This window comes from Trachypithecus francoisi, unplaced genomic scaffold (assembly GCF_009764315.1).
Source record: "Trachypithecus francoisi isolate TF-2019V2 unplaced genomic scaffold, Tfra_2.0 Lachesis_group3, whole genome shotgun sequence".
Lineage (NCBI taxonomy): Eukaryota > Metazoa > Chordata > Mammalia > Primates > Cercopithecidae > Trachypithecus > Trachypithecus francoisi.
Window position 1 is genome coordinate 148,125,559 of NW_022681468.1, and position 54,465 is coordinate 148,180,023.

Below are 54,465 nucleotides of genomic sequence, written 5' to 3' on the forward strand. Positions count from 1 at the left end.
ACCAGCCTGGGCAACATGGTGAAACCCCATCTCCACTAAATTTTTAAAAATTAGCTGGGTGTGGTAGCGTGAGCCTATAGTCTCTGCTACTCGAGGGGCTGATAGGGGATGATCGCTTGAGTCCAGGAGTTCAAGGCTGCAGTGAGCTATGATTGGACTGTGGCACTTCAGCCTGGGCAACAGAGCTGGAGAATAGGCAAATAAATGATAACAAGAATATCAAAAGAATTATTTTTAAAATCTGCAAATCTAAATTAAATTCATCATTGTCAGATTGTCCTTAGAAGATAAATTCTGGGCCGGGCGCGGTGGCTCAAGCCTGTAATCCCAGTACTTTGGGAGGCCGAGACGGGCGGATCACGAGGTCAGGAGATCGAGACCATCCTGGCTAACACAGTGAAACCCCGTCTCTACTAAAAAATACAAAAACTAGCCGGGCGAGGTGTCGGGCGCCTGTAGTCCCAGCTACTCGGGAGGCTGAGGCAGGAGAATGGCGTGAACCCGGGAGGCAGAGCTTGCAGTGAGCTGAGATCCGGCCACTGCACTCCAGCCCGGGCGACAGAGCGAGACTCCATCTCAAAAAAAAAAAAAAAAAAAAAGATAAATTCTAAGGAAAAAAAACATAAAGTATCAATGAGTTGGTGTCCTCCCATCCCACTCCTCCCACCCTCCCCCCACAAAAAAGAAAGAAAGGTTTGGTTTTGCTTTGAAATTAAATCAGACCTTCAAGTGAAGTTTTCAGTAAATCACAAATAATTTATTGCAATTTCCACATATAAAGAATCAAGTAGAACTTTCAAACTTTTTTTTGAAACTGTTAGAACATGAAAACCCAAACCTGACAAAGGTACCTGACAAAGGTAGCGTTAAAACACACTCTCATTCATGACTCGTGATGCAGATGCAGCCCAGTGGAAACATTATACCGCACAACCACATGAACCTTATTCTTTGGAATCACTATTAGAAGATCTAGTACGATTCCTGGTTGCAAGACGTTAAGGAGAAAATACACGGTTCCCTCCATATATGTTGTCCGGAGCCATGAGGCCCGGAATTAGCCGACCTCTGTTGCTTGATCTCCGCAAAGCGGAGACAAGATGGCACATTTCCGGGTTCTTCATTACAAACCTTTCCCGCGCGCGCGCGCTAGCTTTTCCCGCGCTCGCCTAAACTGTTCGCGCGCGCGCAAGCCTTTCCCGCGCCGCGCGCAAACTTTTTCCCGCCCAGGAAGATATGCAGCCTAGGGCGCAGGCGCGATCCCGCGCCCGGGAAAATTACGAACCCACGGCGCATGCGCAATTGTAATTTGAGTAAACCCAGCCTCCTGTCACCACCCTGGCCCAACCTCTTCCTCTGCCAGCCTATATAACGCATTGCACGGCCACCATTAAACGAGACCTGATCAGGCTATTTGTCTTGTCTCCATTTCTCGTGTTTTCTTGTTTCCTCCATTCCCACTCCCCCTTCCAGGGCCCGTTCGACTGTCCTGCGGGTCAGGACAATATGTTAGAAAGACATTTGATAAAATTCAATATTTATTTCTATTTTTTTTTTTTTACTCCTAATGGATTATAAATACATCTAGCCGGCCGGGCGCGGTGGCTCAAGCCTGTAATCCCAGCACTTTGGGAGGCCGAGACGGGCGGATCACGAGGTCAGGAGATCGAGACCATCCTGGCTAACACAGTGAAACCCCGTCTCTACTAAAAAAATAGAAAAAAAAACTAGCCGGGCGAGGTGGCGGGCGCCTGTAGTCCCAGCTACTCTGGAGGCTGAGGCAGGAGAATGGCGTGAACCCACGAGGCGGAGCTTGCAGTGAGCTGAGATTGTGCCACTGCACTCCAGCCTGGGCGACAGAGCGAGACTCCGTCTCAAAAAAAAAAAACAAAACAAAACAAAACAAAAAAATACATCTAGCCAAAAGCTGCCATCATGCATGATGGGTGAAATTCTACAAACATCCCTTTAAGATCTGGAATAAGATAAAAGGTCCAGTGTTACAGTTACCCCTGTTAATTAACACTAACAGTTATTAATCACATAAGCCAGTGAAACTACAAAAGATAAGAGATTAGGAAAACTACCAGGAGCCGTGGTTCACACCTGTAATCCCAGCACTTTGGGAGTTCAGGAGCTCCCAGCACTTGAGCTCAGGAGTTTGAGACCAGCCTGGGCAACGTGGTGAGACCTCATCTCTGCAAAAAAATACAAAATGAGCTGGGCATGTTATATGCACCTGTGGTCCCAGCTACTTGGGAGTCTGAGGTGAGAGGACTGCTTGAGCCTGGGAGGCCGAGGCTGCAATGAGCTGAGATGGTGCAGCTGTCCTCCAGCCTGGGCAACAGAGCGAGACTCTGTTTCAAAAAAAAAAAAAAAATGATTAGGGATACTAAAATGAAAACATTAGTGTTTGGAGAGAAAACCGAATGGATAAACTGATTCTATATTGGGAAAATAAGAGAATTCTCTAAGGTAGCTGAAAAAGCTGGCATTTTATACACTGAAGTCATAATTGTTGTCTTTTAGAAGTTACAGATAATAAGAATTTGAGTTTAGAGTCAAAAGGTTCAGCTTCCATCAAATACTAATATTCTAATCAAATAATTACTCGGCCCAGCGTGGTGGCTCATGCCTGTAACCCCAGCACTTTGGGAGGCCGAGGTGGGCAGATCACGAGGTCAGGAGATCAAGATCATCCTGGCTAACACGCTGAAACACCATCTCTACTGAAAACACAAAAAATTAGCTGAGGGTGGTGGCGGGCACCTGTGGTCCCAGCTACTCAGGAGGCTGAGGCAGGAGAATGGTGTGAACCCGGGAGGTGGAGCTTGCCATGAGCCTAGATCATACCACTGCATACCACTGCACTCCAGCCTGGGTGACAGAGTGAGAGACTCCATCTCAAAAAAATATATATATATATAACTTAACTTTAGGATGCTCTAATAATCAAAATTGATAGTGGCTTGTGAACAGACAGATCACTTGAGTAGAATAGAGCCCAGAAATAAACCCAAATGCTTCTGAGGGAGGTTAGTATATTATAAACATGACATTTTAAATCAATGAGGAGAAGAAATTATTTGCAGCTCACCCCACCGTAGGCAGCAGGAATAGGAAGTCACTGGCAGAATAAAAAGATGGTAAGAACAGAGCAGAATTGTAGAACAGTACATTTCTTGCTTCCCCACTTTTCGAAGTATTTTTCGCTTTTACACAAGTATAAATGTACTTTTGTTTTCTAAGTGTATACTAATTCTTTTGTCTCTTTCTTAGATGAATGAAAAAATTATATCTTTAGAAAAAGAGTTGTTAGAAAAAAGCCTCGGCAGCGTCAGGGGGCAGTGGCGGTATAGAAGAGACCAGAGAATAGCCTCCTGGAGGAGACCCTGCGCTGTGACCATGCTGTCCGGATGGGTGCGGGGCCCTCTTCTGCAAAGTGTTCACTTCTGTGCTTTTTCTATGGTTCCATTTCATAGAAAGATTTGGGGTGATGTTTCTTTTCCCTCAACTTTTTAGTTTAAAAACTTGCAAACACAGAAATGTTGATAAAATAATACAGTGAACGTCTGTATGCTATTCAACTGGATTCACTAGTTAACGTTTTGTCGTATTTGTTTTCTCTCTTCCGCTTATGAAAGATTGTATATGTGCCCTTTTAACCCCTGAATCGTTTCAAAGTAAATTGCCAGTATCAGAGCATTTCACTCTTAGGCGCTTTTGCAGCTATCTTCTAAGAACCAGGATATTCTCCTATATAATCACAATACCATTGATCTACCCAAAAAATTTAACATCAATACACTAATGATACCTAACATATAGATTATAATCAGCTTTCTTGCCATAATCTGTTTAGAAGACTTGCATCCTGTCACTGTCCACTGATTAAATTTTGAACTCTAACTTGGAACCCTGATCGTCTCACTGCCTTCTTTCTTATGCCCATTAAGTCAAAAGGAGCTCTTATTTTATTTCAATGGAAAAGAGAACGGAAAAGAGGGGAAGAGTCCCTAGGTACCTGGGAGAAAGTGTGAGCACTTACTACCACACATGTTCTAGTTCTGCAGTTTTCAAACTCCAGGGAGCATCTCAAGGCTTATGAAAGCACAGATAGCTGTCCCTCTTCCCCACTTTCTGATTCAGGAGGTGCGGGGCTGGCCCAGAAATCTGCGTGTCTAACAAGTTCCGACGTGTTGCTGATGCTGAGGGTCTAAGGACTACAATGCGAGAATCAGTGGTTTAGTGGATATCTACCTAATGAATAGATATTGTATTTCCTTTAGCACCTGTGATTACAGAGGAAACACCTTTCAACTGGAAGATATCATTAAACAGAGGATAAGAGATCAGGTCAGTAAGAATTGAATTTAACTTAATTGAAATGTCACTGAAATTTTTAGAAATCATATGACAGGCCCGGCACAGTGGCTCATGTCTGTAATCCCAGCACTTTGGGAGGCCAAGGCAGACATATCCCTTGAGGTGAGGAGTTTGAGACCAGCCTGTCCAACATGGTAAAACTCTCTCTCTACTAAAAACACAAAAATTAGCTGGGCATGGTGGTACATGCCTGTAGTCCCCGCTACTCGGGAGGCTGAGCCAGGGGAATCTCTTGAACTCGGGAGATTGAGGTTGCAGTGAGCTGAGATGCGCGACTGCCCTCCAGCCTGGGCAACAGAGTAAGACTCCATCTCAAAATTAATTAATTAATTAATTAATTAAAAAAATAAAAGGGAGGATGGGGCAGCTTTGCGTACTGCAAGCCCTGAAAATGGGCTGATTTCCCTCGAGAGGCAGGGATTTAAGCTCTCTAGCCTACATGGGATACATACAGGAGAAAAAAGAAGAAAAAGAAAAGAAATGTAAATATAATCTCCCTGATTATAAAGGAAATCACATTCTTTTTGTAATAATTTGGATGACAAAATATAAAGAATAATCTTCAATTTTGCCACTCAAAACATTCTGGTTTGTTGCTTTTTTTTTTTTTTTTTTTTTTTAAGATGGAGTCTCGCTCTGTCGCCCAGGCTGGAGTGCAGTGGCCGGATCTCAGCTCACTGCAAGCTCCGCCTTCCGGGTTTACGCCATTCTCCTGCCTCAGCCTCCCGAGTAGCTGTGACTACAGGCGCCTGACACCACGCCCGGCTAGTTTTTGTATTTTTTAGTAGAGACGGGGTTTCACTGTGTTAGCCAGGATGGTCTCGATCTCCTGACCTCGTGATCCGCCCGTCTCGGCCTCCCAAAGTGCTGGGATTACAGGCTTGAGCCACCGCGCCCGGCCTGGTTTGTTGCTTTTTACACTTTTTACACCTAGAAGCATTTTAAAAAGGAGAATTGTAATATATGGTCTTTTGTCACTGACTATATTTTAAGCATGTTTCTATGGGAGAAATACATTGTGGCGTCATCATTTTTTTTTTTTTTTTTTTTGAGGTAGAGTCTCGCTCTGTCGCCCGGGCTGGAGTGCAGTGGCCGGATCTCAGCTCACTGCAAGCTCCGTCTCCCGGATTTACGCCAATCTCCTGCCTCAGCCTCCGCAGTAGCTGGGACTACAGGCGCCCGCCACCTCGCCTGGCTAGTTTTTGTATTTTTAGTAGAGACGGGGTTTCACCGTGTTAGCCAGGATGGTCTCGATCTCCTGACCTCGTGATCCGCCCGTCTCGGCCTCCCAAAGGCATCATTATTTTTAATCGCTGCATGTAAAGTGAATCGTTGCCACCCCAGACCTGAATTTCCCTCTATATACATTTTAATGGACTCTAGTAAGGATTTTTACACCAAATTCATAGAAGTAGAATTTCTAGAGGAAAATAATATAAAACAGTTTTAGGAATTTTAAAAGAAATCTTCAAACGATCCTGTAGGATTATTGGTTCAGTTTATACTCCCACCAACAGGGACAGAGCTCCAGGTTCCCCCTTCCATTTGTCATCTTTGCTGGTCTTTAAGCAGAACATCTCATTGTTTTCATTACATTTCTTTGATTTCTAGTGCTTTTGAATCTTTTTCATATGCTCATTGGCCATTTTTATTCCTGTGGGAAGGGCCAGTTTCTCCATTGCCCATTTTCTGCTGGAAATCATTCACTTTTTTTTCTGAGTAATTTTAAAGATTTCTTTATAGGCTAAGGATACAAGCCTTTTATCTGTCATTGAGGTTACCAAGACTTTCTCCAAATAAGTAATTTGTCATTTCACTTTATTTTTTAATTTTTGCTAGCAAAGCACCAAAGTCAAATTTCACTTTTTATCCTGCTGAGTGAAAACATTTTAACTTAGTGATTTTAGTGGAAACAGGAGCAGGACAGAATGTAATATCTAGATCTCACTCTGTCACCCCGACTGGAGCGCAGTGGCATGATCATAGCTACTGCAGCCTCAAACTCCTGGGCTCAAGCGATTTTCCCACCTCAGCCTCCCAAGTAGCTCTAGGACTGCAGGTGTGTGCCGCCATGCCCAGCTAATTTTTAAATTCTTTGTACAGATGTGAACTCGCTATGCTGCGCAGGCTGGTCTTGAACTCCTGACTTACCCCACCTTGGCTTGCCAATATGCTGGGAGCATAGGCGTGAACTACTGCTCCCGGCCAAGAGCTTATGTTGTTTGCTAGAGATGTTCTTGGTATTGTTTTGTATTTGAGGCTTTCATGCTAGTGCTGAAGTGTTACACTCACCATCTGAGGTTTACAGGACTTTTGTTTTCATGTCAAACAGAGGGAACTGTTTAGTTTTGCATCTTTGCAGGTATACAAAATGTGCCTACCAGGACTCTGCTTTGTATCCATTGGAAAGCAAGAAATAATACATTAAAACTTTGTCTGGCTAGAGGCTTTGGAAGAATGGAGAGTTCTGGTTGAATTCTATTAACTTGGAAGGATGAAGGTGAAAACAATTCAAAACTGTAATTTCCTGTTGAATGCAATGTGAAAATATAGCCAGTGATTCCACTTTTCTTCTCTAGTAAGTTTGGACATTCAGATCTACTTGGTCTTTTATCCTAGAACTCCTAGTGTGCCTGAGTCTTACATTGTAAAGATCCTTTTCTAAAACTTTAGATGTAAGAGGATATAAATGATATTGGATGAGATCAGGCTGCATGAGAACTGATACCTGTAAATATACTTTGTAGACTAAATCTCTGATTGCCACCTGCTTTCTTATTAACTCATAAAAATAAAACACATTGGCCGGGCGCGGTGGCTCAAGCCTGTAATCCCAGCACTTTGGGAGGCCGAGACGGGCGGATCACGAGGTCAGGAGATCGAGACCATCCTGGCTAATACGGTGAAACCCCGTCTCTACTAAAAAAATACAAAAAAAAAAAAAACTAGCCGGGCGACAAGGCGGGCGCCTGTAGTCCCAGCTACTCGGGAGGCTGAGACAGGAGAATGGCGTGAACCCGGGAGGCAGAGCTTGCAGTGAGCTGAGAGCCGGCCACTGCACTCCAGCCTGGGCGGCAGAGCAAGACTCCGTCTCAAAAAAAAAAAAAATAAAACACATTGGATGGAGGGTGAAAGTAGGAACGAGATTTATGTCTTTTAATTGCATGTCATTGTTTCATATCGAGACAGAACATATGGTGTCCCTGGCTTTGGACCTACAGAAGGAAACACATTTTTCTACCTGCTGTATGCCAGAGGTTCCTGAACACCTGGAGGACTTATTGCAGCACAGATTGCTGGGCCCTACTCCAGAGTTTCTGATTCATCAGGTCTAGGGTGGGCCTGAGAATTTACATCTATAAGACATTCCCAGGTGCTCCTGGTCCAGAGACTATATTTTTGAGAACCACTCTTATATACTAACTATAAATTGTAGAACTCTAGAAAAAAAGCTTAGTTTGGTCTGGGATAAGTAGCACACAGGTAGTGGAGCAAATCATGAAAAAGTCAACCCTTGATCCCAGGTAGCAAGCACGACACGGTGACAGAACACAACTCTTGTTTTTAATGATTGCAAGTCATAGCCAAGTATCAAGTGAGAAATGCAGTTTCATTGGCAGGGCTTAGAGAGGCCAGGTGATTCTAGAAAAATAGGATTTAGTGATTAATCTCATGAGAGTAGGATTTATGTCCTTTTTCTCTCTCCCATCACTTAGCATTTAGCCTTATTTTAGAACAATCCTGTATTTGTTTTAAACTTGTAAAGAACGTTGAGTGCTTATTAAATGGAAAGCTTTCCGTGTGTGTGTGTGTGTGTGTGTATGTGTGTATGTAGGTATGTATTTAGAGACAGAGTCTTGTTCTGTAGCCCAGGCTGAAGTGCAGTGGCATGATTTTGGCTCACTGCATGCAACCTCCGCCTCCCAGGTTCAAGGGATTCTCCTGTCTCAACCTCCCAAGTAGCTGGGACTATAGGCACCTGCCACCGTGCCCAGCTAGTTTTATATTTTTAATAGAGACAGGGTTTCATCATGTTGGCCAAGCTGATCTTGAACTCCTGAACTTAGGTTATCCACGCACCCTAGCCTCCCACAGTGCTGGGATAACAGGTGTGAGCCACCATGCTTGGCTCAAAAGCTTTGTGTTTTTAAGGATGTTAGACAGGTTTGTTTTTTTTAAAAACAAAAAAAGCCTTAACAATAATGTAGGAGAATAAGAGAAAGTTTTTCCAAAAAAGAGAAATGATTGTGATTATTTTATCTCATTGGATTGTTGGATAATATAGTCTGCTTTATCAATCATCAAGCACATTATAAAATTTCCATTTTAATAGGATTTGTACCTCAATTGATGTAATACAATTTTTAATTAATTAATTTATTTTTTTTTTTATTTTTTTTTTGAGGCGGAGTCTCGCTCTGTCGCCCGGACTGGAGTGCAGTGGCCAGATCTCAGCTCACTGCAAGCTCCGCCTCCCGGGTTTACGCCATTCTCCTGCCTCAGCCTCCCGAGTAGCTGGGACTACAGGCGCCCGCCACCTTGCCCGGCTAGTTTTTGTATTTTTAGTAGAGACGGGGTTTCACCATGTTATCCAGGATGGTCTCGATCTCCTGACCTCGTGATCCGCCCGTCTCGGCCTCCCAAAGTGCTGGGATTACAGGCTTGAGCCACCGCGCCCGGCCGTTTTGAAGCTTTTTATTGAACACATGCACACATACCTTGATAACGGGCTACTTCCCCATTATTCTCACAGTAGCCTTCTGATTTTCACTCCATCTTCATTCTTAGGGAGTCTGGATTTTTCTTTTATGGCAAGTTCAAGTATATCTTGGCAAGGACTATCCAGCATGTCTATTTTATGAGACAGGGTTTGCACAGTACCTACTCAGCCATATTATCAGAAACAGAAACATTTTCCAGATTCTGTTCCTGTCCTGTTTTAGATTTTTTAAGTTCCAAGAACTGTCACCTTCTACCAGACACTGATGTTGGAAGACAAAGCATATTTTGTAAGTGGCATGATTTCTGGGCTCAAATTTAGAACAGAGCCACAGCTTTCAACAACCCCAAAATAACTTATTGTGACTCACGAATTTAGAAAGATGGAGATTTAAAAAAGAAAACCTTAATTTACTATGTGACCTCTAAGTGTCTCGGCTGAAAATTGTAAAGATAGAGGCGGGGCACGGTGGCTCAAGCCTGTAATCCCAGCACTTTGGGAGGCCGAGACGGGCGGATCACGAGGTCAGGAGATCGAGACCATCCTGGCTAACATGGTGAAACCCCGTCTCTACTAAAAAATACAAAAAACTAGCTGGGCGAGGTGGCGGGCGCCTGTAGTCCCAGCTACTCGGGAGGCTGAGGCAGGAGAATGGCTCAAAACCCGGGAGGTGGAGCTTGCAGTGAGCTGAGATCCGGCCACTGCACTCCAGCCCGGGCGACAGAGCGAGACTCCGTCTCAAAAAAAAAAAAAAAAAAAGAAAATTGTAAAGATAGAAAGGTAAATCAAAAGATATAGAGACTGTAATCATGCACTTAATGAAGCGCTAAGTCAAAATATTTTTGGCATATGTTAAAGTTTAATTTTATCACTTTTTTTAACAGGAACTATAGCTATTTGCAAGTACATATAAAACTACAATGTTACATATAAACGACCAATTAAGAACTTTTTAAGAAATGAGACTAATCTAGCAACTTTATTTAAATGTTTAACTTAAGGGAATAATTAAGGATGTCCATACAAAAGGATTTAGCCGTGACATGAGAATGTTCACCCTGGCAAATCAATGGAAATTGTTAAACGTGCAAAAGGGAACTGTTGGAATAAATTGCAATACCTTCATATGATCGTATATCATAACCTTTTAAAATGGTATTAAAGAGTTGCATAAATTGACTTAAACACATATTCGTAACACATCACTGAATAGGAGAAATGCAGGCCAGCAAAGAACATAGAGTTGGTCCACTTTCTACAAAACAAAGACTAATAGCACGACAGCAGGGAAGGGGGAACGTGTCAACGTATACTTGTGTATATGTCTATATATGCATAGCAAGTAGGAACTTGAAAGGATATATATCAAATTGTTTACACAGATTACCTCAGGCCACTGTCCTCTTCTGTGAGATTTAAAAAGCTCCCCCAAAACGTTATTACTCCCATCACCAGTACACAGAAAACGGGGGAAAGGCTGTTTCCAGTTCTCAGCCTTTAAACAACTCTAAATATCAGTACTCACAGTGGCATATTGCAAAGGAATCAACAGTGCACACTTAGGGGCAAACCACATATTGAGCTAATGAAGAGCTCACGGTGATTAAGACTGGATCAAATAATAGTAAAACATAAGCAAATTTTATCTGAATTCTGTCATGAATATGCATGCTGTGATAACATTAAAAAAGCATGGCAGCCTATTCCAAACGGTAAGAACAGTTTTGTGCAAACAGTGGGTCTTTGGGTGTTTGAACTCCCACCACGTAAGGGCAAACTCGATATACATGCTAATGGCCTACAATTATGAAACTAAAAAAGAAAAATGCTAAAGGATGCCAGAGTGAACCTCAGTGAAGGCCACAGAGACCCACTCTCTTTTACATTTTTACAAATAAACTTAAACTATAAATTAGAAGTACAAATAATCATGAGTGGCTCTAACATTCAAATGAAGTAAATGGATTGTGTAGGAGATTAACCCCGTAACTTTGTTTCTTTTTCAAACATTTCTTGACGAGCTCGTTGATGATGGTGATGTTTATCTCCTTCTTCTCCGCAGCCAAGCCCAGCCAAAGAATGGCACAGAGCGGTTGCTGCCCAAGCCTGGGTGCTCCTGGTGGTCCTGCACGATGGGCTGTGCAGTAGGGTCGTCGTTGGGAGAACCCTCCTTGGACTCTCCTTGCGCAGGCTCGGCGCTGTCGGTGAGGCTCACCTCACAAAGATCTTTGGAGAGAGGGAGGCGGGGATCTGAGCACAGTGGGAGCGCCCCCTGCTCCTGCCTGCCCGCCTGCATGAGGGCTCTACTCACCACCATGCTGGTCAGCAGCCCCAAGCTCCTGGCGGGGTGGGGCTCCTGGACTGGGCTCATGAGCAGGGTTCTGGGCAGCGGCCAGGAATTTGCTGTGCTTGTTGTTGCGGTCAGCACAAGCCACAGCCGCATCTCCTGCAGCGCCAGCAGCTTCACCTGGAGGGAGGGGTGCTCAGGTGTCACCCTGCTGCTGGCGCCCACCCTCACGCCCACCCCCACCCCCACAGAGATGTTGCACACCCTACCTTATCTCCTCCCTGTGCCGGACCAGCCTGATGATGTCCTCCTCCCACTGCTGCATCTTCGGCACTGCCCCCTGCCTCTGTTATGAGGTGACGAACATTCCTGCGGGAGGACAGGGCTCAGACGCTGGGGCCCCTCCGAAGGCCCTGCAGCTCCCCCCGCCGTGTCCTGGCCTCCCACTCACTGATGGCATCTCTCCCTCCGGTAATGGATGAATCGAATTTCCTGTTTCTTCACCAGCTCACTCAGGACTGCCGTCTTCTCCCGGTGGTCCATAATGCCACTCTGGAGCCAAAATAATGGGGTCACATCTCGGCAGCAACCTGCCCTCAGGTAGCATTTTCAAGTCATGGCGAAGCTGGAGGTGAGTCCTGGCATGGGCCAGCTTCCCTATGACTTCCTCAGGGCCCGGTGGGTCTCCCCACTCACAGACTCGCCCCCAGTCCCTGGGGCTGGGATCGCTGCCTCTGGCTCCTTCTGGGCCGAGGCCACCCAGTGAGCCAGGCGCTGGCAGCACACCCTCTGCTCTTTCACCCGCTCTCATAACCGTGCCTGCTCCTGCTGGGCACTGGCTCCAGTGGAGCTGAAAAATGCCACCTGAGGGCAAGACGTGCGCATTCGTATAGGGGCATACACAGAACAAATGGGGCAGAGAGGTGGAGCGCAGCCCCTTCCCTTGGGGCCTCAGAGAGTGCACCTGTTGCTCACAGGGGAAATGGTGTCTGACCACTGGCTCTCGGAAGGGGTGAGGGTGCAGAGAAATCAGAAGGCAGGGAAAGTAAGAGCATAAAGGGGTTTTCGAGGGACCAGAGAGGAAGGTGGCAAAATAGGTGCAGGGGGAGTCAGGCTCACCATGGCCTCCCAGCTCTCCAGGTCCTCCTCCTCACTGTCCAGATGTCCTCCTCCATCTCCTGTGGGGGGTGGCCAGAGGGCTCCTCAGACAACCCAACAAGGCAGGTACTGTGGGCCCAACTCTGCCCCCACCCTCACTATGTAACCCTGAGCCAGCCCTTCCCAGAGAGGAATGAGCTGCTGTTCTTTATTTTTCTTTTAAGAACCAAGGTCTTGCTATACCGCCCAGGCACAGTCCCACTACCGGTCGGTGCAGGAGTTCTGACCTGCACCGTTTCTGACCTGGCCCAGTTCAGCCATCCTTAGGCAACTTGGTGGCCCCCCGCTCCCAGGAGGTCACCATATTGATGCCGAACTTAGTGCAGGCACCCAGTCGGCATAATGACCAGCTGTTCTAAAGGTCTCTTCCAACTCCTCAATCCTGTGCTGCTCACAGTCCCCCCTTCCTCCTGGGGCTCTCTCCTCTTCCTCTGAGCGGTCTCCCGTACCTTCCCCAGAGAGAGCCTTGTGGTTCAACGGGGCATTCAGCTGCTGGCTCTCCTGGCTGGCAGCTTCCAGGCACTCCTAAGGGGCCAGGAAAGAGTGAGAAGGCATGGAGTTTGCCAGGTCGTCCCCCTCACAGCTCCGTCTTCAGCAGCTCCCTCCCCTAGGTCTCCTGCAACTTTTGGCGGGCCATCTCGGCCACCGGTTTGCCCCAAGATTCCTGCTGCTGCAGCTGGTTCATTAGCTGGGTCTGCTGCAGTAACTGCCTGTGCAGCGCCTCCTTCTCAGAGGTCAGCTACTGATAGGCGGCCACCTGCTGCTGATAGGTGGCCACGGACTGCTGCAAGTGACCCAGGTAATGGTCTGGCTGCTGCTGCAGACTCTGAGCCTCTTGCCTCTTCAGCTCCACCTACAGGAAGACCCTGGGCATGAGAGCACCTTGTGTCTGGCTTCCAGATTCTGGGCCCATTAATAGGGTCGCGAGGGCACTGTGGGGCTCTGACAGAGCCTGCCCAGGACCCTCGCCCCTAACTCCAGGCCTAAGTGACTGCCTCCCTTTCCTAGAACACCATGCCTCCTTCCCCAGGCTCAAATCTCATACCCTCTTCTCACCATTTAAACTGTAGGCCACAGACTGCTGGAAAAGCAGTGGGAGCCAGCCGCCATCTGCTAAGTGTGCTACAGGCCTAGTGCTTTCCATGTATTATCTCATTTAATCCTCAGCAGCTCTGTAAGGAAAATGCTAACTTCCTTTTAAAGTTAAAGAAACAGAAACTTAGAGATGCAAAGTACTTGAATGGTGACCAGTGAAACCAAGGCTGGAATCCAGTTGTAACCTAAGGAGCCTTTTTGTTCTGTTTTGAGACAGAGTGTCACTCTGTGGCCCAGGCTAGAGTGCAGCGGTGCAATCTCAGCTCACTGCAACCTTCACCTCCTGGGCTCAAGAGATTCTCGTGCCTCAGCCTCCTGAGTAGGTGGGATTACAGGCATGCACCACCATGCCCGTTTTGTTTGTTTGTTTGTTTTCATAATTTTAGTAGGGATGTTACCATGTTGGCCAGGCTGATCTCAAACTCCCGACCTCAAGTGAGTCTCCTGCCTCAGCCTCCCAAAGTGCTGGGATTATAGGTGTGAGCCACCGTGCCTGGCATAAGGAGCCTCTTATAGCACTGTGTCTTCCCCTATGACTGGGGGCTCCATGCCTCTAGCTGGGATGACGATTTCCAGACCTGAGAGTAGCCCAGCCAGGGGTACCGACCTCTAAAAGTCAGAAGGCAGGAAGGAAGAAGCAGTCACAAGACTGCCCTGGAGGGTGCTGGGGTCACCTGCCCCCAGGCTGCAGCTGCCTCTGGCCTGGCACACCCCTCCCCAGAGGCTGGTGCCCGCCTCCCAGCCCTTCTTGGATGGGGCAGAGGTTACTGTCTCCTTCACCTCGTCCAGCTTCTCCAGTAGCTCCTGTGCTTGCTGCTCCACCTGCAGTGCGCTCTTGTTCTCGTTGTTCTGGACAGAGAGAAGCAATCAGCAGCCACCCACTGCAGCTGGAGACCCCAGAACTTGGTGTCTGCCTCCCATGGCACCAGGAAGGGTGTAGGCAGGTTAGAAAAATCATCCCCTCTCTCCCACAGCCACCAGAGCAGGGCTCTGGCTCACAGGTGCCTTTAGAAGTAATATTTCACGTGAGGGCTACACTGCCCCGTTTTACAAGTTGGGAAACAAAGGCCTGGAGGACTAGGGAGGAGGGCAGGCTCCCCAGGTGGGGCAACGCACCAGCTCCTCGACGCCGCTCTGTGGCTCGGCCAGCTGCTGAAGTCTCTCCTCCTGCTCCCGAAGCCTCTCCTTTTGTGCCTGGTTCAGGAGACTCACGTGCTGATGGTTTTCCACCTGGGCCTGGAGCTCTGCTGACACTCGCTCTAGTTCCTTCCTCAGGTGCTGCAGCTCCTCCTCAGGGGGCACTGCTGGGGGCTCCGGGGACAGGGGTTCAGCTGAGAAAGGAAGCAGACAATAAGGGCCTCTGGATTCTCAAAAACAAAAACAAAACAAAACAAACAACAACAACAACAAACACCCTCCTCTTGGTGCACAGCTCCTCTCAGGCTCCCCAAACTTGGCCTCACTGCGAATGATTCCTCGCACCCGGATGGTAGCCAATCTTCCAAACCACTTTCAGATGGAGAGCACTGTGGGTGACTGACAATGGGCCCCATTTGCTGATGGGGACACTGAGGCTCACGGAGATGACAAGATTTGCCATTTCCCGGCACAGACCTCTTTCCCTCTGCCTCAAAGCCCTTCCATCCACTCACCTCCGTGGGGTATTCTAAGCCCCCCCTCCACAGCCCTCTGATGCCAGGCCTGCTCCCAGGTCACGCCAGCCACATCTTACCCATCTGGTTTTTGAATTTGGACAAGCTCCTCTTCAGCTCCTCCACCCGATGCACATCATCCTTCTTCTCTTTCTTCAAGGTGCAAACCTGCCCAAAGCACAGGGGAAAAGGGCCCTGGAGAGAGGGGCTGGTGGCTGGACAGGCTGCCATCTCCCTCTCTGCCCCCACCTCCACAAAGCCCAGACCCATGACCACCTCTGGCTGTACTATTCCCATGTTACAGACACTTAGAAAGATCCAGTGACCGATCTAAGATGGGAGAGCTGAATGGTCAGACCTCACCTCCTGCCACATTTTTCTCATCCTCTGCTGCCACCAGGCCCTCTCTCCTTTTAGATGTTGAGCATATTCATCTCTCTCTAGCTGGGCTTGTTTAAGCGACTCCCTCATCTGCAAGAATGGGCACAGAAGTTAGGAAGGGCTGTCACTGGTCCTCACCTGCTCCTGGCCACTGGGATCATTTTCCTTCCACATCTCTCCCTCTGCAAAACCTCACCCGTGTCAGGCGTTTTTTCAGCCGTGTCTTCTCCTGTATGGACTGCTCTAACTGCCACTCAATAAGTGCTTGACTGCGGCTTGAGAACTGGATGGTGAAGAGTGAGAAGTTTCCATCTGGTGAGCCCGGGCCATACCACACAGTGCCCCTTAAAAGGGCTAGGGCTGGGCTCAATATACAACTCGGTCAGTAAAGATCAAGGCATTTCCAAGCCCATGGTCTGGTTTTTAAAAGAACTCAGTAAAGTTGGAAGGGCCAGGAAAAGAGATCGAATTTACAGCTGGCTAACAGAGGCCCAGAGAGATCAGATAATATTGCTATTGTTATTACTGTTATTACCACTGTTGAACCTTTATGGAGTGCTTCAGCAGGTACCATGCTAGCAATCCCATTTAATCCTCGCAACCACCATAGGAGACAGTTACTATGATTACCGCTATTGTGTAGATGAAAAAACATGGAGTATTTGAGGTTAAATGCTTGCCTAAGATCACTTAGGCAGAGTTGGGATTTGAACACCCAGGTCTATCCGATTCTCTAAGCCCATTTTTCTTGCTGGGGATGGGGGCACAGATAGGAAGGGGACAATTAATCTTTTGATTACTTTCTGAAAGGATGATACATTCGAATAGTCCAAAACTCAGAAGGTAAAGAAGGGAAGTATCTCCCAGCCACCCTGTTGCTCTCTCCTGAGTTTATTATGAACCTTGCAGACATGTTTTATGTATATTATCATAGTATGTACACACACGCATACACACACACACACACACACACATACACACACACACACACAGTTTCCTCTCTACAGAAATGGTAACATACTAAAGGTACTCTTCTGTACCTTCACAGTACAAGTACCCAATACCCCACCTAGGACTTGGCCAAGACCACAGCCAGGTAAGGGCAGGGCAGGCACTTGGCCTGCAAGCTCTGCGTCCAGTGCTCGCTCCCCACTGCACCCCCCAACTCACCCACAGCAGCTGACTCCTCCCCAGGCTGCCTCTAACAACCAGACACAAAAGCAGCAAGAAATGGCCATGCTGCCTTCTGGGCAGGACACTCCATCCTGCAGAAGGGACCTTTAGGCTCACTCCTCCATCTGCGAAGCCGGGCTCCCAGGGGACAGGGCAGATGGTTGAACTCACACTGATCTCCTTCTCCTCCTGTGTGGCGGGGACAGCAGAGAGAGCCTGCTCTAACTCTCCTATACACTGCACTGTATATTGCAGGCGGCCAGACAGATCCTTGGACTCTTCTGTAATGAGAGAGTTGAGATGGGGCCCAAAGGACTCTCCCTAAAGACCCTTCAAAGTGCCAGGTTGAAGGATAACAGGGTGCCCAGATTCCCACCTTCAAAGTATCTGAGAGAACGTTGTGTGTGATACAGGTCCGTATTTAGTTTCTCTATCTGTCTATTCAATCTCTGGATTTGAACCTTTGGGAGAAAAGCCAAGCAAGTGCTGGAAGAGAAGGAAAGAAACATTCTCCGGAGGACAGGAGAAAACTTCACACCCTCCACTCACCTCTAGCTCCCTTTCAGTTTTCTGTTTCTCATTGTTTGCCTTCTTTTCCTATAGGAAGAGGAAGACAGAGCTCTTACCAGAGGGAGACAGAGATGGCACAGCAAGAGACATGCCCCAGAATGTCATCAATGCCCCAGGACAGGCCCACCCATGAGACCAGGTTATCAGGGACCCTGTTGGGATGGGGTGCAATCTAAGGGGTGAGCCTTCTTCCCCAGGTTGGGAGTGGGCGAGACTGGGGCCTCTACGTCTGAGTGCCCCCCAAACCCAGCAGTCATATCGCAAGGAAACAAAGAAATCACATTACTTCTTCCAGCTGATGTTCCACTTGTTTCTTCTGTTGTTCCTGTGGGGGGAGTCAAATGAAGGTGACGGAGGGCGGCCCCCTCAACTCTATTCCCCAGGCCAGGAAGCCATAGGCAGGGGCCAGGAATGGATTTTAAAGGCAAAGTTCTCATACCCAATGGGAACACGAACTGGTTAACTCTCCTCAAGCTCCCAAGGACATAGGATTTGGGTCTCTGTTGGTTTTTGCCCACAGCCACAGAACTCAAAGTCTGAATGTGGAATCTCTTGAGAGGACAGGAACATAAACCTCTAGAGATGGAGTTTGAGAAAGGCCACCCCTTCTGCCCGCTTGTGATTTAGAAAAGTGCGTTCATTCAATAAACATTTACTGCGCACGAACGGGTCAGGAACGGTTCTTCACAGCAGATACAGGCTAACGGAAAAGGACAGACAGCAGCTCTTGGCCCTGAGGTTTCCATTCTAGGGGCCCTTTAAATCTTGGACTCTCAGAGCTAACAGACACCTTTGATACTCACTACCTCCTCTGGAAACACGAGTCCAAAAAGCAGAGGCGGCTTGTCCAGAATCAAAGAGCAAATTAGGGACTGAGTCATGGCAGAAATACGGGCCCCCTGCCAACCAGTCAGGCTCGCACTCCCCCCGAGAGGCAACAACCCCAGGGCGTGTGTAGCAAGGACTAGAGCAGGGGTGTGTGGAGAGGAGAGAGTCGGCAAAGAGGGCAGCAAAAGAAGAGCCACGCTGTGTGCTCTGGGGTCCCTCCAAGTGAGGTCAGGGTGCCCCAGCTCCCTATTTGCACTTGGCACCAGGGACTCCCAGTCCCTTTCTTCAGGGCCCCAAGGGGAAACTGGAGCCTGGGATTGGCAGCCTGGAATCAAGGGACCCCACTGGATTCTTACCAAAGATTTGATGATGTTATTCAGTTGATTGATTTTTACGGACCTCGAGTCCAGGGCTGCTGGTAGTTCTTGGCACAGGCTCTGAAGTGCATGTAGAGAAGAGGAGGTGGAGGAGGAGTGGGGGAGAGGTAGGGAGAACAATCATTAGGGCTGGGGTGTGTGTGGGCTGTCTCAGCTGGCACAGGGGCACCCAGTCCCCGCTGTAGGAGGAGGGTGGAGGGCTGGCCTGCAGGGTCACTGCACCTCCGCCCAGAGCCTCTTACCTCCAGATCCTTGAGGGGTGCAGATGACGTAGGGCCCTCTCCGTCGATACCTGTTGCTGACTACAAGAGATGAGAGTGCACATGGAGATGTTCTGTCCCTCAGTGTCTAAGCCCTCTGACTTCCTTTCTTCCCCATCAACTGGCAACATTTTCTTTTCTGCCTGTCTTGGACCTTTGTCCCATAACTCCTTTATGCCAACTTCTCTCATGGTTCTTATCTCCCCACCATCCGACCCTGGGGCCCTTTCAGTGACTCCTGATGGCAAATGGCTGTTCTCATTGTCCTGGCTTCCCCTTGAGACCGGGGATGAGGAAAATCAAACACCAATGACCACATCCTGGTGTCCTGGGTGTTTACAGCAGGCCATGTACTAGGGATTCACATAAAACAATAACAAATCTCATTTAAACCTCACAAATGGAAGTCAAACAATAATACCACCTCTATTATACAGACGTGCAAAGAGAGGCCCAAAGAGCTCAAGCAGCTCACCCTAAATCATATCCCTAGCAGATGGAGAGGCAGGATTCAAACCCAGAATTCTTAACTAGTACCCAACAGTCCATTCACAATCTTAACAATTACCCTCTACTGCCCCTTGGGCCCCCTGTCCCCAGGAGCCTGGTCAGCCAAGACTCACATCCCCAGGTGAGTGGCAACCACCAGAAGTGGCTGTCTCAGGGACACGGCCATTTGTTTTCCTGTTCTTCACTCCTGCTGGAGCCCCAGGGCTGTTTCTCTGCCAATATTCTTTTAACTGTGGGAAAGAAGAGCAGTAATCCTCATGAGAACCATGAGCCCCTACAGCCACATCCTCCTTTACAGCTTTTACAAAATACTCTTATACACCATCTGATTCAATGACACCAACCACTGTACAAGGTGTTGTCACCATCATTTAGTGACTGAGAGGGATTGATATCATGGCTAGGAAAAAAAAAGGAAAGGAAAATGTGATAGTGGAACTTTGAAATCAGTCTTCTGACTCCAAGCTCTGGGGTTTTGAGAAGAATCAGCAGCTGCCTGGGACCAAAACCAGAGGCAGAGGTAGAAAAGTAAACATTAAGTAGGCAGGAACTCTGTGCCGTGTGGTTTAGAGTCATACATCCTCACATGTCTGTTAGTGTGAAGAAGTGCACCAGTAACTCTTAAACTTTTATATCAATGTGTCCTCATGGCAGAAGGCAGCCTTTCTGTGAAATCTGGGAATTTATCAGAAAGAGGACAACCCAAGCCTCATTTCAGAGAGAAGTCTGATATACTCTTGGAAACCTGTGACTGTCATCCCTAAGTACATTAATGTTTTTTCTCCTGATCTCAAGAGAATCAAGGGAAACTGATGCTTCAGAAAGATGTCCCATATTTGTCCCGTGGCACTCAAGGTACACCAGGTTGAGATAATATGAGGAAGATTCAAGCTGTCAAGTTCAGTTTCCCAAGATCTATTCCACAGAAGATGAGCAAATCTCACTTCAGAGAACACTGACTGAAGGGTAGTCTGGCCCAGAACCATGGAGAATTAGAATATGAGGTGGAGAACTCAGAACAAAATGTTAAAATCTCTCTCTGGAAAGTAGAAACCTGGGAGAAAACCAAACCGAACCAATTCTCTCATTGTCATCCAGAGATACTGTCAATGTTTTGCGCTCACGGGGGAAGTGTAGGCTTTTCCCCCTGTCAATGTCAATGTTAAGGGAGCGAGGCAGTCTGAAACCTCTTGCTCCTAGGTCCCACAGTCTCCATTCCCCTTTCAGCTGGAAATTTGTGCTGTGACCAGAGGAACCAGAAATGGGGTGAGAACGCTTAGGGGACTGGGTCATAAGATCAAAGGCCGGTCTTCCAGTAATGACAGTTTCTAGGCAGACTGTGACATCACTACATTCCACTCCTCCTGGTGAGGGGGAGGGACCACATCAGTGCAATGTCCTAGTCACCACTCCACTATGGGGGAGGGAAACACAAGGTTGGGACCCAGGTCCTTGGAGACGCCAGTGCAAAGAGCCCAGGGAGGTTGACCTTGAGGCAGCAGGATGGGAGGGCAGAGTGTGCAGCAGGGAGCCACAGGAGTCACCAGCCCAAAGTCACCCAGGCATGACTCAGGAGGGCAGGGCCTGGGGCTGGGGGACCAAGGTCCCTAGAGGTGCAAGCCAAAAGAGCCCAGGGAGGTCAAGCTTGGGGAAACAGGAGATGAGGGCCCAGTAATGCAGCGGGAAGCCCCAGGAGTCACCCGCCCAAAGTCACCCTGGGGTGCTTGGCAAGGGCAGGGACTGGGCTGCTTGCTGAAGGGGTGAGGCTGACTGACAAAACTTTGATGGGGGTAGCCCAGAGGCACCAGGGTTAGCAGGCCCAGTCCGGTGTGCCTCAGGAGTGGTATGGACTCTGGCAGTGGTCTTGTTGTCAGAGGGGATCTGTGGCTGGGTTGGGAGGCCATGACCTGGTACGTTTTTACCTTTTTCTTGGCCTCAGCCAATATGCTCTGTCGAGTTTCTTCTGCCATTGCAGAGTGGGGAGGGAGGCGGGGTTGGGGCCACATCAGCAAAATCCCAGCGAGCACTGATCAACACCTCCAGTCACCTACCAGGCAGCTGTGTGACTGAGCCAGAGGAGGCGTAACCAGGGTTGCAGTAGAATGCCAAATAGGGGCGTGGCCTTAAGGCTCCAAGCCCATTGGTCAATTAGAAAGATGAAAGGGAATGGGGGCGTGGCTAGACAGCAGTGTGTCCAGAGGGACTCGTGGCTCACAAGGAAAGCTGCCCATGCAACTGCTGTCCCCACCCACTCTAAGAGAGGGGAGAGGTTGTCCACTCTGGGAGAATGGAGGGGCTTTAAAAGCTTTAAAAAATATATGTGTGTGTACTTTATATATATGTGTGTCCGTGTGTGTGTCTATGTTTACTTCCAGAGCTGTCTTCATTACCCAGTTTCTATGCAAGATCTGTGATTTTGGCCTATATTTTTCATCTTCAAATACAGTATAAAATTTACCAGTATTACCTTAACTGAGATACAGAGCCTATAAAAATGGAAAATCCATAGCATGCTTGATGATTAATGAAGCAGACTATATTATCCAACATTCCAAAAAGAAAAAATAATCACAATGATTTCTCTATTTTGGAAAAACGTTTCTCTTCTTCTACGTTATTGTTAAGATTTTTTTTTCCTGTCTGGTGAGAATTAGAGAAGGCAGGGGCCTGATCCTGGCAAGGGGACGAGTATCAGGGAAAGGGAAGCCATTCTAGAGGGAGCAAATCCTCAACACCAGATACTCTAATGTCCAAATGGGTGTGGTGCATTTTGGAAACATCCTTAGATCAGCATGACTGGGGCTCTGAGCGATGAAAACAGATGGAGTTTAACTGGGGATGGGGCAAAGGACTGCTAGGTTTTCTTTCTTAGTAAGTCTTTTTTTTTTTTTTGAGACAGCAGGCTCACTCTGTCACAAAGGCTGGAGTGCAGTGGCACAATCTCAGCTCACAGCAATGTCTGCTTAGCGATTCTTCAGGCTCAGCCTCCTGAGTAGCTGGGACTACAGGCGTGCATCACCATGCCTGGCCAGAATGCCAGAATTCCAAAGGATTTATGCAGATACTTCACCCTCAAGGAAGCAAAAACTCCCACCCTTAAGTGCAGGGTGTGTAGTGACTTCCTTCCAAACAGTACAGCATGGAGAGGAGGGAAGAGAGTAACTCTGTAGTGGAGAATCCTGACAAGCACTATCTTGGTCAGGTGATCAATACCAATGGTGATAAGTCATGTTGATAGTGTGTACCCTCGATATAACAGAGAGGTGTTGATAATGGTTCCTTATCTCCCCAAACCCATAAATAGCCCTAGTCTAAACATGAAAAAAAAATTAGATGAATTATGAATTCCAACAGTCAGCATTCAACAAAATACTTGCCTAGTACTCAAAATTATCAAGGTAATCAAAACAAGGAACATCTGAAAAACTTAAACACTGCCAGTCAAGAGCAGTTCAAGGAGACATGACAACTGTTTTTCCCTGTACATAACCTGTGATAAAATTTAATTGATAAATTAGGTCCACTGTGAGGTTAACAACAATAATAATATAGGACAATTTTAACAACAGACTGTAATAAAAGTTATGTTAGGCCGGGCGCGGTGGCTCAAGCCTGTAATCCCAGCACTTTGGGAGGCCGAGACGGGCGGATCACGAGGTCAGGAGATCGAGACCATCCTGGCTAACACGGTGAAACCCCATCTCTACTAAAAATACAAAAAAACTAGCCGGGCGAGGTGGCGGGCGCCTGGAGTCCCAGCTACTCGGGAGGCTGAGGCAGGAGAATAGCGTGAACCCGGGAGGCGGAGCTTGCAGTGAGCTGAGATCTGGCCACTGCACTCCAGCCTGGGCGACAGAGCAAGACTCCGTCTCAAAAAAAAAAATTAAAAAATAAAAGTTATGTAGGCTGGATGAGTTGGCTCACGCCTGTAATCCCAGCACTTTGGGAGGCCGAGGCAGGCAGATCACCCGAGGTTGGGAGTTTGAGACCAGCCTGACCAACATGGAGAAACCCCGTCTCTACTAAAAATACAAAATTAGCTGGGCAGGGTTGCGCATGCCTGTAATCCCAGCTACTCTGGAGGCTGAGGCAGAAGAATCACTTGAACCCGGGAGGCGGAGGTTGTGGTGAGCAGAGATTGTGCCATTGCACTCCAGCCTAGGCAACAGGAGTGAAATTCCGTCCCAAAAAATAAAAATAAAAATAAAAATAAAAGTTATGAGGCCGGGTGTGGTAGCTCACACCTGTAATCCCAACACTTTGGGAGGCTCAGGCAGCCAGATCACCTGAGGTCATGAGTTGGAGACCAGCCTGGCCAACACGGTGAGACTCCGTCTCTACTAAAAGTACTAAAATTAGCCAGGCATGGTGGTGGGTGCCTGTAGTCCCAGCTACTCGGGAGGCTGAGGCAGGAGAATTGCTTGAACCCAGGAGGTGGAGGTTGCAGTGAGCTGAGAACATGCCATAGCACTCTAGCCTGGGCAACAGAGCAAGACTCCATCTCAAAAATAAATAAATAAATAAATAAAAAGTTATGTGAATGTGGTCTCTCTCTCTCAAAATATATTATTGTATTATCCACACCTATTTTCAGACTGCCATTGACTGCAGGCAACTGAAAGCCTGGAAAGCAAAACTACAGATAAGGGGAACTGCTGTACTTCAAATGGACACAGGCATCAATGAAAGAGCTTCCAGCAGGGTGCAGTGGCTGATGCCCGTAATCCCAGCACCTTGGGAGGCTGAGGCGGGAGGATCATGAGGTCGGGAGATGGAGACCATCCTGGCCAACATGGTGAAACCTGTCTCTACTAAAAATACAAAAATTAGCTGGGCGCGGTGGCACGCACCTGTAGTCCCAGCTACTCAGGAGGCTCAGGCAGGAGAATCGCTTGAACCAGGGAGGCGGAGGTTGCAGTGAGCCGAGATTGCGCCACTGCACTCCAGCCTGGTGACAGAGCCAGACTCTGTCTCAAAAAAAAAAAAAAAAAAGAAAAGAAAAAAGAAAGAGCCTTCAGTGGCCAAAACAGGAACAATCTGAGCAATAATAGAAAGTAGTATTGGTGGGTTCTGGAAGTTAAAAATAAAAAAATTAAAATAGACCTGGGGCAGTGGCTCATGTCTGTAATCCCAGCACTTTGGGAGGCCAAGACGGGTGGATCACCTGAGGTCAGGAATTCGAGACCAGCCTGGTTGGGTAAAACCCTATCTCTACTAAAAATACAAAACTTAGTCGGGCGTGGTGGCACACACCTGTAGTCCCAGCTATTCGGGAGGCTGAGACATGAGAATTGCTTGAACCTGGGAGGCGGAGGTTGAGGTGAGCCAAGATTGCACCACTGCACTCCAGCCTGGCCAACAGAGTGAGACTCAGTCTCCAAAAAAAAAAGGGAAAAAAAGAAAAAAATGTTCATAATTCTATACTGATAAATAAACAGAAAAAGGGTGAAAAAAACTACATTTGAGAATCCTGAAGAACACTCCTTCAGCCAGGTAATCAAGAGTAAGATCAATAGTGATAAGTCAAGCTGATATGCACCCTTCATATAGTATGATGAGAATGCAGTGTGGAATGCTGGATGAGATCGTGTTCCAGAAAAAGGGCATTCAAAGTAAGGGCCAGGCATGTTGGCTCATACCTGTAATCCCAGCACTTTGGGAGCCCAAAGCAGGCAGGTAGCTTGAGCTCAGAAGTTCAAGACCAGCCTGGGCAACATGGGAAAACCCTCTCTCTACAAAAAAAAAATACAAAAATTAGCTGGGTATGGTGGTGTGCACCTGTAGTCCACGCTACTTGGGGGGCTGAGGCAAGAAGATCGCTTGAGCCCAGGAGGTCAAGGCTGTCAGGCCAGGCCTGGTGGCTCACAGCTCACACCTGTAATCCCAACACTTTGGGAGGCCGGGCCGGGTGGATCACCTGAGGTCAAGAGCTCAAGACCAGCCTGGCCAACATGGTGAAACCCCATCTCTACTAAAAATACAAAAATTAGTCAGGCATGGTCGCGTATGTCTGTAATCCCAGCTACTCGGACGGCTGAGGCAGGAGAATCACTTGAACCCAGGAGGCGGAAGTTGCAGTGAGCCACATCAAACTATTGCACTCTAGGCTGTGCGACAGAGCAAGACTCTGTCTCAAAAAAACAAAAACAAAAAAATAAAAAAGAAAAAAGGCTGCAGTGAGCCATGATTGAGCCAGTACACTACAGCCTGGGCTACAGAGTGAGACCCTGTCTAAAAAAAAGAAAAAAACAAAAAACACTAAGGAAATTTGAATAGAATATGAACATCAGTTAATAATAATATGCCATTATTGGTTCACTAATTTTAATGATGGCACCATACTAATGTAAGATGTTCATAATAAAGGAGACTGCACATGAGGTATACAGGAACTCTCTGAACTATCTTCTCAATTTTTCTGTAAATTTTAAATTGTTTCAAATTGAATTTTTTTTTTTTTTTTTAATAGAGACAAGTTCTCACTATGTTGCCCAGGCTGGTCTTGAACTCCTTGACTCAAGCGATCCTCCTGCCTCAGCCTCCCAAACTGCTGGGATTACAGGTGTGAGCCACTGCACCCAGCCAGACAATTTATTTTTTTATTTTTATTATTATTTTTTGAGATGGAGTCTCGCTCTGTCGCCCGGGCTGGAGTGTAGTGGCCGGATCTCAGCTCACTGCAAGCTCTGCCTCCCGGGTTTACGCCATTCTCCTGCCTCAGGCTCCGCAGTAGCTGGGACTACAGGCGCCCGCCACCTCGCCCGGCTAGATTTTTTTATTTATTTTTTTTTTAGTAGAGACGGGGTTTCACCGTGTTAGCCAGGATGGTCTCGATCTCCTGACCTCGTGATCCGCCCGTCTCGGCCTCCCAAAGTGCTGGGATTACAGGCTTGAGCCACCGCGCCCGGCCGAAAATTTATTTTTAATTAAGTCAATTAAACCATTCCTTTTAATCTTGGTCTTAACTAAGTCAACAATTACTACTGGTAGTTAACTTGTATAGAGTATTTTGTATTGAGGCACAGCTTTGGGTGATTTGCATAATATGCTATTATACTCACAATACTCACCTTACAAATATAGAAACTGAGACATGAGAGAGCTCATTCGTGCAATTGTTTAACAACTGTTTATGAGTGAGTGAGTGAATGACTGTCTTGGAAGAGTTTGCCCATGGTCTGGGCTCCTCCAGGAAGTGCCCTGCAGGTGTCTCATGTGCGGCTGTCCAGGCTGAGCTCAATCAAGTGACCTCCACCCCTCTTCACCCGAATCCTTCTCCCCACCATTACATCACTGCCACCATCTGCCAGGTTTCCCCAGGAGTCATCCTGCACTCTTCTGTCACCTCTCAAATCTAACTTGACACTAAGTCCTGGGGGCCTTCCTCGGAAAGTTCTCTCCAGCCTATGCTCTTTCTCCTCTTTGGTCCTCACTGCTTCTCCTTTGCCTCTGCTCGTGTCTCATCTGCTCTGAGGGGAACTCCACCTAAGCCACCACCCATTTTTCCAGAACTCACATCAGATACTCTCTCAACTCCAACCAAAACATTCCCATGGCCCATTGAATAAATTTGCAACCTGGCCACAGCCTGCCTCATTCCCTCCACTCCCTAGCACTCCAGTGTTTTACCCCCAAATCACACTGTTTGCAGGTCATTGCTGTTTTTCTTTCCTTTTTCCTTTTCTTCTTTTTTTCTTTTTTTTCTTTCTCTTTCTCATTCTTTCTTTCTTTCGTTTTTTGAGGCAGAGTCTCACCCTGTCTCCCAGACTGGAGTGTAGTGGCACAACCTTGGTTCACTGAAACCTCTGCTTCCCAGGTTCAAGCGATTCTCCTGCCTTAGCCTCTCGAGTACCTGGGACCACAGGCATGCACCACCACACCTGGCTAGTTTTTGTATTTCTTTTTTTTTTTTTTTTTAGACGGAGTCTCGCTCTGTCACCCAGGCTGGAGTGCAGTGGCCTGATCTCAGCTCACTGCAAGCTCCGCCTCCGGGTTTACGCCATTCTCCTGCCTCAGCCTCCCGAGTAGCTGGGACTACAGGCGCCCGCCACCTCGCCCGGCTAGATTTTTTTATTTATTTTTTTTTAGTAGAGACGGGGTTTCACCGTGTTAGCCAGGATGGTCTCGATCTCCTGACCTCGTGATCCGCCCGTCTCGGCCTCCCAAAGTGCTGGGATTACAGGCTTGAGCCACCGCGCCCGGCCGAAAATTTATTTTTAATTAAGTCAATTAAACCATTCCTTTTAATCTTGGTCTTAACTAAGTCAACAATTACTACTGGTAGTTAACTTGTATAGAGTATTTTGTATTGAGGCACAGCTTTGGGTGATTTGCATAATATGCTATTATACTCACAATACTCACCTTACAAATATAGAAACTGAGACATGAGAGAGCTCATTCGTGCAATTGTTTAACAACTGTTTATGAGTGAGTGAGTGAATGACTGTCTTGGAAGAGTTTGCCCATGGTCTGGGCTCCTCCAGGAAGTGCCCTGCAGGTGTCTCATGTGCGGCTGTCCAGGCTGAGCTCAATCAAGTGACCTCCACCCCTCTTCACCCGAATCCTTCTCCCCACCATTACATCACTGCCACCATCTGCCAGGTTTCCCCAGGAGTCATCCTGCACTCTTCTGTCACCTCTCAAATCTAACTTGACACTAAGTCCTGGGGGCCTTCCTCGGAAAGTTCTCTCCAGCCTATGCTCTTTCTCCTCTTTGGGTCCTCACTGCTTCTCCTTTGCCTCTGCTCGTGTCTCATCTGCTCTGAGGGGAACTCCACCTAAGCCACCACCCATTTTTCCAGAACTCACATCAGATACTCTCTCAACTCCAACCAAAACATTCCCATGGCCCATTGAATAAATTTGCAACCTGGCCACAGCCTGCCTCATTCCCTCCACTCCCTAGCACTCCAGTGTTTTACCCCCAAATCACACTGTTTGCAGGTCATTGCTGTTTTTCTTTCCTTTTTCCTTTTCTTCTTTTTTCTTTTTTTTCTTTCTCTTTCTCATTCTTTCTTTCTTTCGTTTTTTGAGGCAGAGTCTCACCCTGTCTCCCAGACTGGAGTGTAGTGGCACAACCTTGGTTCACTGAAACCTCTGCTTCCCAGGTTCAAGCGATTCTCCTGCCTTAGCCTCTCGAGTACCTGGGACCACAGGCATGCACCACCACACTTGGCTAGTTTTTGTATTTCTTTTTTTTTTTTTTTTTTTAGACGGAGTCTCGCTCTGTCACCCAGGCTGGAGTGCAGTGGCCTGATCTCAGCTCACTGCAAGCTCCGCCTCCTGGGTTTACGCCATTCTCCTGCCTCAGCCTCCCGAGTAGCTGGGACTACAGGCGCCCGCCACCTCGCCCGGCTAGTTTTTTTTTTTTTTTTTGTATTTTTTAGTAGAGACGGGGTTTCACCATGTTAGCCAGGATGGTCTCGATCTCCTGACCTCGTGATCCGCCCGTCTCGGCCTCCCAAAGTGCTGGGATTACAGGCTTGAGCCACCGCGCCCGGCCTAGTTTTTGTATTTCTAATAGAGACAGGGTTTTGCCATGTTGGCCAGGCTGGTCTCAAACTCCTGGACTCAAGTGATCCTTCCACCTCAGCCTCCTAAAGTGCTGGAATTACAGGTGTGAGCTACCATGCTCAGCCCTGCTCTTGGTTTTCTTGAGGACTGCATAATACCTTCTCTTTTTGCCCTTAGAGGTACTACACGCTCTTCAAGTCTTAGGTCAAATTCAATTGCTTTCTTACACAGATCCTCTCTCTCACTGGCCTAGCAGTCAGTTGTTACCTGTCTCATGGCAACCGCCACAATGACTCTGAGGACTAGAGGCTGGTGCATATGTCTCTAGCTACGAGTTCCCTAAGACACCTCTGTATCTTCATGCTCAGAAATCCCTGGGTTATTTCCTGCAGTTTCTATCAAAGTAAAATGTCCACACTGCATCATTAGGGGCCCCCAAGTGGCCAGGATAAGAAAAGCCAGCTGGGCACAGTGGCTCTCACATGTAATCCCAGCTACTGGGAAGGCTGAGACAGGAGAATGGCTTGAGCCCAGGTGTTTACATGAGCTATGATCACACCACTGCACTCCAGCCTGGGTGACAGAGCAAGATCTCTAAAAAAAGTTCTGAGGGATCCAGAGAGGCTTCAGGGAGGAGGAGGACTTGAGAGAGACTGTCAGATGAAAGTCACATTTAGAGTTTATTAAGCACATGCTCCATGTTGGCCATTATGCTATAGCAGTGAGCTTTCACATGGATCACCTCATTTACTTCTCAACACAGACCTAATAGGTAGGTATTTGTCTCTGTAGATGAGGAAAGTGAAGCTAAGAGCATCAACTGTGCAGTGTCACAGCTAGCAAGGGACTGGGCAGGAATAAGAGATACAGCTTGCCCTTAGAGATCATACATGCACTTCAAGCCTTGGGTCAAATTCAACTGCTTTCACACAGGAATCCTCTCTTTTGATGCCCTAGCAGTCATCCCTTACCTGTCTCATTGTAACTGCCACACTGATTCTGTGGCTCTCAAAGAATCCAAAGTCCAGCCTAAGGACTGAAGAATGAGTAGGTGGAGATGTACCGTGGTAATCAACGCTTGAGGGAGACTGTACTGAGTCGGCCACAAACAGGATCCACCCAGGGCCTATCCCACACATCCCGGAGAGCAATGGAGCCAAACAAGGGGGTGCTGGGGACCCTTAGGCCGTAGCTGCAAGTACTCTGTGTCCCTAAGGCAGCACTCCTATGCTGACCTCCAGCTGCTGATGTGCTCCATGTGGCAGAGACAGCCCTCTGCACCTGCCAGACCTGAGGGCAGATGGCAGGTGACCTGGGGGTGAAGTGTTATGTATGGAGCAGGGCAGCTCCCTGTCTGGGATCACTTTTCTTAGAGGAAGCCTCCTGCCTATTGTCCTGCTCCTGCACTTCCCTCCTGGCACCTGGCAACCTCAGGTGGGAAGGCCACATTGAGGCTGCAGGCTTGGTCAGGAGAAGCAGGACCCTGATGCGAAGGGAAATGAGGCTGGACGGCATACTTGTCACCTGCCCCAGGGCTAGTGCCCCTCCAAGCCAGAGAGCCCTCAGAGGGCTGGTGAGAGTCACAGTTCTCCGCATGTGGCCAGAAAGTTGAGCAAGAGTAACCCAACCACAAAAGGTATGGTGCAAACCTGGAAACTTCTGAGAGCAAAGAGATACTACTGTTAGTTGTTAGGTGGGGGCCGCCCAGCAAAGCCAGGATGGTGGCGACCCTAGTCCAGAGTCTTCCACTTTAGCAAGGTAGAATCCATCGGCCCCAGAAGGGAACAGACTCCTTCTGGGTCGCCTAAGCAGGTGGGAGAGGAAAACCCAACCATAGTCGCGCCCCAGCCCTCGCAGGTCCCTGAGTGAGGGCTCCCCTCTCCACCTCAGGCTGGGTGGTCCCTGCCTTAACGCTTGCTCCCACTTGTCCCTCGTTCTTGATGGACTTGGCAGGCATTTGTTCCCTGCTCCTCCATGCTCTCACGACGCCGTGGCCACGTCGCGGGGAACGCCCCACCAGGCCAGAGACATTTTCCGTCTGGTTCTCTGCCACGTCCCCAAAGCCTGAACAGTGCATGGTACATTGTGGACGCTCATTCGTGGAGCAAACGCCTGATGGATAATCTATCACTTGCTTTTCTAGTAAGAATGGTCTATTTTAATGGGTCCAGCGCCCCTGCTGCCTTTTCCAGGGCGGGGAGGGTCTGTCCTCATCTCTGTGACCCCAGCTGCCAGCCCAAGCCCGGGCACAGAGTAAGTCCTCAACCACATTTTGGTAAATGAGTAAATGGAAGCGGCCCAGCAACCCTCAGCCAAGGAGCCACTGTGGGGCAGGTCAGGGCGGTTCCTGGCACAGGGTTTCCCACTAGCCTGGCCACCAGCTCTGCTGTCTCCTGAAAGCTGGGGGGCCTCTGGGTAAGGGAGAAGAGTGGCCAGGACTTCTCTGCGTGTGCCCTGTGACGGTGGGACTGAGCCAGCGATTGGATTGAGGAACGGGAGGTTCTCCGAGGCTGTTTAGAGAGGCGGGAGCGGGAGCTGGTCCGGGAGGCTGGACAGACCATGTGAGGGAGCGCAGCCTGGGCACGAAAGCCAGGGCTGGGCGGCGCCAGGCCGGTGGGGAAGGCGGGCTGAGAAAGCCGGGATTGCCTCCTGGTGTGGAAGCCTGGAACTGCAGCAGGGTCCTGGGGCTTGTGTTCGACAGCACTCGCCACACGCTCCGCCCGCAGCCCTCGTCTGGCTTTCTGCTGGCGCGCCGGGCGACGTTGTGCGCCAGCGTCCGTGGGGCTCTGAGAACCCGGAAGTTACGTTTTAGGCCCGCGTCACGGGGGCGGGAGTCAGCTGAGCTGCCGGGGCGAGGTTGGGATCACCTGGGACCGGCTGAAGGGAGCCCTCCCTGTGATCTTTTGTTGGGGGTGGGGCGGCGGGGAGTAGGGTGCAAGACTGCGCCAGATTCAAGGGCGAGGACTGCCCGATTATCTCGTTGCATAAGGCAAGAGCAAGAGGATCCTCAGGATTTTAAAGAGGAGGCGAAGGTTGCAGGTTCCCAGGATCTGTCAGAGGCTGGGGAGTTATAGCTTCCATTCTGGGGCGACGGGGACCCCGGGGGGGGAGCCCTTTCGTAATCCCCAGACCCCGGACAAAGGGCCCAGAGGCCGGGCACCATGGCGTCCATCCTGGATGAGTACGAGAACTCGCTGTCCCGCTCGGCCGTCTTGCAGCCCGGCTGCCCTAGCGTGGGCATCCCCCACTCGGGTAAGGAAGAGGAGGGTGCCGCTGCCCCTTTCGGTTCTCCTAGCATTTGCGTGGGAGCAGCGGGGAGGGCAGCTCCAAGAGCTCGGGGTCGTCCCCTGGGCCATGCCTTCCGGGTCTAGGCCCCTGATTCTCCTCAGGCTCTCTTGGCCCCCAGCTGGTGGATAGTCAAAGTTTGAAAGAGCTAGGGGAGCAGCGGCGTGATCTAGGCTCTACCGCTAGGGTCCTTTTGAGAGGGAATTGGGGCCCAGATAAGGAAGTACTCACCTACCGGGCGCCGTTGGGCTGTTGGGAGAACTTAGAATGGGCTCCCGGCTTCTGCTGATGCTTCTCCCACCAGGCCTCTTCTGGAGGTGGGAGGGAAGGAATGGGCAAAGAACCTGGTGAAGGCGGAATATTGCAGAAGAAGAAGGGAGGGTCCCAGAGGGAATTTTGTCGCTGAACAGGGGAAAATGGAGATTAAATCTTTTCGACCTTGGCGATAGCTGGGTGCAGCCTGGAGTTTTGGGACGTTTTTTGTAGAAAGTAGTGAGTCTCCAGGAGAATGAGGGCATAGGGAGCCCTGGGGAACTGTTCCAGTGAGTGGTGTTAACGAATTGCAGCTGCTTTCACTCTAGTCTTTACCCTCATTCAGTGCTCAAAATATCCCAGCACTTGCCAACTCTACACTGAGGCCCATGACCGCATGGGCAGGGAGAGGGGTAGAGAATGGGGCTATACTACTTCAGTGAAGCTGGGATTGCTGGGCCAAAGACCTGATAAGGGAGAATGCCCAGACCACCAGTCCCATCCCATCCCCACCCAGCCCCATTACCGCTGGGAGCAGGTACATCATGCTTGACAGCATCTTAAGGGTTCAAAGAATCAACCCCTCACTGCTGTCAGAGTGTGGAAAGAGCCCCAGACCTCTAATGTAAAGGTGACCAGCAAACGACTTGATAGCAAACTATTTGTTAACCAAGGTCCTGGGGATAGGAATATGTCAGGAAAGTGGCGAGGAGCACCGTGGTGTTTTTTCTGCTTCTCCCGACCCTTCATCTCTCTCTTCCATAGCTAATCTTGTCATTCCTTACCTGTAGGGTATGTGAATGCCCAGCTGGAGAAGGAAGTGCCCATCTTCACAAAGCAGCGCATTGACTTCACCCCTTCCGAGCGCATCACCAGTCTTGTCGTCTCCAGCAATCAGCTCTGCATGAGCCTGGGCAAGGATACACTGCTCCGGTAATCAAGGGCTCACAGAGCTTAGGAGTAGGGACTAGAGAGGTGTTTGGGGACTATTAACTCCTGGGGCCTTTCTTCCATTCCAGGCAAGTAAAGCAGTGAATTTGGAGTTTTCAGGAAATATCCTATCCCTTTCCAAAGAGAGCCAATACAGGGTAGTGGTTGAGAATCTGGCCTGGCAGGGCATGGTGGCTCACACCTATAATCTCAGCACTTTGGGAGGCCCAGACAAGAGGATCACATGAGATCAGGAGTTTGAAACTAGCTTGAGCAACATAGTGAGACACCCATCTCTACCAAAACAAATTTTTTAAAATTAGCCAGGTCGTAGTGGTGCAGTCCCAACTACCGGGGAGGCCGAGGCAAGAGGATCACTTGAGCCCAGGAGTTCAAGGCTGCAGTGAGCTGTGTTTGCATCACTGTACTCCTGTCTCTTAAAAAAAAAAAAAAAAAAAAGCCCAGGCACAGTGGCTCACACCTGTAATTCCAGCACTTTGGAAGGCTGAGGAGGGTGGATCACCTGAGATCAGGAGTTCCAGACCAGCCTGGCCAACATGGTGAAACCTGTTTCTACTAAAAATACAAAATTAGCTGGGCATTGTGGTGGGCGCCTGTAATCTCAGCTACTAGGGAGGCTGAGGCAGGAGAATTGCTGGAACCCGAGAGCCAGAAGTTGCAGTGAGCCATGCCATTGAACTCCAGCTGGGTGACAACAGGGAGACTCTGATTCAAAAAAAAAAGGAAAAGGGAAAAAAAAAGCTGTTTAGGAGTGTGGAGTGTAGACATAAGAGTATTGATTGCAGCATTCTTGTGGTAGGAAAAACTGGATCCAAGCTGAATGCCCATCAACGGGAAAATGGTGATTAAATTGTAGTTCAGCCATAAAATAGAATATAATGCAGCTGTTTAAAAAAAAGAATTATCCTGGCTGGGCGTGGTGGCTCACGCCTGTAATCCCAGCACTTTGGGAGGCTGAGGCAGGCAGACCACCTGAGGTCGGGAGTTCAAGACCAGCCTGGCCAACATGGAGAAACTCCATCTCTACTAAAAATACAAAATTAGCCATGTGTGGTGGCGCATGCCTGTAATCCCAGCTACTTGGGAGGCTGAGGCAAGAGAATGGCTTGAACCCGGGAGGCAGAGGTTGCCGTGAGCCGAGACCATGCCACTGCACTCTAGCCTGGGTGATAAGAGTGAGACTCTGTCTCAAAAAAAAGAAGAGTTATCCTGGAAAACTGGGTTTGGGGGTGAAAAAAAACCAGTTAGAGCTGTATCGATTGACTAGTGGGATGCTCACGAAATATCATTAATTTACAAATTAAGACACATATACATATATGCAATATGAAGGCATTTTTGTAATAGCAACAAAACCACCCTATTTGTGTTATGAGTATGAAAAAAGATGTTAACGTGAGTTTTCTCAGTGGGGAATAACAGGAGTTTGAGAAGAAAATTAAGTCATTCTTTATACATCTTTGCATCGATTCTTTAGTTAGAACAAGCATATAATTTGGAAAGACTTTCATAAAGAGAATATAAACAGGAGTACTCCTCAAGGTTTTTGTCAAGATGGATTGAGATAATACTAGACTGATGAAGCTTTTGGCATGGGGCTTGGTATGCAAAAGTGCCCAGTAACTATGAGCTGCTCTTCGTTGCTCCCTTCTTACCCCAGCAGTCTGGGATGTCTCTGCCTGTCTTCCCAGATGCACTGGAGATCTTTTGGTTTTTTCCCCCAAGTCTGATTGAGTCTTCAATGGAGATTTTTTGAGCAGATGGGAAAATCTTCTCCTTAGTGATTTCTCAAAATAAGGTGAGGGAGCTTGCAGAGCTAAGAGGGTTTTTTGTTGTTTTTTTTTTTTTGAGACGGAGTCTTGCTGTCACCCAGGCTGCAGTGCAGTGGTGCCATCTCAGCTCACTGCAAGCTCCGCCTCCCGGGTTCACACCATTCTCTTGCCTCAGCCTCCCGAGTAGCTGGGACCACAGGCGCCCAGCTAATTTTTTGTATTTTTAGTAGAGATGGAGTTTCACTGTGTTAGCCAGGATGGTCTCGATCTCCTGACCTCGTGATCCGACCACCTCAGCCTCCCAGAGTGCTGGGATTACAGGTGTGAGCCACCGCGCCTGGCCTATTTGTCTTTTTTTTCTTTTTCCCCCTTTTTGTGGAGAACATGGTCTTGCTATATTGCCTAGGCAGGTCTCAAACTCCTGGGCTCAAGCTATCCTCTCGCCTCTGCCTCCCTAAAAGCTGAGATGACAGGTGTGAGCCACCGGGCCTGGCAAGAGAGTTCTTAAGTAGGACCCAGGGCTGGCAAGAGAGTTCTTAAGTAGGGCCCAGGGCTACTCCATAGGCAGAGCTTCTGTATTCAGCAATTTTTTTTTTTTTTTTTTGAGATAGAGTCTCACTCTGTTGCCCAGGTTGGAATGCAGTGGTGCAGTCTCAGCTGACTGCAACCTCTGCCTCCCAGGCTCAGATGATCTCCCACCTCAGCCTCCGGAATAGCTGGGACCACAGGTGTGTCCACCACACCCAGCTACTATTTTTTGTACTTTTTGTAGAGATGGGATTTCACCATGTTGCCCAGTCTGGCCTCAAACTCCTGAGCTTAAGCAATCTACCCGCCTCGGGCTCCCAAAGTGCTGGGATTACAGGCCTGAGCCACTGTACCTGGCCTGTATTCAGCATCTTATGCGTAGATGTAGACTTCAGGGAAGAAAGTCTATGGCTTTTATCAGATTCTTAAAGAGGTTCATGATCCAAAAAAGGATCTTCTCTTCTCTAGAGTGATGATGACGCTTGTCCCCACAGCATTGACTTGGGCAAGGCAAGTGAGCCCAACCACGTGGAGCTGGGACGTAAGGATGACGCAAAAGTTCACAAGATGTTCCTTGACCATACTGGTAAGTGACAGTGGAGATCCGAGGAGGGGGCCTCTGGTCAGTCACTGCCTGGGTGGATGGGCTCTGAGGGTGGTGTGGGGGCCAGGAGGAGGCTGAGAGTGGGAATGGCAGCATCCACTGGGGTGCCATACTCTCCCCACTCCAGGCTCTCACTTGCTGATTGCCCTGAGCAGCACGGAGGTCCTCTACGTGAACCGAAACGGACAGAAGGTACGGCCACTAGCACGCTGGAAGGGGCAGCTGGTGGAGAGTGTGGGTTGGAACAAGGCACTGGGCACCGAGAGCAGCACAGGCCCCATCCTGGTCGGGACTGCCCAAGGCCACATCTTCGAAGCAGAGCTCTCAGCCAGCGAAGGTGGGCTTTTCGGCCCTGCTCCGGATCTCTACTTCCGCCCGTTGTACGTGCTCAATGAAGAAGGGGGTCCAGCACCTGTGTGCTCCCTTGAGGCCGAGCGGGGCCCTGATGGGCGTAGCTTCGTTATTGCCACCACTCGGCAGCGCCTCTTCCAGTTCATAGGCCGAGCAGCAGAGGGGGCTGAGGCTCAGGGTTTCTCAGGGCTCTTTGCAGCTTACACGGACCACCCACCCCCATTCCGTGAGTTTCCCAGCAACCTGGGCTACAGTGAGCTGGCCTTCTACACTCCCAAGCTGCGCTCCGCACCCCGGGCCTTTGCCTGGATGATGGGGGATGGTGTGTTATATGGGGCATTGGACTGTGGACGCCCTGACTCTCTGCTGAGCGAGGAGCGAGTCTGGGAGTACCCAGAGGGGGTAGGGCCTGGGGCCAGCCCACCCCTAGCCATCGTCTTGACTCAGTTCCACTTCCTGCTGCTGCTGGCAGACCGGGTGGAGGCAGTGTGCACACTGACCGGGCAGGTGGTGCTGCGGGATCACTTCCTGGAGAAATTTGGGCCGCTGAAGCACATGGAGAAGGACTCCTCCACAGGCCAGCTGTGGGCCTACACTGAGCGGGCTGTCTTCCGCTACCATGTGCAACGGGAGGCCCGAGATGTCTGGCGCACCTATCTGGACATGAACCGCTTTGATCTGGCCAAAGAGTATTGCCGAGAGCGGCCCGACTGCCTGGACACGGTCCTGGCCCGGGAGGCCGATTTCTGCTTTCGCCAGCGTCGCTACCTGGAGAGCGCACGCTGCTATGCCCTGACCCAGAGCTACTTTGAGGAGATTGCCCTCAAGTTCCTGGAAGCCCGACAGGAGGAGGCTCTGGCTGAGTTCCTGCAGCGAAAACTGGCCAGTTTGAAGGCAGCCGAGCGTACCCAGGCCACACTGCTGACCACCTGGCTGACAGAGCTCTACCTGAGCCGGCTTGGGGCTCTACAGGGCGACCCAGAGGCCCTGACCCTCTACCGAGAAACCAAGGAATGCTTTCGTACCTTCCTCAGCAGCCCCCGCCACAAAGAGTGGCTCTTTGCCAGCCGGGCCTCTATCCATGAGCTGCTCGCCAGTCATGGGGACACAGAGCACATGGTATACTTTGCAGTGATCATGCAGGACTATGAGCGGGTGGTAGCTTACCACTGTCAGCACGAGGCCTACGAGGAGGCCCTGGCTGTGCTCGCCCGCCACCGCGACCCCCAGCTCTTCTACAGGTTCTCACCCATCCTCATCCGTCACATCCCCCGCCAGCTTGTAGATGCCTGGATTGAGCTGGGCAGCCGGCTGGATGCTCGGCAGCTCATCCCTGCCCTGGTGAACTACAGTCAGGGTGGTGAGGTCCAGCAGGTGAGCCAGGCGATCCGCTACATGGAGTTCTGCGTGAACGTGCTGGGGGAGACTGAGCAGGCCATACACAACTACCTGCTGTCGCTGTATGCCCGTGGCCGGCCGGACTCACTGCTGGCTTATCTCGAGCAGGCTGGGGCCAGCCCACACCGGGTGCATTACGACCTCAAGTATGCGCTGCGGCTCTGTGCTGAGCATGGCCACCACCGCGCTTGTGTCCACGTCTACAAGGTCCTGGAGCTGTATGAGGAGGCCGTGGACCTGGCCCTGCAGGTAAGCCAGTGCATCTTGACTCCAGCTGGGAGAGGGACCCAAAGAGCAGCAGCTCTTTGTGGAAGGGCTTGGGAGGCCGTGGCTAGAGGGTGTGGCTTCCCTTGCAGAGAAGGAAGGTTAAGAGCTGGACTGTTAAGTCAGATTTGAATTCTGGCCATTTCACTTACTAAGCTGTGTGACCTTGGGCTAGTTTCTGAACTCTCTGTGCTCAGATTATTCGGCCACAAAAGGGGGTCAGTGTTATAGTACATTTACCTCATAGGGGTGATAAAGTTCTGTGTATGAAAAGTACTCAGAGCCGGGTGTGGTGGCTCGTGCCTGTAATCCCAGCACTTTGGGAGGCCAAGACAGGCGGATCACAGGGTCAGGAGTTCGAGACCAGCCTGACCAACATGGTGAAGCCCCATCTCTACTAAAAGTATAAAAATTAGCCAGGCATTATGGTGCACGCCTGTAATCCCAGCTACTCAGGAGGCTGAGGCAGGAGAGTCGCTTAAACCTGGGAGGTGGAGGTTGCAGTGAGCTGAGATCATGCCATTGCACTCCAGCCTGGGTGACAGAGCGAGACTCCATCTGAAAAGAAAAGAAAAGAAAAGAAAAGTACTCAGGGCAGGTGCGGTGGCTCATGCCTATAATCCCAGCACTTTGGGAGGCCAAGGTGGGCGGATCACCTGAGGTCAGGAGTTCGAGACCAGCCTGGCCAACATTACGAAACCCTGTCTCTACTAAAAATATAAAAATTAGCTGGGCGTGGTGGCCCGCACCTATAATTCCAGCTACTTGGCCGAGGCAGGAGAATCACTTGAACCTGGGAGAAGGAGGTGTCAGTGAACCGAAATCGTACCACCACACTCCAGCCCGGGCAACAGAGTGAGATTCTGTCTCAAAAAGAAAAAAAGAAAAGTAGTTAGAACAGTGCCTGGTACATACACGTTAGAAGAAGAGGAAGGTGCTGATTTACACTTCTCAAACCATGAATTGTCACCTGCCTTAGCATCACATGAAGTGCTATTTAACATGCAAATTCCTAGGCCTGAACTCAGGACTTACTGAATCAGAATGTCTGGGGGCGGGGCTCAAAAATTTGTATTTTGAGTATGTTTCCCAGGTGATTTCTTTCTCTTTTTTTTTTCTTTTTTTTGAGACAGAGTCTCGCTCTGTCGCCCAGACTGGAGTGCAGTGGCCCAATCTTGGCTCACTGCCAGCTCTGCCTCCCAGGTTCACGCCATTTTCCTGGCTCAGCCTCCCGAGTAGCTGGGATTATAGGTGCCCGCCACCACGCCCGGCTAATTTTTTTGTATTTTTAGTAGAGATGGGGTTTCACTGTGTTAGCTAGGATGGTCTTGATCGCCTGACCTTGTGATCCGCCTGCCTCGGCCTCCCAAAGTGCTGGGATTACAGGCGTGAGCCACTGCGCCCAGCCTCCCAGGTGATTTCTAACTTCACTAAATTGGAGCCCTACTACTCTAAGTAGCTTTACATAGCTGTGGCAGGGGCAGGCTCCCTTGCTTCCGGGAGTGCTGGGAATCCTGCCTCGGGGCCTCTCCTCGGCCATCTCTCTCTCCCATAGTCTCCATGCTGGGCAGGAAGGGGCTTGGCCCTAAAGCTCCTGCTCTCCCCACAGGTGGACGTGGACCTGGCCAAGCAGTGTGCAGACCTGCCCGAGGAGGATGAGGAATTGCGCAAGAAGCTGTGGCTGAAGATCGCACGGCACGTGGTGCAGGAGGAGGAAGATGTGCAGACAGCCATGGCTTGCCTGGCTAGCTGCCCCTTGCTCAAGATTGAGGATGTGCTGCCCTTCTTTCCTGATTTCGTCACCATCGACCACTTCAAGGAGGCGATCTGCAGCTCACTTAAGGCCTACAACCACCACATCCAGGAGCTGCAGCGGGAGATGGAAGAGGCTACAGCCAGTGCCCAGCGCATCCGGCGAGACCTGCAGGAGCTGCGGGGCCGTTATGGCACTGTGGAGCCCCAGGACAAATGTGCCACCTGCGACTTCCCCTTGCTCAACCGCCCTTTTTACCTCTTCCTCTGTGGCCATATGTTCCATGCTGACTGCCTGCTGCAGGCCGTGCGACCTGGCCTGCCAGCCTACAAGCAGGCCCGGCTGGAGGAGCTGCAGAGGAAGCTGGGGGCTGCTCCACCCCCAGCCAAGGGCTCTGCCCGGGCCAAGGAGGCCGAGAGTGGGGCTGCCACTGCAGGCCCCAGCCGGGAACAGCTCAAGGCTGACCTGGATGAGTTGGTGGCCGCTGAGTGTGTGTACTGTGGGGAGTTGATGATCCGCTCTATTGACCGGCCGTTCATCGACCCCCAGCACTATGAGGAGGAGCAGCTCAGTTGGCTGTAGGAGGGTGTCACCTTTGATGGGGGTGGGCAGTGGGAGCAGCGGCTTGAACCCACTTGGGAAGGCTGCCTCCTAGGCTCTGCTAAGTCATCTTGCAATTGCCCCACTGTCACCATGTTGACGGGAGCAGAGTAGTGCCATTGGCCAGGAGGTGTCAGGTGTGAGTGTATTCTGCTAGCTTTTCATGCTGTTCTTCAGAGCTGCAGTTATGCCAGACCATTAACGTGCCTCCTGGTAGAGGCCCTTTACCTGGAGAAGTCAGAAATCTGACCCAGTTCCACCCCTGCCTCTAGCAGCTCTTTTGTCCCTGTCATTCCCCACACACATCCTGTTCACCTCGAGAGAAAGAGAGCACCTTTCTTCTGTGTGTTCACTCTGTGGCCTCTGGAACTCCAGCTCTTCTCCCTCAGAAGAAGCCTTCTCTTCCACCTGCCTGTAGATGTCCCAGAAGTGAGAAGGCAGCCTTCGAAGTCCTGGGCACTGGGTGAGAAAGTGATGCTAGTGGGGGCATGCTTTTGTGCACACTGGGGCTCCAGTGTGAAGGGTGCCCTGGTGCCGAGGCCTTGTGGGGGATGGTGGGTGATGGTGATGGAGGTGGAGAGCATTAAACTGTCTGCACTGCACTGGTGGCTTTGTGTCGATGCTGGGCCAAGTGGTGTGTGAGTGATCTCCAGGCGGGGCTGGAGTGTCACAGGGAGGCTGCCAGGCCCTATGTGCCCCCATACCTTGGCACACGGTCCTTCACCTTGTCCCCCAACTCTACCTCTCCAGGGCTCATTGGGGATTGCAGCCAACCAGCCTGAATTGGGAAGCAGGGGCAGTTCTTCCCTTTGGCCAGCAGATGGTGCTGCTCCCCACAGAATCCTTTGCTTTTGGACAACTGGGAGCGGTGATTTCTGTCACTCTGTTAGTGCTTGCTTCCTCCCTACTTGTCCCAAGAATTTTCTTGGAGTCAGCCGGGTGTGGTGGGTCAAGCCTGTAATCCCAGGACTTTGGGAGGCCAAGGTGGGCGGATCACGAGGTCAGGAGTTCGCGACCATCCTGGCTAACATGGTGAAACCCCGTCTCTACTAAAAAATACGAAAATTTAGCTGGGCGTGGTGGCGGGCGCCTATAGTCCCAGCTGCTTGGGAGGCTGAGGCAGGAGAATGGTGTGAACCCGGGAGACGGAGTTTGCAGTGAGCTAAGATCACGCCACTGCACTCCAGCCTGGGCGGAAAAAAAAAAAAAAAAATTTCTTGGAGTCTCCACTGTCTAACCATAACTTGAAGCCCCTCATTCTTCCTCCCTCGAGTAGCCCTCAGGCATGCTAGACTTTGCTTGCCCCTCTGCCAGCTTGGATCCCTGCCTTCCCCGCTCCTGCCTGGCTTTAAGACTACCACTGTCTACCAATTAACCACAATGTTGAGGCCCAGCATGAAGGTGAAACTGCTGTGGCCTGTATCCATGGCATTTGGCGGATATGTTTTCTCATCTTGCTCCTGTGACCTGCTCCTCCCCGCAAATTACACATCTTTAGTTGTGGCTAAATCCTAGGGAGTCCTGGAGTGGGGCCTCCCTGTGACATCAGCAGAGCACCCTTTGCCCCGTGGACTGGTGTTCACAGTGCACTGCCCAGCTCTGTGGGTGTGATCTATCAGCTGGCAAAACAGTTCCTGCAGTCAGGCCAACATCACTGGCCACTGCAGGCTGCTTTTCCCTCTTCCTAGCCAGGCATGGGGTCTCACACTTCTAGTCTTAGCTACTTAGGAGGATGGCTTGAGCCTAAGAGGTGAAGCTGCAGTGAATTATGAATGTGCCACTGCACTTCAGCCTGGGTGACAGAGCAAGGACCCTCTTTTTTTTTTTTTTGAGACGAAGTCTTGCTCTGTCACCCAGGCTGGAGTGCAGTGGTGCAATCTTGGCTCACTGCAACCTCCGCCTTCTAGGTTCAAGGATTCTGCTGCCTCAGCCTCCCGAGTACCTGGGATTACAGGTGCACATCACCACGCCTGGCTAATTTTTGTATTTTTAGTAGAGATGGGTTTCACCATGTTGGCCAGGCTGGTCTCGAACCCCTGACCTCAAGTGATCCGCCCACCTCAACCTCCCAAACTGTTTGTATTACAAGCATGAGCCACTGTACCCAGCCAGAACCCTCTTTTTTTTTTTTTTTTTTTAAAGAATTTTATCTCCTGCAGTACAGGTTGAACTTTGCTGCAGAATTCCCTAACTACTAGAACAAGAGGATCTCTTCATGGCTTCTGTTAGCTGAGAGGGCTAATGGAAGCTGCGCATTTTTTTTTTTTTTTTTTTTTTTGAGATGGAGTCTTGCTCTGTCGCCCGGACTGGAGTGCAGTGGCCGGATCTCAGCTCACTGCAAGCTCCGCCTCCCGGGTTTACGCCATTCTCCTGCCTCAGCCTCCCGAGTAGCTGGGACTACAAGCTCCCGCCACCTCGCCCGGCTAGTCTTTTATATTTTTTAGTAGAGATGGGGTTTCACCGGGTTAGCCAGGATGGTCTCGATCTCCTGACCTTGTGATCCGCCCGTCTCGGCCTCCCAAAGTGCTGGGATTACAGGCTTGAGCCACCGCGCCCGGCCGAAGCTGCACATTTTTGACGACCCCTCAGACTCCTGTCTTCCTCCAGAAGCAAATGTGGGGGAGGGGTCCCATTGAGTAGAGCACATCCTAATTCTGTTCTTCACACTGTCCCAAGAGGTTTGGAGGGCTCCTGCTTCCTTCTCCCCATGTGGCCTAGGCTCCCCTTACACCTACCATAGTCAGCTGAGGGCTCAGGGTCTTTGTCCCCCGACTGTGAGTATAAAGCTTAGCTTGCCTCTGAAGGGGTCACTTTCTTACTTAGAGAAAACAGACTGCAGCCTCTGTCTTTGCACATAATGAGTGCCTAATACATGTTAGTTAAACAAACACTGCCCTATTGCTCCCTGCTCCCAGAAGGCTTGGCTGAAGCAGCCTGGGACACCCCTGCCCCTTCTGTCTTCTCCCAAGCCAGCCCATCTGGTCCTAGGCTGCTTCCTCTTTCCTGGGAAAAGGCCCCAGGCTTCCCTGGCAGGGACAGAATAGGGTTCCGGTGAGTCAGGGCAACGGGAAGCCACAGCTCTTAGATCCCTGGAAGCCAAGCAAGACCTGGAATGGAGAGCGGAGCGGAGGCCCTCAGGACTTTGGCCCTAAGCCTGGGGGAGGGCCAGAGGGGGGTGGGGTGTGGGAGCAGCTGTGTGGGTAGGGGCCAAGATGAATGAGCTACTCCTGGAGCGGTCACTGGAAATAGGAGGAGTGGCCACAGGCAGTGACGCTGGGACCAGGGCAGGAGGCCTGTAAACAAGGAAGCCACCTGGGGGAGACGCAGGGCGGTCACTGGTCCTGGGGAGCAGGTGCTTCCTGAGGCCCGCCCTGGAGAGGGCCCTGGGGGCCGCCCGGCCGAGTCCGCAGCAGGCGCTAGGAGGCGCCGTCTACCGGCTTCCAGAGCCCACCTCTCCCTACCCTGGCTCCCGGGGGTGTGGCCGTCGGAGGGTGTGCCGGCCCAGAGTCCCAGGCCCGCCGGCTCGGCCTTTCCCTCCCTTCTGTCACCGCAGCCGACTGGCCAAGGGCACCAGCCCTGGAGAGGGCTCGGGGCTCAGCCTGGCCTGCTCTGCTGTGAGCTCATTCCCTGAGACCACCAGTTCTAGTTCCTGCCCCTCCCCCAAAGGCTCGGGTCGCAGGCTGGGGCCTGGCACCCACCCCAAAGTTTGGGAGGGGGCTCCGAGGCCATCAGGCTCCAGGCCGCCGTTGGCTCTGCCCCCTGGCGCCAGGGAAACAAAGGTTAGGGGCCCAGAGGGAGTTATCTGGCCCCATCCCCACCGGGTGGGGGAAGGGGGACAAGAGGGGGCGCAGTTCCCCTCCACTCCCCCAGCCGTACTGATTCTTCGAGACACTTTCACAGGCGGAAATTCCCAGAGGTCAGAGGAGGGAAACGGTTAATTCCTTTTATTCAATGGGTTCCCCCCTACACGCCTCCCCCCAACTTCCTCCCTCCACTTCCCGCCCCCCCCTGTGTGAACAGGAAGTGGAGAGGAAAAGGCTCTAAGCGGAGCAGCTGGGAGCAGGAGGCAGGAGTGGGCGGCGGGCTTGGTGCCAGCCCTGCCCCTCATGCTTAGTTGCCGGAGGGCCAGGCCAACTGCGGCCTGGGAAAGAACCTGCAGCCCCGCTGGCGAGTGACAGTTGAGCCGGGAAACAGCAATGTCCATGCCCGCTTTCCTTAACCTGCTCCCAGGTTACAGGCTGCTGTCCTCAGGGTGCCAGACATCTTCTGCTCAAGAGCCAGCTGCCCTGGCCACCGCAACCCCACCTCCACCACCAGGCTGGGCATCCCGAGGCTGGCAGGCATCTCTTCAGGCAGCCGCCAGTCCTGGCACTGGCTCCCTCACTCAGCCCCTTGGCCCTGCCAGCCCTTTGAAGCTCATGCAGTGCTTCCTGTTTGGGGCGGGCAATGCCAGGGCCCCTCCCCCACCATTGTTCTGGAGAGACCATAGGTCCATCTGTTGCCCCATGGTGGGGCCCCTAGGCAGTGCCACACGGGAGCAGCACCACAAAGGACCCTGCTGGCAGCTTTGCTTATGTGGGGTGAGACTGGGCCCTGTAGCAGGTTGAGGGTGAATGGTGGTCAGAGGCAGGCCTGGGGCGGGCAGTGGGACAGGATGCTAGAAAGTTCTGGTGTTTGGGCAGCTGGAGCCCTCAGCTTTTTCCTCCGCCTGGAGCATGGAGATGATATTCAGGGAGCCATGCATGCTGAAGCCACCAGGAGAGAGCCACCATTCTCATGCCTGGATTCCCAAAAGGAAAACTGAGGCAGAGGGGCAAACTTTGGTCTAGGATGGCCAATAAAAGGGCCACAAAATAGGGTTGTCATTTCAAGGGGATTGGCCCCTCTCCGAATGCCCGGTAACTGGGTGCTTTCCTCTCCCTGAGCAGCTTTACCGTGGCTCAGCTTTCACCTTGAACCAGCCCTTACTGAGCCGTCAGAAACCATACTGTGAGGTCAGGAGAGGTTGCACGGCCTTAGTTTGGTGGCCAGCAACCCATGTCCACTGAGAATAAGCTTGGGCAGAGAAAAGGGAAAGGGGCACTGGTCTGGCCCCCAGGAAGGTGGCTGCTGCTTCTGGTTCCCAGGCTGTTGTGACCAAAGGTCTGTTTGTGTTTGCCAGGTGCAGAGGCAGGTGCCTGCAGCTCCCCTTCCCTCCATGGCATGATCTCCCAGTTCTGACCCTTGACCTGCTCCCTCCCGGCATCCCCATAGGGCTAGAAGGTGAACCCCACTTCCCTCACCAGGTCCTCTGATTTCTCTTCCCAGGCCAGGACCTAAACTGTTCACAACTCCCAGCAGGCCAGAGCTGCAGAGACCTCAGATAGAGACTGTAAAGTGCTGTGGAAGCCTTGTTCAAATAAAAACGTTCATGAATGTCCAGTATTTAAAATTGATATGCTGAGATTCTCCAATGGAAACTGGGCTGGAGGCACCCACACCCCTGTTCACTCAGCCTGTTCTCCTCTCCTATCTCAATCTCTCTCTCTCTCTCTTTTTTTTTTAATAGAAACAACACCTTGCTGTATTGCCTAGGCTGGTGTGCATTGGCACGATCATAGGTCACTGCAGCCTTGAATTCCTGGGCTCAAGTGATCCTCCCACCCCAGGCTCCTGAGTAGCAAGGACTATAGATGCCACACCTGGCTAATTTTTATTTTTATTTTTTGTAGTGACGGGGATCTTGCTGGGTTGCCCAGGCTGGTCTTGAACTCCTGACTTCAAGCAGTCCTCCCACCTCAGCCTCCTAAAGTGTTGGGATTACAGGCGTGAGCCACTGTGCCTGGCCCCCTATCCCAATATCTATAAGATGCCAGGATGCCCAGTAACCCAATTTGAAAGACACCGTGCTGCTGATCCCACCTCCTGACTTTACAGCTGCTGAATTGCAGAAGACAAATTGGTAGCTAACAGGAGGCTCCATCCTGGATCCTGCCCCTGTCCGTGAGATTCAGCCTTGATTAATGGTGTTCCCATGCTGGTTGTGAGCAGGGCATCATCCTAGGTCCTTCTTTATACTTGTTTTCCATCTCCAGCCAAAATGGGTTGAACTCAGGAACAAGGACATACTCTGTAAAAGGGCAAGTGCAAGTCTCTGCTCTGCGCCTACCGGCCACCAGGCTAATCAAGCCCTTAGAACTTCAATTTCTTCTCCTGTAAAACGGGAATAACTGTTACAGACCTGGAAAGGCTCTTGCGAGGCTGAAATGAGAGCGGTGCCGCCCATCTGTCAAGGTAGCCCAGGGCCTGGCGCCCAAGCAGCCCCAGGCACTTGCCCTCTTCCTTTCTACTCTGTGTCTCCTTTCTGTAGGTGTGGGACCCTGAGACCTGTCCCAGCACTTCCCTCACAAGGCCCTCTGACTTCTTCAGATATCAGCGTGGGATTGGAAGAAAGAAGCTTGCTTGAGTAGGTTTTTCTGGTTTCTTGATGAATGGCAATTCTAATGAAAAGAGGTTCAGGATGAGAATGAGAGGAAGCCCACAGGCATGTAGAATATGGCCACAGGTGGGACAACAGTGCTTCCTTGGGATGGGGGCTTGGGTCCCTGAAGGAAAGGAGACAAGGCACTACTCCAGCGCCAGGAGTCTCATAGGACAGGCCGAGGGGGCTGGGCAGACACCATGCTGGCCGCTGATCAGGCATGACTCCTCTGCCAGCCTGCCCTTGCAGGCCAGCCCAGAACTTGCACAACAGTCGGCCTGGCTGGCACTCTCCCGGGAGCTTCAGGAAGTCCCCCTTGTCCTCCCCTTGACCTTTGACCCCTTGGGCCTGCTGCCGACCAGACCAGAGTACAAGGCAGATGTTCTCTCTTTTACCTTCTGTTCCTGGTCTTTCCCTCTAAGGCTGGAACTCAGAGATACCTCAAACCCCCACCTTCCAGCTCATCCTTCCCCAGGCTCTCAGCACGGACCAGCTGGAGCCTCCACTGGGCCGCTCTCCACGTGAGCCAGTGTGGATCCTTGGCCACAGCCAGCAGGACACATGCAAGTACCCCGACTCCAGACATCCTCACAGGTGTCCTGCCCGACTACCTCCCTGTCCCAGGCCCCAGCAGGTGAAGCGGGAACAGCAGACAGAGCCTCCTTCCCTCCCCGGCATCCTCTGAACAGCCGAAGTTGGAAGAACCCTAGATACGGTTCCACATTAAACTATGCACGCCTCGTGGCACTCAGTTTCACAATCAGATAACTCCCTCTGGTTTTCTAGTGGAATTTTTGCTTTTATTTTATAGGGTTTCTTGGCTTCTTTTTTTTTTTTTTTTTTAAGCAATCAGTCTAAATTTGTCATCACACATCCCCCATTTCCGCCCCTAAAGGCCTCCTTTTCATCCCCTGGAATCTGGAAACCATATGTGTGGGCAGAAACCCCCCAGCATCCCCCACTGCACCCTGGCCCAGCCTGGCCTCCACAGGGACAACCGTGTTAGCTGGGGAAGAGTCTACACTCCACACTGGGGCTAGAAAGGGAGTTTCTCTTTGGACCTTCCCAGCTCAAGCCATGGAGAAGCCGTGTGGTCTAGTGGTTAGGGCTAGAACAGATGGGTTCTGTTCCTGGCAATCTCTTTGACTAACACCAGAAGCCTGGGAAAGTCCCCTTAACACCTAAGGGACTCAGTTTCCCCACCATCTGAGGGGCTCAGAGTTTCACCAGCTAGCTCATCTCCTACCTGCCTTGGTGGAAAGAGTTTTTGATCTGGAATTTCTGCTATGTCACTTACTAGCTGCTTGACCTTGGCAAATTGCTTAACCTTTCTGAACCTCAATTTCCTCATCTATAAATTAGAGACTATTATTGTACCTAGCACCTGGTTATTGTTGGGATTAAATAAGAAAACATTCTCAAGGGCCTCGCACCAGACGTACTGTGAAAGCTCAAGAAGCAGGCGTTGTGATTGTTAACAATAAGTAGAAAGGCACAAAGAGGTGGGAGTGTGTTCTCACGAGTCTGCCCTGAGCCAGACCTGTCTGCCCCTGCCTCTCCTGCTCTGGCTGCCTGGTCCAGACCTTCCCTGGGCCTCCTCTGCTCTGGAAGGCAAGGATGCGTTACCAGTCATTGTGGGTCAGTGCTGAGTCCCGGCTGCTCGTCCCTGTCTCCATGACGACCCCAGCCCCTCCCCTCCTTCCTTCCTCAAGAGCTTTCTGTTTACTGTAAACAGCTGCCCCAGCTCAGCCCTAGCTGATCCCCCCACACCCAGGGCCAGCCAGACCCGCTCTGAACCCGGCCTGGGCTGGTGTGAAGGTTCGCACCCTGTTTCCTGGGCTCCACAAGGCCTCAGACAAACTCTGTGTTTCCACCTTGCCTGGCTGGGAGGGGAGAGGAGGAGGGGAGGGGCCTGTTACCTCAGACCGGGGCAGCCAGGGCCTCAGAGACAAGGAACAGATGGGGCGTAATGGAGGAGGACCACACCAAGAGAGTTTGGTGGAGACATCTCTGGCTTGGCCTTAGACTGACCCGGGTTCAAATCCTGGCCTAGATTTGCTCACTGCATGACCTCAGGCTGGTCACGTAACTTCTCTAAGCTTCATTCAATTTATCGATTTGTAAAATGGAGACAATAATACCTCCCTCAGAGGGTTGGCTGCTGGGCAGATTGGTAATAATGCAGGTAAAACCCCCGGCTCAGGTCTTGACACATTGCTAGCCTACAATGATGGTGGCTGGACTATTACTTCACTTTTCACATCCTCTCCTTCTGCTCAGCAACCCTGCACAAATCCCTGCCTGTTCCTTGACCTGGCTTGTCTCAATCACACAAGGCTGCACATATATGTGCACAAAACACATATATATGTGTACACAGCAAACATACGAGCTGGGTAATGAAATGAAAACTCACAAGTGTATCTGAGGCACAGGAGACTCAATGAGAGCAGAGGAAGATTCTGTTTCCTAAGCCCTTCCACAGGCCTGAGCTGGGACATCCATGTGTGCCACCATCACCAGGGCACTATTGACTTCCTCCCTCTTCCTCCACTTGGCGTCCAGGATTGCACCCACCCTCCCTGCCCAGTGGAGCATAGTGCAGGGATACAGGGAATGCTCTATGGGATAGCTCCCCTTTCCTGTGGGCCAAGCTTTTAGGGCAAGATGGTCCGGGATGTGAGGCTCCTGGCTCCCAGCTCCTGATGGGTCCAAGTTGGCTCCCTTGACTCACCAGCATCCTTGGAAGTGCTGGCTAATTAACGCTGCCTTGTGAGATGAGATTTAGACCTGCCATTTCTCTTACCACCAGGCCCGCCCAGCAGCCCTGGGGCAGAACCTGGGGTTAAGCAGGGGCATTCATCGATTTGAGTCATTCCCCACAAGCCCATGAGTAAGTATGGTGCTGAATTTCCAGACCCCTGTCCCCTCCCTGAGATCCTTGTTGGGGTCTTCCAGGGCTGAGTCTCTGTTGGTTGCAGGTACAGCCCTGGGGTTCTCTTGAGCAGGGCGTGGCGGCTGGAGGCTTTCAGGCCTAGCTAACTCCACTGCCCCCACATGGTCTTGCCCACAACCAGGTCTAACTCCAGCGTTTTACATGGTCTTGCCCACAACCAGGTCTAACTTCAGCGTTTTACATGGTCTTGCCCACAACCGGGTCTGACTCCAGCGTTTTACATGGTCTTGCCCACAACCAGGTCTAACTCCAGCGTTTTACATGGTCTTGCCCATAACCGGGTCTAACTCCAGCGTTTTACATGGTCTTGCCCACAATTGGGTCTAACTCCAGCGTTTGTGTGCTCATCCCAGCCTGGCTGCATGAGAAAGGAGAGGAGCCCCCAGTACTGAAGTCAGCCCCGCGGGTTGGGCTGGAAATTCCCCACTTCTTACCTTGGCCGCTTGAGGAAACGGCCTCCCGGCAGTGGGCCGCCTCCCGCCAGGGACTTTTCTCCTGGGGATGACATGGAATGCAGTGCAGCTGCAGGGACCCCAGCCTCACTGAGCCACACATCAACCAGCCTGAAGGGCAGGGGAGTATGTCGGTCACACAGGACCACTCTCTCCCTTGCAGGGAGCTTGGCAGCCAGGGTCCTAGAACCCATCTGAGACTTACACAGACCTAAAGGGGGAACAGGGAGAAGGAGGCCATGTGGACCAGTGGTGGCCAGGAATGTCCAGACTGCTGTGTGGTTCTGTAGCTGGAGCTTACCAGCCCTTCCTCCACACTCCCTTTCCCCACCCCAGCACCCAGCCTGAAACTGGCTTCCTAGGATGGAAAGCCCTCACTGATCTTCCAGGATGGTGGTCTCCAGACTTTTTTTTTTTTAAACAGATTGGGGGGGGGTCTCACTATGTTGCCCGGGCTGGTCTTGAACTTGGGGCCTCGAGTAATTCTCCTGCCTTGGCCTCCCAAAGTGCTGAGATTACAGGCGTGAGCCACTGTGTCTGGCCTCCCGAAATTTTTTTATTGTTAATATTTATGCATACACTACAGTAAAAACACATATTAAATATTATTAAAGTTTTATTTATTTATATATATTTTTGGAGACGGAATTTTGCTCTTGTTGCCCAGGCTAGAGTGCAATGGCACGGTCTCAGCTCACTGCAACCTCTGCCTCCCAGGTTCAAGCATTTCTCCTGCTTCAGTCTCCCAAGTAACTGGGATTACAGGCGCCCGCCACCATGCCCAGCTAATTTTTTGTATTTTTAGTACAGACGGGGTTTCACCATGTTGGCCAGGCTGGACAGGCTGGTCTCAAACTCCTGAATTCGGGTGAATTCGGGTGATTCACCTGCTTCAGTCTCCCAAATTGTTTTTTAAGTAAAAAATAAATCAAAATAGAAATCATATTTCCTCCCATCCCCCAACAAATGCCTCACTGGCCCCATACAGGCCACTGTGGAGCCCACCATGTGGATAGAGGAAGACAAGAGAGCCTCTCGGAGCAGACCATCACCCTACAAGTGGATCCAGGGCATGAGGGAGCGACTGATTTTCTTAATCCGTTGCCAACCACGTTGAGTAACCCACATCTGAAGCCGTTCTATTTGTTGTTGTTAACTTGAAATGAAACGTGGTCATCTTAGGCAAGGCCCTGTTGCTGTGGTGGTGGTTGTGCTGCCAGTTCCTACCCCAAAGGCCCAGGCAGCCTGTCCCATCCTAGGACCACAGCACCCAATGTAGAAAGTGAGAGTTTATCGAGGAAGAACACCCAGCCTGTGTGTGTGTGTGTGAGTGTGTGTGCACATGTGTATGTGTGCGTGCACGTGCTGGCCCAGAGTGTCACTCTAGCAGAACCCGCCCGGTGAAGGCCTCTGCTTTCTGGTCTGCTCGTCTGGGAAGCCTCACTTGTGTCACACAGGTACTGAGACACCTGCATTAACCCTTCTGATGGAGTCATAGGAACCCCCGACATTGAATTAGAATCTTTCTCTCGTCTACATCCTCTCCACACGGCTGTTTAGGTAGGTGAGGCAGGCATCAATTTGTCCATGGTGGCGGGCAGGGGGCGCCCACGGCACAGAGAGGTTCGGGAAATTGCCCAAAGTGACACCATCTGGTGGAGCTGGGTCTCACGTGTGCTCACACTCTTCCTAGGTGTCTTTCCTCATGTTCTACCATCCTGGTCCCACAGGGCTGCTTGACAGTTCAGAATTCTGGCCTGGGAAGAATCAGTTCCCAAGGACCCTGGGACCTCTCTCCTATAGCTGGGAGGCAGCCTGCCCTTCTGCCCCACTAGAGAGAAGGCAGGCCCAGGACCCTCTCCCTGTCCTTAGACATGTGGGCCCGTAGGTAACAGTCTTCGCAGGAGCAGGGTCCCTGCTGGTAGAGGAGAGAGGCCTGACTTTTCTGCCAAGGCCAGAGTTGCCCCTGGCTCCAGCTCGCCTGACTGGATCTGGGGCCAGGGCTTCCTCCTTCATTCAAAAGCTCGGCCCTCTGAGGGTGGCAGGAGGGGAGGGTGAAGGGCTCAACCTCTAGCCCCTCCCCCCCTCACTGACAGCTGTAATCTGCTTGGGAAAATCTCTTTTTTTTTTCTGCACAGGAAAAAATATTAGTTGTCCCGATAACAAGGAAAACAAAATCTAGCGCAGGGCATCAGAGACTTCCTGAGGCGGGAAACAATGTCCAGTGGAGAGCTCAGTGGAGAAGGCCCGAGCCGGGAGGCCGAGGGGGAGCTGAGAGAGGACACTGGTCCAGTCCTATCCGGCCAGGGGGGAGGGGCATGACAGATCGAGGAACTCGGAAAAAAGATTTCCCCCCAAAACCTTGAAGTCTGGGCTGTTGAGCTATATCCGGGAAATGATTCAGGACCAGAGCACGTCCCTGCCTGGGGCCAGGCCCCATTGGCTCAGGTGCTCCGGGTCTACCTTCTTTCCCTCCCAGTCCCCAGCCTGCTCTCCCAGGTGCTACTCCAGGCCTGGGAGCCTGGAGAGTGAGGCAGTAGGGTCCCTTCGGAGGTGGTGGCTGAGGCCACAGGTGCCTCATAGGCAACCCACACCTCCTCCCACCCCTGGGGCATCTTGCTTTGTCTGCCCACAACTGCTTCCCTGGGTAACTTTCCACTAAGGGAGGGGGTCAAGCAGATGAGGACCTCTCCAAAGGCCTGGAGACTCTGGTCCCCTCCACCTCTACCAGGAGACTGTGGCAGTGGGCAGCGGTTCTAGGAGCTTGCCATGGGGGGGGCTTATGAGGGAGGGCTCCAATCCCAACTGCCTAGCCGTGGATGCGGGGACACTGGGCTGTTGGGTCCAGTGGGCGTGGCCTCTGAGCACTGTGCACCTCAGCGAAGGGACAGGAGGAGGAACAGGAGGCCCTGTGCTTCCAGGTAGCAGTACCCCTCAACCCTGGCTGCACACTGAGTCACTGGAGAGCTTTTGGAAAATACCAGTGCCTCCAAGGCCTCATCTCAGAACAGTTCTATCAGGGTGCCCACAGGAGCTACTCAGGTGATCCTGTTGCATGGCCAGGGCAGAGAACTCCTGCTCCATGGCCCTGTAACCCTTTGGTCACTTTCTGGCTGGCCCCTTCCACCTCTGCCAGCAGAACTGGCCCCTCCGTTTCAGAGCCCCTCAGAGATGCTCACCTAGCCGGTGGCTGCCCGAGGTACCCACAGAGTTCCCTGCTCCAGCTGGAGGCCAGTTGTCCAATCCAATAGCAGGTTCTGGGTTACCCCCACTCCCTCCCTCTGCTCCCTCTCTTTCCCCCTTGGGCAGTGATGCTGGGACCTTTGTTCTCAGCCACCAGGAGTGTGACCAGAAACCTACCCACAGTTTAATTACAGTCCCACTCAGTGGCCATAGGCTGGCCATGGTCCTCATTCAGCCTGTAGCTAGGCCAGCCTGACGCAGCTCCTCCCCAAATCCCAGGGTCATGCCAGCTTTGTTCTCAGGAGGACCCGCTACTCCTTCCCCCCCAGTGCCCTCAGCCCTTGCTCTGCACAAGGCCCTAGGGGAGGTGCAGAGGGAGGCCTGGGCTCTGAACACAGAAGCTGGGACCTTACCCAAGCACGGGGGGCCCTGGCAGGGTGCTGACACTATTGCTTGCTGAATCGTGGGCTGACACAGCAAAATCCTTGAAGTCAGAGAGGTGATTTCCGGTCCATTTCTGATTGGTTACAAGCATGTACCAGTCACCTACTAAGCACTGGATCTGTGGGGGGATATGCAGAGGGAGAAAGTCATAGTTCCTGCTCTCCAAGGGCTTTTTTTTTTTTTTTTTTTGAGACAGAGTCTCGCTCTGTCGCCCAGGCTGGAGTGCAGTGGCCAGATCTCAGCTCACTGCAAGCTCCGCCTCCCGGGTTCACGCCATTCTCCTGCCTCAGCCTCCCAGG

The 54,465-nt window shown here is 50.9% G+C and overlaps 2 protein-coding genes across 3 annotated transcripts; one reads left to right on the forward strand and one right to left on the reverse strand.

Annotated features, from left to right (window-relative positions):
• Window positions 1-11,130: 11,130 nt before the first annotated feature.
• LOC117070817 (golgin subfamily A member 8S-like) lies at window positions 11,131-21,483 on the reverse strand. 2 transcript variants are annotated; one of them, XM_033190454.1, is made up of 20 exons: window positions 21,320-21,483; window positions 19,511-19,627; window positions 18,870-18,929; window positions 18,607-18,687; window positions 17,709-17,747; window positions 17,402-17,449; window positions 17,229-17,313; window positions 17,024-17,133; window positions 15,876-15,962; window positions 15,662-15,769; window positions 15,379-15,466; window positions 14,763-14,977; window positions 14,427-14,495; window positions 13,001-13,076; window positions 12,513-12,571; window positions 11,845-11,945; window positions 11,663-11,762; window position 11,619; window positions 11,418-11,573; window positions 11,131-11,332 (listed from the first exon to the last, which is right to left on the reverse strand). In XM_033190454.1, exons 1-20 carry the CDS (start codon window positions 21,401-21,403, stop codon window positions 11,148-11,150), a joined length of 1,869 nt encoding a protein of 622 aa, XP_033046345.1. In that variant the 5' UTR covers window positions 21,404-21,483; the 3' UTR covers window positions 11,131-11,147. The 2 variants fall into 2 exon arrangements, with proteins under 2 accessions (XP_033046345.1, XP_033046346.1); XM_033190455.1 differs by lacking the exons at window position 11,619; window positions 11,663-11,762; window positions 11,845-11,945; window positions 12,513-12,571 and adding an exon at window positions 12,180-12,185 and having other exon boundaries at window positions 12,989-13,076.
• Window positions 21,484-31,811: 10,328 nt separating this feature from the next.
• VPS18 (VPS18 core subunit of CORVET and HOPS complexes) lies at window positions 31,812-41,273 on the forward strand. The gene is made up of 5 exons (XM_033190457.1): window positions 31,812-32,165; window positions 33,242-33,383; window positions 36,196-36,287; window positions 36,433-38,303; window positions 39,928-41,273. The coding sequence occupies exons 1-5, from the start codon at window positions 32,075-32,077 to the stop codon at window positions 40,651-40,653; spliced, it is 2,922 nt and encodes a 973-aa protein (XP_033046348.1). The 5' UTR covers window positions 31,812-32,074; the 3' UTR covers window positions 40,654-41,273.
• Window positions 41,274-54,465: the final 13,192 nt, after the last annotated feature.

Bases quoted from the DNA above. Each gene is read 5' to 3' on its own strand.
- LOC117070817 (XM_033190454.1), bottom strand. From the start codon at position 21,403: ATGTGGCCCCAACCCCGCCTCCCTCCCCACTCTGCAATGGCAGAAGAA. The intron at 18,688-18,869 runs GTAAGAGGCTCT...CATGCACTTCAG, and splicing joins CACCCCTCAAGGATCTGGAG to AGCCTGTGCCAAGAACTACC. The intron at 11,763-11,844 runs GTGAGTGGGAGG...GTCCTCCCGCAG, and splicing joins CGGAGGGAGAGATGCCATCA to GAATGTTCGTCACCTCATAA.
- VPS18 (XM_033190457.1), top strand. From the start codon at position 32,075: ATGGCGTCCATCCTGGATGAGTACGAGAACTCGCTGTCCCGCTCGGCC. The intron at 32,166-33,241 runs GTAAGGAAGAGG...CCTTACCTGTAG, and splicing joins CGTGGGCATCCCCCACTCGG to GGTATGTGAATGCCCAGCTG. The intron at 36,288-36,432 runs GTAAGTGACAGT...TCCCCACTCCAG, and splicing joins GATGTTCCTTGACCATACTG to GCTCTCACTTGCTGATTGCC.